This window comes from Dendrobates tinctorius, unplaced genomic scaffold (assembly GCF_039654945.1).
Source record: "Dendrobates tinctorius isolate UK_male_01 unplaced genomic scaffold, ASM3965494v1 ptg000102l, whole genome shotgun sequence".
Classification (NCBI taxonomy): Eukaryota; Metazoa; Chordata; class Amphibia; order Anura; family Dendrobatidae; genus Dendrobates; species Dendrobates tinctorius.
In genome coordinates this window covers 11,959,049-12,031,137 of record NW_027361770.1, presented here as the reverse complement: position 1 = coordinate 12,031,137, position 72,089 = coordinate 11,959,049, and positions in this window count along the sequence as shown.

The following is a 72,089-nucleotide window of genomic DNA, read 5'->3' as shown; positions in this document are numbered from 1 at the left end:
CACAACTCATCATGCTCCGATACGGCACAGAAATAGCGGTATAGTACAATGAAAAATACTTCACTTTTTACATCTCATGACGAGGCCCATCTATTTCTCCATACAGAATCATTGGTCCCATATAATGTTTGAAACAGTATATGATGAGCTCCACATAATGCTACAGTATATGTTGGTCCCCATGGATGAAGCTCCACTGTCTTATGGGCCCAAATAATGCTCCAAACATAATGGGCCCCATTTCTAATGCTCTAGTGTATAATGGGCCCTGTAAATGCTGCTCCAGTGTCTGATGTCCACCTTTGGAATGTTCCAGTGTATGGTGGGCCCCATCTATCATTCTCCAGAGTATAGTGCTCCCCAAAAATTGCTGTCCCAACATTGAAAACAATCAATTAAGTCTCCTCGCTAGGGAATCCCTGTACTAGTCTGGACTCCTCGTCGTCCCCATCTTCCATCTCACTGCACAGTATTTCAACCTTGCAAGTGCTGTGATCCTGAGCAAGCAGGGGGGCCCACTCATTGGCGACGGCACTGGCACAGGGCCCCTGATAGTACGGTGGTGTGTCTGATGGCGGGTGGGCCGAACCTGCACTTTCATCTGCAGCTTCCTCTTTGTCACCGTGTAAGATGGAACTGTATATGGGAAGGGTAACCTGAGTTTCATCAGGGTCAGATTCAGGCCGGGTAGCATGCGAGGAGAATGTAGTGGTCTGGGTCAATGTACCAGCAGATTCATCTAGCAGTGGCTGGGCATCAGTGCACTTGTGTCGCCCCCAGGAGTATGGTCGCCACAGTGGCATTACCTTCCTCCTAGGGAGTGTGATGTCATGCTTGGGAGCAACGAAGGATCTCTCTAGCAGGTTAACTGATTGGGCGGCGTTATTCCCACGAGTCATGACCCTCCAAACAGCGTTCATGAAGGCAAAGTGTTTGTTTTACGTGGGCAGTATGGTTGCAAAGCTGAACCTTAAAGGAATGTCCAGAAGGGCACCACCAGGAGTGGAGCCTACTGCGTAATTTGACTCAACACGGGCAACCTCAACCATGCCAGCTACAGAACAGATGCACACATTGCAAGCTTAATTCCGTTAACGAACGAGACTCCGTCATGCCCCGCTGTCCGAGTCCGGCTTACTAGAGGGACACGTAAGGTTCTCGCACATGAGATTGGCCAATAACTGGTGTGTCATGTCCTTACATGTCCGTGGCTGCATGTGCGCTACACTGAAAAGGCCAGCGTTTGTCGCTTACAGGTGCAGATAACCCGCTGAACAACGTTAGTGATGGGGATCTGTGATTACAATTATTACCCGCGAACGATGATTTCCCAGTAAGTGCAGGTCAAGCGCAGTTCCGGAATTAGGCCTAACCGTCATTCCTGAAGAAATGAAAAACTTACGTGTGCAAACCACAGGTGCTGTAGCTTGCTTAACAGCTCGCCAGCCGTTCTCACGCCCAGTATGGATTACACGTGATTGCACAAAGGTGAGAAAGGGTACCGTATCCCCAGATAACATGTATGGATAGCGTACACATTCAAAATATATGTCTATACATCAGGAGGCAGGCTCAGACGGTGTTAGGCCCAGTATGGATTGCACGTGATTGCACAAAGGTTAGAAAGGGTACCGTATCCCCGAATAACATGTATGGATAGCGTACACATTCAAAATATATGTCTATACAGCAGGAGGCAGGCTCAGACGGTGTTAGGCCCAGTATGGATTGCACGTGATTGCACAAAGGTTAGAAAGGGTACCGTATCCCCGGATAACATGTATGGATAGCGTACACATTCAAAATATATGTCTATACAGCAGGAGGCAGGCTCAGACGGTGTTAGGCCCAGTATGGATTGCACGTGATTGCACAAAGATTAGAAAGGGTACCGTAACCACGGATAACATGTATGGATAGCGTACACATTCAAAATAAATGTGTATACAGCAGGAGGCAGGCTCAGACGGTGTTAGGCCCAGTATGGATTGCACGTGATTGCACAAAGGTTAGAAAGGGTACCGTATCCCCGGATAACATGTATGGATAGCGTACACATTCAAAATATATGTCTATACATCAGGAGACAGGCTCAGACGGTGTTAGGCCCAGTATGGATTGCACGTGATTGCACCAAGGTTAGAAAGGGTACCGTATCCCCGGATAACATGTATGGATAGCGTACACATTCAAAATATATGTCTATACATCAGGAGGCAGGCTCAGACGGTGTTAGGCCCAGTATGGATTGCACGTGATTGCACAAAGGTTAGAAAGGGTACCGTATCCCCGGATAACATGTATGGATAGCGTACACATTCAAAATATATGTCTATACATCAGGAGGAAGGCTCAGACGGTGTCAGGCACAGTATGGATTGCACGTGATTGCACAAAGGTTAGAAAGGGTACCGTATCCCCGGATAACATGTATGGATAGCGTACACATTCAAAATATATGTCTATACAGCAGGAGGCAGGCTCAGACGGTGTTAGGCCCAGTATGGATTGCACGTGATTGCACAAAGGTTAGAATGGGTACCGTATCCCTGGATAACATGTATGGATAGCGTACACATTCAAAATATATGTCTATACATCAGGAGGCAGGCTCAAACGGTGTTAGGCCCAGTATGGATTGCACGTGATTGCACAAAGGTTAGAAAGGGTACCGTATCCCCGGATAACATGTATGGATAGCGTACACATTCAAAATATATGTCTATACATCAGGAGGAAGGCTCAGACGGTGTCAGGCACAGTATGGATTGCACGTGATTGCACAAAGGTTAGAAAGGGTACCGTATCCCCGGATAACATGTATGGATAGCGTACACATTCAAAATATATGTCTATACAGCAGGAGGCAGGCTCAGACGGTGTTAGGCCCAGTATGGATTGCACGTGATTGCACAAAGGTTAGAAAGGGTACCGTATCCCTGGATAACATGTATGGATAGCGTACACATTCAAAATATATGTCTATACATCAGGAGGCAGGCTCAGACGGTGTTAGGCCCAGTATGGATTGCACGTGATTGCACAAAGGTTAGAAAGTGTACTGTATCCCCGGATAACATGTATGGATAGCGTACACATTCAAAATATATGTCTATACAGCAGGAGGCAGGCTCAGACGGTGTTAGGCCCAGTATAGATTGCACGTGATTGCACAAAGGTTAGAAAGGGTACCGTATCCCCGGATAACATGTATGGATAGCGTACACATTCAAAATATATGTCTATACATCAGGAGGCAGGCTCAGATGGTGTTAGGCCCAGTATGGATTGCACGTGATTGCACAAAGGTTAGAAAGGGTACCGTATCCCCGGATAACATGTATGGATAGCGTACACATTCAAAATATATGTCTATACATCAGGAGGCAGGCTCAGACGGTGTTAGGCCCAGTATGGATTGCGCGTGATTGCACAAAGGTTAGAAAGGGTACCGTATCCCCGGATAACATGTATGGATAGCGTACACATTCAAAATATATGTCTATACATCAGGAGGCAGGCTCAGACGGTGTTAGGCCCAGTGTGGATTGCACGTGATTGCACAAAGGTTAGAAAGGGTACCGTATCCCCGGATAACATGTATGGATAGCGTACACATTCAAAATATATGTCTATACATCAGGAGGCAGGCTCAGACGGTGTCAGGCACAGTATGGATTGCACGTGATTGCACAAAGGTTAGAAAGGGTACCGTATCCCCGGATAACATGTATTGATAGCGTACACATTCAAAATATATGTGTATACAGCAGGAGGCAGGCTCAGACGGTGTTAGGCCTAGTATGGATTGCACGTGATTGCACAAAGGTTAGAAAGGGTACCGTATCCCCGGATAACATGTATGGATAGCGTACACATTCAAAATATATGTCTATACATCAGGAGGCAGGCTCAGACGGTGTCAGGCACAGTATGGATTTGATGGCCCAGATTACACAGCGGAGGAGCAGGGAGAGGTAAAGATTGCAAATGCTGGGGCCCTGCCCAAGCAAGGGGGGCCCACTCATGGGCGTCGGTACTGGCACTGGGCCCCTCATAGTACAGCGGTGTGTCTGACGGCAGGTGTGCACCACCACTGTCAGAGACACTTGATTGCACTATGAGGGACCCTGTGCCAGTGCCCGTGCCCAAGAGTCGGCCTACCCACCTGTCCAGGGCAACGGCACTCGCACTGTGTCGTGCGCTAGGTGGTGACCCCGGCCATGGGGGGGGAGGCAGCACAGTTAGGGAGTTTTAGAAAGTGGCATATGTTGATGTTGGACATTCAGCTGATGCAAAAGGCGAAATAGGTCAAGTCCCAGGAAGAGGTGGACCAAAGCAAGCCATTTTTCTGTCACCCTATGTGTCATCAGGGGAAGGTGGGACAAAACCCTTGGAAACCCATGCATGGTTCATTTTAATGAAGGTTAGATCATCCATATTTTGGGTTGACAGACTGGTCCTTTTTTCTGTCAGGATTGATCCAGCTGCACTGAAGACTCTTTCCGATAGCACACTTGCAGCTGGGCAAGCGAGCTCCGGTAAGGCATATTGGGCCAATTCAGGCCAGGTGTCCAGTTTAGCGGCCCAATAGTCAAAGGGGAATGACCTGTGTGGGAGAACATCGATATGGGAGGAAAAGTAGTTTGTTACCATAGTTGACAACTGCTGTCTCCTGTCACTTTCCATCGATGCAGTATTACCAGTTGTGTGAGCGGTATTTGAAAAATCAGTCCACAACATTGTCATGAAACCCCTGTCTCCAACGCCACTTCTGCTGTGTGCACCACGAACACCTCTGCCAAGCTGCCCCCGGCCCGTACGGCTCGTGTGAGAACCATCACCGCTGCTGTGTGCTGGGAATGCCTCAAGCAACCGATTTACCAGAGTTGCTTGTTTATTAGCCAATATTAGGTCAAGGTTCTCCTGTGGCATGATGTTTTGTAATTTGCCTTTATAGCGTGGATCCAGGATGCTGGCCAACCAGTAGTCGTCATCGTTCATCATTTTGGCAATGCGGGGGTCCCTTTTTAGGATCTGCAAGGCATAATCTGACATGTGGGCCAATGTTCCCGGTGTCAATGATGCACTGCGAGTGCTGGGTGGAGGAGCACTTTCTGGCAAATCCACATCCCTCCAGTCACGCACAAACCCTGTACTAGACCTTGCCACGCCAACATTTTCACTTGCCCCACGAGATGCTTCCTCCTCCCCTAAGTAATCATCCCCATCATCATCCTCCTCCTCCTCTTCTTCCTCCACCTCGTCCAGGAGAGGTCCCTGAGCAGACAATGGCTGAATGTCATCAAGGATTCCCTCCTCCTCTTCCTCCTCATCAACATTGGCTGCAGACGCCTGCTCCTTAAGGTGCGTCAAAGTTTGCATGAGCAGACGCATAAGTGGGATGCTCATGCTTAGGATGGCGTTGTCTGCGCTTACCAGCCGTGTGCATTCCTCAAAACACTGAAAGACTTTACAGAGGTCTTTCAGCTTCGACCACTGCACACCTGTCAACTCCATGTCTGCTCTCAAAGTGCCTGGCCGTGTATCCTCCCACAAATGCATTATGGCCTGCCTCTGCTCGCACAGCCGCTCCACCATGTGCAGGGTGGAGTTCCACCTTGTTGCAATGTCGATAATGAGGTGGTGGTTGGGAAGGTGGAGCAATCGCTGCAGCTTCTGCATACTAACGGAGTGTACAGGCGACCGGCGGATGTGCGCGCACAGTCTTCGCACCTTCTGGAGCAGGGCTGTTAACTCCGGATAATTTTTGAGGAAGCACTGCACCACCAGGTTCAAGGTGTGAGCCAAGCAAGGTATGTGGCTGAGTTTTGAAAGGGCTATGGCTGCCACAAAATTACGGCCGTTATCACTAACTACCTTGCCTGCCTCAAGATGTACACTGCCCAGCCATGACTCAGTTTGTCGCTTCAAGTACTCGGCCAGCACCTCGGCGGTGTGTCTGTTGCCCAAACACATCATCTGCAACACAGCCTGCTGACGCTTTCCACTAGCTGCTCGATAGGGGGACACATTGTGTGCAACAGTGGCAGCTGCAGATGGAGTGCTCGTACGACTGCGCTCTGTGGACGAGCTTTCGCTTCTGGAGGAGGAGGGTCGAACGCCTACAGCCAACTGTTTCCTATACCGTGGGCTAGGCAGCACTGTCCCACCACCGCTGTCCCCTGTGGACCCTGCATCCACCACATTAACCCAGTGCGCAGTGATGGACACGTAACGGCCCTGGCCATGCCGACTGGACCATGCATCAGTTGTGAGGTGCACCTTTCCGCTCACTGACTGCTTGAGTGCATGGACAATGCGGTCTTTCACATGATGGTGGAGGGCTGGGATGGCTTTGCGAGAGAAGAAGTGTCGACTGGGTAGGACATAGCGTGGTACTGCATAGGCCATGAGTTCGCGGAAAGCTGTGCTTTCCACCAACCGAAAGGGCATCATCTCAAACGAGATTAGTTTGGCAATGTGGGCGTTCAAACCCAGTGTACGCGGATGAGAGACTGAGTACTTTCTTGACCTACTCATAGTGTCTGGGAGGGTGAGCTGGACTTGAGAGCTGCATATGGTGGAAGTAGCGGTGGACAGGGTGGACTGAGAGAGGGTTGATGATGGTGATGGAGTTGGTGTTCTTTCTGATGGCCTAGAATCAGTCTTTCGTTGATATAACAGTGGGATTCCCTGACTGCTGTGGCCTTGCAACGACACCTAAACATTTGCTAACCGGTGGGCTTACAGTTGGGGAAACAATTTAGCGTTGCTGACTACTTTCGTTGTGATCAGTTGCACATGTGTCACCTGAGGTTTGGTGTTGTGTCCATGCTTGCAAGTGCATGCTGGTTAAATGTCTAAGCATGCAACTGGTATTCAAATTTTTCAGATTTTACCCTCGGCTAAAGGTCTTTGCGCACTTCTTACAGATAACCTTGGCCTGATCATGAGGATTTTGTTCAAAAAAGTGCCACACTGCACTCTTCCTACTTTGGCAGACATTTTGCGGCCTAGCACGCTGTGATCTTTTGACCCTCTGGACAAGGTGTCCAGCAACTATTTTGATGTTTGGAACCTGTCTTTGGAGTGCTCCGGGCCTGCCAGATAACAGCTGTTGCGATGTCGATGTCTGCTGTGGATGCTCCTCATCTGAGCTATTGGAAGCAGCACCCTCTTCCCCCAATGGATGCCAATCTGGGTCAACAAATGGGTCTTCCATCACCTCCTCTTCTATGTCATGTGCACCTTCCTCTGTGTCACCGTGTATGGTGGTATAGTGTGCGGGAAGGGGCACCTGAGTCTCATCAGGGTCAGAATCTGGCTCTGTACACTGCGAGGACAATGTAGTGCTCTGAGTGAATGTACCAGCAGAATCATCCATCAGCGGCTGTGCATCAGTGCACTCCATGTCAGATTCATCTTGGCCTGGGTAATTCACCATTTCACTTGATAATCCAGGCATGGTATGTGAAAACAGCTCCATGGAGTAATCAGTACTATGGCCTGCGTCATCCTTCAATCTTGGTTGGGGTGAAGGACACAAGGAAAGGTGTGGTTCATGAACATGAGCCTCCAATGACGACTCAGTGCTTTTACTTTTTACAACTGAAGAAGAGGAGGCGATAGAGCTGGAGGCTGAGTTAGCAATGTAAGACAAAACTTTTTCCTGATGCTCTGGCTTTAAAAGCGGTTTGCCAACTCCTAGAAAACTAAGCGTTCGAGGCCTTATGTAGCCAGACGATGACGCAGGCTCAACACTTCCTGCATTCGGTCCTATTTTGCTCTTGCCACTACCATCAGATCCACCACCAACACCATCATTACCAGCTGCCAACCCCTGCCCAATTCCACGGCCTCTTCCACCAGCCTTCCTCATTTTTGGTAGAAATGTAGTCAAAATCCAACAAACTATATAGTAATGTAAAACAAGGTACAAGGTGTCTATAGGACAGGGGAGATTTTGAATTTCTGCTCACATTAGTGGACACTGGACACTTTTGGATTGTGTGAGGCCCACTGAGTATCTGAGCGCTATGTGACAGGCTCGATGGCACAGCTGTGACCAAAGTGACTAGAGGATAAAGGAGATTTTGAATTTCTGCACACACTTGTGGACACTGGACACTTTTGGATTGTGTGAGGCCCAATGTATATCTGAGCGCTATGTGACAGGCTCGATGGCACAGCTGTGACCAAAGTGACGAGAGGATAAGGGAGATTTTGAATTTCTGCAGACACTTGTGGACACTGGACACTTTTGGATTGTGTGAGGCCCAATGAATATCTGAGCGCTATGTGACAGGCTCGATGGCACAACTGTGACCAAAGTGACTAGAGGATAAGGGAGATTTTCAATTTCTGCAGACACTTGTGGACACTGGACACTTTTGGATTGTGTGAGGCCCAATGAATATCTGAGCGCTATGTGACAGGCTCGATGGCACAGCTGTGACCAAAGTGACTAGAGGATAAGGGAGATTTTGAATTTCTGCAGACACTTGTGGACACTGGACACTTTTGGATTGTGTGAGGCCCACTGATATCTGAGCGCTATGTGACAGGCTCGATGGCACAGGTGTGACCAAAGTGACTAGAGGATAAGGGAGATTTTGAATTTCTGCAGACACTTGTGGACACTGGACACTTTTGGATTGTGTGAGGCCCAATGAATATCTGAGCGCTATGTGACAGGCTCGATGGCACAGCTGTGACCAAAGTGGCTAGAGGATAAAGGAGATTTTGAATTTCTGCACACACTTGTGGACACTGGACACTTTTGGATTGTGTGAGGCTCAATGAATATCTGAGCGCTATGTGACAGGCTCGATGGCACAGCTGTGACCAAAGTGACTAGAGGATAAGGGAGATTTTGAATTTCTGCAGACACTTGTTGACACTGGACACTTTTGGATTGTGTGAGGCCCAATGAATATCTGAGCGCTATGTGACAGGCTCGATGGCACAGCTGTGACCAAAGTGACTAGAGGATAAGGGAGATTTTGAATTTCTGCAGACACTTGTGGACACTGGACACTTTTGGATTGTGTGAGGCCCACTGATATCTGAGCGCTATGTGACAGGCTCGATGGCACAGCTGTGACCAAAGTGACTAGAGGATAAGGGAGATTTTGAATTTCTGCAGACACTTGTGGACACTGGACACTTTTGGATTGTGTGAGGCCCAATGAATATCTGAGCGCTATGTGACAGGCTCGATGGCACAGCTTTGACCAAAGTGACTAGAGGATAAAGGAGATTTTGAATTTCTGCACACACTTGTGGACACTGGACAGTTTTGGATTGTGTGAGGCCCAATGAATATCTGAGCGCTATGTGACAGGCTCGATGGCACAGCTGTGACCAAAGTGACGAGAGGATAAGGGAGATTTTGAATTTCTGCAGACACTTGTGGACACTGGACACTTTTGGATTGTGTGAGGCCCAATGAATATCTGAGCGCTATGTGACAGGCTCGATGGCACAGCTGTGACCAAAGTGACTAGAGGATAAGGGAGATTTTGAATTTCTGCACACACTTGTGGACACTGGACACTTTTGGATTGTGTGAGGCCCAATGAATATCTGAGCGCTATGTGACAGGCTCGATGGCACAGCTGTGACCAAAGTGACGAGAGGATAAGGGAGATTTTGAATTTCTGCAGACACTTGTGGACACTGGACACTTTTGGATTGTGTGAGGCCCACTGATATCTGAGCGCTATGTGACAGGCTCGATGGCACAGCTGTGACCAAAGTGACTAGAGGATAAAGGAGATTTTGAATTTCTGCACACACTTGTGGACACTGGACACTTTTGGATTGTGTGAGGCCCAATGAATATCTGAGCGCTATGTGACAGGCTCGATGGCACAGCTGTGACCAAAGTGACTAGAGAATAAGGGAGATTTTGAATTTCTGCAGACACTTGTGGACACTGGACACTTTTGGATTGTGTGAGGCCCAATGAATATCTGAGCGCTATGTGACAGGCTCGATGGCACAGCTGTGACCAAAGTGACTAGAGGATAAGGGAGATTATGAATTTCTGCAGACACTTGTGGACACTGTACACTTTTGGATTGTGTGAGGCCCACTGATATCTGAGCGCTATGTGACAGGCTCGATGGCACAGCTGTGACCAAAGTGACTAGAGGATAAGGGAGATTTTGAATTTCTGCAGACACTTGTGGACACTGGACACTTTTGGATTGTGTGAGGCCCAATGATATCTGAGCGCTATGTCACAGGCTCGATGGCACAGCTGTGACAAAAGTGACTAGAGGATAAGGGAGATTGGATTGCTTTTAAAAAAGCAGTTTGCAGAGCAGTGGGTAAACAGCAATGCCAGCCTGTCAGGAAGCCTTAAAAGGCAGCCCAACAACCAACACCACTGATACACCACAATATAGCCTCCCCTTGCACTGCACAGTGACTGGTGTGTTGTGCAGGCCAAATCGCTAGCAGCAGAAGCAGTTTTTTTTTCTTCTCAGCAGGACAAAAAAAAAAATTGGGATTGCTTTTAAAAAAACAGTTTGCGGAGCAGTGGGTAAACAGCAATGCAGGAATGTCAGGAAGCCTTAGAAGGCAGCCCAACAACCAACACCACTGATACACCACTATATAGCCTCCCCTTGCACTGCACACACAGTGACTGGTGTGTTGTACAGGCCAAATCGCTAGCAGCAGAAGCAGTTTTTTTTCTTCTCAGCAGGACATAAAAAAAAAAATTGGTATTACTTTTAAAAAAGCAGTTTGCGGAGCAGTGGGTAAACAGCAATGCAGGAATGTCAGGAAACCTTAGAAGGCAGCCCAACAACCAACACCACTGATACACCACTATATAGCCTCCCCTTGCACTGCACAGTGACTGGTGTGTTGTACAGGCAAAATCGCTAGCAGCAGAAGCAGTTTTTGGTGTCTTCTTCCCTGCCTAACGCTCTCCCTACAAAATCATCATCAGCAGCAGCTCTCCCTATTCTGAGATCAGCATGAGTAACATGGCGGTCGGAGTGCACGCCCTTTTATACCCCCTGTGACGCCCCCCAAAGCAAGCCAATCACTTGCATGCCCTTCTGAAAGATGGTGGTGACCCGTGCCTATGTCATCACGTTGCCCACAGTGTCCGTGGATCCTGATTGGCTGAAAAAGAGCGCAAAACAAACTTTTGAAACGCGACTTTGGCGCGTAAGTCGCCGACCTCATGGCCGACCTCATCCTAGGGTCGGGTTTCGTTTCATGAAACCCGACTTTGCCAAAAGTCGGCGACTTTTGAATTTTTTCGACCCGTTTCGCTCAACTCTAGTTATTGAGAAATAAGAGGAGATGATTATTATTATGTGGGGGATCAGATAGGGTAGGGCTGGTAGGAATGTATTATTTCATTAATATCTCCACCTTTGGTGGTGTCAACACAATATACAGTACCAAAGGCTATGGCTTATGTTAGTGCATCGGAGCGGCTTTTTTTTTTTTTTTCACCCCAGTAGTGGCATATGATATACAGTCACTATAATCAATATATATTCATTATTTTTTAAAGTTAAAAATATATAAAAAACATAAATATAAAGACTGGGTTCACTTCACTTTTTTGCACCCATATGCATTATATTTAATGGATAGGTTTTATAAAAATATAAAAATTGCAATTTAAATTTTTTAAAAAATAATAATTAATTTTCACTGCACTTTTTTACATCACTCCGCACTTTATTGTATTTAGTGCGTCACACATTTATATATTAATATTAAATAAATCTAGGCACTGGCTGTTTAGGTCAGTGATAATATTAAGTGTATCAAATTAAGTCAATAATAATTCTATTCACTTGCACGCTATTTGTAGTTTTAGTGGGAATGAAAATAGTGAACTCTGGTACAATAAACCGGCCTGCTTTGTCTCACTCGCATGGCTGTCTGTCTTTCAGGCATTTGGTGGGTAAGAAGTGTGGCGTGTCTTCTTCCTGCAGGGGAGACTGTCTGCGCTCTGCTCAGCCATGTACAGGTTTGATGGTCAGCGCTGTGTGTTTATTTCAATGTGCGCTGAGGCTAAATGGTAGCTCTGTATAATGATTTGACTGATGGGAGGCGTTATATCAGGCAAATACTCCTCTTAGAATACTTTGACTGCAAGTGGGCGGTCTTGATTCATATAGCCCCTCTTTTCAATAATTTCATTGGACGTTACTTTCATGATTCAAGAACAATGCCCTACCAGTTTTCCCTGTGTTCATTGGACTGCGATGTGTATAAGAAGGGTGACGTGGGAGAACTAGACACACCCCCAGGAAGAAGCAGGGGCGAAACGTGCGTTGGGGTGCGGGGAAGCAGCATCCTACTCTAAGCCTAACTCCAATGTTCACACTGCTTAGGTAATATGTTTTTGGCGATGCATTCATCACATTTATTTTCATGCTTTGGGTCATTTTAACCTGCATACATGAGAGGTGAGAGGCTGTGGTAGTGCTGTAGCAGCAATGGCTGCATATATTGCATATTGTGGGTAATTAGAATCCACATATGTGTAAGGCTATGGTGGTGTAGCAGCAGCAACAGCTGATTTAGCCTCTCACCTCTCATGTATGCAGGTTAAAATGACCCAAAGCATGAAAATAAATGTGATGAATTCAATGGTGTGAATTGTGTGTTAGATTCTATTCACAGTAAGGCAGTAAATTTCATTCACATCTATGCAGGTTTTTGCATGCATAGCCATTTGTAAGGCTATGGTGGTGTAGCAGCAGCAACATCTGATTAATGAATTGTCATTCAATGAATTATGTGTTAGATTCTATTCACATTAAGGTAGTAAATTTTATTCACATCTATGCAGGTTTTTGCATGCAATTTTCTTCAGCCATGTGTATAAGGCTATGGCGGTGTAGCAGCAGCAACAGCTGATTAATGAATAGTCATTCAATGGTGTGAATTGTGTGTTAGATTCTATTCACATTAAGGTAGTAAATTTTATTCACATCTATGCAGGTTTTTCGCATGCAGTTTCCTACAGCCATGTCATGGTGGTGTAGCAACAGCTGATTAATGAATAGTTATTCAAAGGTGTGAATTATGTGTTAGATTCTATTCACATTAAGGCAGTAAATCTTATTCACACCTATGCAGGTTTTTTTGCATGCAATTTTCTATAGTTTTATTAAAAATGTATCCAATCAATAAATACTAAGCATATTGTTGGGCATACTATATTATTCAGGATACTGCAGTCATTTTCTTTAAATTTTGACTCTTTATATAATTGAATTTGTATCCTTTTGCTGTTTCTCCTTCCTATAAGTGTTGGTTTGAGGCAATGGTTTTATGGTTGTATGTCAATTAATGTTTAATAAAATATGTATTTTATGAAATGAGTGACACTCTTGGTTATTGGGTCACCTTACAGTGACATAACCTTTGTGATATATTCATGCATTGAGAGTGTAGCCCGCTCCTTTGAAGGATAATGGGCTTGGGTATTGTGCTTACCTATGTGCACACGTTGCAGATTTTGATGTGGATCCGCAGTGTTTTTAGATGTGCGGATTTGCTTCAAATCCGCAGTGTATGCAATGTTAGTCTATGGTAAATTAAGAATGGCTGTGCACATGCTGCGGAAAAATCAGCACAGACCTGCAGCATTTTTTTCCGCAGCATGTCGATTCTTTTTGCGAATCCCCAGCTGTGTTTTCCCATTCTGGCACATAAAAATCTCTCACTCTCACTCTCACTCTCACTCTCTCTCAGAATGACTAAATTTTCAAATAACCCCTCAGAGGTGAGAAATGCCATTTTCTTCTTGTCCCCTTCCTGAATGCAGATAAGGTTATACGCTCCCCTGAGATCCAACTTGGAAAACCACTTAGCCCCAGATATTTGGTTATAAAGATCTGGAATACTCGAGTGGGAGAGTGTAGGCATTTCTCACTGTAATTTTATTTAGTTCCTGAAAATCAAGGCAAGGGTGTAAACCACCATCTTTCTTTTTAACAAAAAAGAATCCAGCAGCCACAAGAGAGACAGAGGGACAGATTTGACCTTTACGTAAACTTTCTGATATATAATCTTTTATAGCGGTGCGTTCTGGGCCAGAAAGATGGTACAAATGGGCCTTGGGCAATTTAGCAACCGGAATCAGATTAATAGTACAATCATAGAGACGATATGGTGGCAAAACCTCAGCCTCTTTTTCAGAAAGCACGTCTGCAAAATTTTTCAGGTACTCCGGAATGCCCTCCAGATTAACAAAAGACAGCAGATAGATAACCATTAGAACAATTAGGACCCCATTTAACAATATCACGAGATTCCCAGTCAATAACAGGGTTATGCAACTGTAACCAGGGTAATCCCAACACCAATCCCGCAGGAAGGTTATCCGGTTCCTGGTGCAGGGAACCTACCTTGAGGAGAAACTCCTCATAGATTAACTTAACCACATTTAGAGCCAACAGTGTCTTATCAATGGCAGTGATATGGATGGGAGTCTTTAACCTAATTGTCACTAACCTACTCTTGAACACCAGACCAGAGTCAAGTCAATAAAATTCATGGATGACACACAGTCCTCGAAAGCTGAAGTGGGTGCGAATCCATCTCCACAGCAAAGTTCCACCTCTAACAGAATTTTTTGAAATGTGGAAAAAGTACCTTAGAGTCTGGGTGACCTCCTCGACAATCACCCGGACTTAAGCATTTCCCTTTGCATCGCCACTTCCTCTCCTTATCCTTGAAGCTAGTGGCCCCAACCTCCATAGGTTCTGTATATGGCATCACTTTGGACTTAGCAGGATATACTAGAACCTTTCACTGGATTACTCCTCTCTCCCACAATCTCTGATTCATGCGAATGGCATGGGTCATGGCCTTCTCCAAAGAACTGGGTGGCAGATGGAGCCAGAGCGTCCTTAAGATGATCTGAAAGTCCTCTCCTGAACTAGCATCTTAAAACAGTGCCATTCTATGACACCTCAGTGGACCACCATCTAAACTCGGAACAGTACCATTCTGCAGTGAGCTTACCCTGGTAGAGACCCATAATCGTGTCCTCTGCCACCCTGACCCAGTCTGGTTCGTCATAAATCGGTCCTAAGGCCTCAAAGAACTTATCCACAGACGTACATTCAGGGGCAGTAGAAGGTAGGGAAAAAGCCCAAGTCTGAGGACCCTACCTGAGTAAAGACATAATTATCCTCACCCGTTGACTCACTTCCTGAGGATCTGGGTTTAAGGGAAAAGAGTAACTTATAACTCTCTCTGAATGTACGAAACTTCTTCTCGCCAGAGAAAGTATCTGGGAGCGTGATCATGGTTCAGGAGTAGTGTTGAGCATTCCGATACCGCAAATATCGGGTATCGGCCGATATTCGCGGTATCGGAATTCCGATACTGAGTTCCGATACTTTTAGCATATCGAATACCGGAAACGGAAGTTCCCATAATGCTATGAGCCAGTTTGATTTGATTCAGCCAATGACAATCCTCAGAAGTGTGGGCACATCCTGTTAGGCATGTAGGCATGTTAAGTAATGGCATGGCTGTGATTGGCTGCTGAAATGATGTCATGATGCACTATAAAAGCCGCCGCCGCCATTCAGAGGGTTCACTCTGCTGTGAATTCAGTTAGGGACAGGCTGCTGTTCAAGACTGTGAGGGACAGTTAGAGATAGCGATTTTCCAAATCATATTGTGCTTTACCCAGGCTTCATAATCAACCACTGTAGCTTTCTTTTGCCTTGCAGCAGTGTTCACAGCTGTCTGCAAGGTCTGTGTGAGTGCAGCGCACGCTGTGTAGTGTGTCCTGCAGCTACGTCTGGTTGTAGGCCGCTCAGCGTGCATCACTGCCTCATACATATTTTTCTTTTATTGCAGCTCATTTTTCATTCTCCTATTAGTGTGTATCCATCTACATTGGTTGGTTGCAAACACTATATTGGAGTAGATAGTGGAGCCTTTTTTCTGGCTTGTGCCCTTCAGCCGCAGCCAAATTAGTATTACCCTATTTTTTGGAGCCTCATCTTTTGCATTGTAGGTTACCTTCCTGCATTGTAATAGCTCCAAAAAGTTTGTTATACTATCGCTTTCACATCTTTGGTCACATCCTTTTTGTTTTTTGGAAAAAACAAAAACAAAATAAAGTTCACCAAACACTCCACTTGACAGTTGTGTAGGCCACATTAGCTCATATTAAAGTGTAGTCCACACACTTTATAAAATTAGTGTTTCTTGTACCTGTTAGCAGCTGTTCAGGAATAAGCACACTAAGCCCCCCTTTGTACTTTTCTTCCTATCTTTATCAGTCTACCGAGATGAAGAAGGCAGGGAGTAAGGCACGTGGGCGTGGAGTTTCAGCAGGGAGAGGATGTGGGGATTCTGCAGGGAGAGGACTTGGGGATTCTGTGCCTGCTGCGGGCACCAGTGAGTCAGCATCCCCCAGTTTTACCAGGCAACAGTCCTTTATGCGCAGCTTTGTAGGACCTCGCCGTACCCCACTGCTGCGGGAGGAACAAATTGAAGCCGTTGTCGGATGGATGGCAGCTAACGCATCGACTTCAATGACTTCCACATCCTCTCAGGGCCAGAGCACTGAAGAGCAACCATCTGTCTCTTCACCACCTGCCAAATTGCCCAGGCAGTCAGAGAGCCCTGGACAGGAGCCATCACAGTCTCTACTTCTGTTCTCTGAATCTGTTGGCTTGGAAAGAGAGGGCCAGCCAAGCAGCATTCAAGAATGTGAAGAAGAGGGAGTATGCAGTGATGCACAACTGCTTTGTCCCTCTGAATCTGAAGAGGCGGGTGGGCCAGTGCCTATGGTCAGCACACCTCAGTACGCATCAGATGATGACGAGACTCAGGTGCCACTTTCTGGTGCGTACGGTGCTGGCGAGAATACCCAGGAGAAGCAGGTGTTTGAAGAGAGGAGTGTAGATGATGAGGTCCTTGACCAATCATGGCGTGAGGAACAGGAAGGTGGTGGGTGCAGCTCTGAGGAAGAGATTCCCCGAACGGCCAAAACAGGAGGGAGAGGGGGCAGACTTGGTTGCCTGTAGCCTCCACTTCGGCACCCGTTAGGAGCATTCCTCTTCCAAAAGCCAAAACGGGCGCTCCCAAGACTTGCAGTGCGTGGTCCTTTTTTGACACAGTTGCAGATGACATTTGCTTTGTCAAATGCAAGCTGTGTCATCAGAAAGTCAAAAGAGGGAAAAATGTCAGCAACCTCAATACCACAAATATGTGGAAACATGTGCGGACCAAGCACGAGGTGGAGTTACACAGACACACTGAAGACGTAGGCCAACCTACAGCACCACCTACCACCTCTTCAGCTCATGTTGTAGCTTCTTCCTCCAGCTCTCACACTTGGTTCGGCTTCCTCACAGGATCACCATGGAAGAACCTCTGGCACTATTGTCCAGAGACCCAGTGATATTCCACCCACAGCACCACGTTCCCATTCATCCTCACACTCCCAGGCCACTCTACAGCCATCGGCAGCACAGGCATAGGAGAAAAGGCGGCCATACTTGGCAAACCATCCCTGAGTACAGGCTCTGAATGCTGGCATTGCCAAATTACTAGCCCTTGAAATACTCTCATTCAGGCTGGTGGAGACTGACACCTTCTGGAACTTCATGGCATTGGCAGTCCCACAACACACCGTGCCCAGCCGCTTTTATTTCAGCAGGCAAGCCGTCCCTGCCCTGAAAAAGCATGTGGAGGGAAAAATTAAACATGCACTACTAAACGCCGTCAGTAGCAAGGTCCACCTGACCACCGATGCGTGGACCAGTACCCATGGACAGGGACGATACCTTTCCCTCACTGCCCATTGGGTCAATGTTGTGGAGCCGGGTACAGATCTTGAGAGTGATGCTGTACATGTTCTGCCAACTCCTAGGATTGCAGGAATCCAGTCTGTACACATTGACTCCTCCTCATACTCCAGTTCCTCAGAATCAGCGCTGCTGGAGCCTGTTACGACCGACCGATATGAGCACAGCCGTGGCCAAACGTCAACAGGCCGTACTGAAATTAATTTCTTTGGGGAATCAAAGCCACACAGTGCAGGAGATCTGGAATGCCATCAAGCAGGAGAGCGACGTGTGGTTTCTGCCAGCGAATCTCCAGCCAGGCTTCGTAGTGTGTGATAATGGCCGAAATCTGGTGGCAGCTCTGGGCCTAGGCAACCTCACTCACATCCCATGTCTGGCAAATGTGCTCAACTTGGTCATGCAGAGCTTTCTGAGGGACTATCTGGATCTTGATGCACTGCTGCACAAGGTCCGCATAGCGTGCGCTCACTTGCGGCATTCCAGAACGGCAAGATCGCGCATTGCAGCTCTGCAGCGCCGATTACGCCTTCCGGAAGATCGCATCATATGTGACCTACCCACCAGGTGGAATTCAATGTTACATATGTTGGAGTGGTTGTGTGAGCAGCAGGCAGCAGTAATGGAGTACCAGCTGCATCAGGCGCAAACAAGTCGCACTGTGCGCCGGTCACACTTCAGCACCACTAAGTGGGCCTCTATGAAGGACATCTGCCTCGTTTTGCGTGCCTTCGATGATTCCACGCGAATGGCGAGTGCAGATGATGCACTAGTCAGCATGACTGTCCCCCTTATCTGCCTGCTTCAAAAAACATTGGATCACTTTAAGTTTTTTGTTAAATAAACTCTTTTTTTGCAAAATATTTTTGAGTGCCAAAATTTTACATTCTAATAGATTATACTCATTTACTTCAGAGCACCGTATGCCATTCGGTTGAGCAACCATTTCCCACTTATATTTCTCTGGAATAAGACATCAGATTGCAGATATAAAGTTATCATTGTATTAAACTTTCTATGATCTGCTTAAAAGGAATTATCCTACTGTCAGATTTCCATTAAGACATGTCCCACATATGTACTTTCATTGCAATGAGACAAACAGAGTTCAAAGATTTAAAGTATTCTCCTAGACTGCTCACCTTTCAGTTATTGTCTATCTATGAGCTTTTGTAGATTCTTTTTAGAAAAGAAAAACTGTTGTATGCAGTCATCTCTGCACTACACAGCAAAATAAACAATGGTGAGGTAGCACATCCCAGTGGTGTAAAAGTGAAGAGGTTCACTTGTTCACCTATGAAAGCTACTACATCATATGTTTTGTTAAGTCTTTCTCAAGTCTTTGGATCTTTGGAATTATATAGAGTATATACTCCTCTACCTGAAAATTTGAAAATTACAACGCCTCAAAAGAAAAGTCTTGGAAATAAGAAAATCACAGAATTGATGACACATTAATGATATTGCATGCAGACGATGAAAAAAATGGATATACAATGTAAAATTATTTAATATGGGCTCCATGCATAAAAATATACTCACAACTCTTGGTTGCCTTGAGTGAGGTAATTAATAGTTGCCTGATGAATGTTCTGCATTTTGGCATGCAAATCATTAATATGCACTTGGTTACCAATGATGTTCCGGATATGCTCGATGGAAGACAAGTCCAGAGCCAATTCAGGCCAACATACAATCCAGCATCATGTTGAAAAATGGCTCCTGGGACTTTCTGGAGAAATAGCTCTACCGCTCGATCCAACAACCAAATCATTGCAGAGCTCTTAGTGTACCTGGAATGAAGAGTTGAGGAATCTGTCTCCCATATATTATGCAACCCCACCCTATAATCTCGTGAGTAGCGTCTAAGTGGAAAACATTATGCAAGCGAAGAACACTTTGGAGAAAAGGCCATGCAAACAAATCCCTAACCCTAACTGTCCCTATTAACTCCCTGTTGCTGGGCAGAATAGAATCTATCACTAAGAAGACACCTTACTAAACACTTTGCACATAAAATACATAGCTACAATACATGTCTTTCACAGGAAATATGGGCAACACTTCCATCTTTTACATACCTAAAAAAAAATTGATGCTGTTTTCAAAGCAAAGATCACACCAAAAATGTATTTGGTTTACATTTCTCATTTACTCATTCATTTTCCATTTTGTTATTTGGTAAAAGTAAACTATTACCATATTTTTTAATACATTTTTTTCACTCCTTCCAAAAAGTTTCACACAGTTCTGCATACACATGGTCAAAATTGTTGGTACCCCTCTTTTAATGACAGAAAAACCCAAAATGGTGACAGATATAACTTGAATCTGACAAAAGTAATATTAAATCAACAATTTATAAAAATTAACAAATCAAAGTCAGACATTGCTTTTCAACCATGCTTCCACAGAATTTAAAAAAAGATAAAACTCATGAAATAGGACTGGACAGAAATGATGGTATCCCTGAAAATAATGTGACAAAAGGGAGATTGTTGTGAATTCCCTTGCTCGAAGTTCTGAGCCAAAGCTCCCTCTGCTCCCTCTGGTGGTTACTAAGAGTAGTGGAGCTGGCCAGGTGGATGGAAGTTCTCCACCTGACGACAATAATTGGGAACCTGGGATTACGGGTTGGGAGCATATAATTGAGCTGGCTGCTCTTGGAGATAGCTGGTGATTTCCTCTGTGTGCATTTGGAGTTCTTTTGTCCCCTGCCTGATCTGCATGGTTCAGCTAAGTGATTCTTTTGCTAATCCTTTGCATCTAATCTGGTTGTGTCTTTTTTTTGCTTTCTGTTTTGCTGCTAGGGATCAGAGTGCTCCCTGCTAGGGGCAGCGCTGGGCACTGCTTCATATGTTGCAGCTTGTTCAGTCCCCTGTTATGTTAGTATCTTTATACCAGAGTGCTAATCTAGTGGGGGTGAGGTCGTGTGACCTCAGGTTTTTTGTATATCTGAAGTGTTGGACCTTTTCAGGGTTTTGGGCATGATTGCAGACAGTATCTTTTCTGTCCTGTCCTGTCTAGACAGCTTGGGCCCCACCGCTTGCTCAGTCTGTTCTCTGCCTGTGTTTGTGTCTCATCTTGTCTCACCAACAATATATGTTTGGGGGCTGTCTATTCCTTTGGGGATCTGCTCCAGGGCAGTTTAGAATTCATTTTTCTGTCTTTAGGCTTAGTTAGTCCTCCGGCTGTGAAGAAGCATCTAGGGCATTGTAGGAACGCTCCACGGCTACTGCTAGTTGTGTGGATAGGATCAGGGGTTGCAATCTGCTTAGTTACCAACCTTTCTGGTCTTCTGGTGGCTTAGCCTGTTCCTGCCATCCTCCTCGGTGACCCATTCATAACAGGAGATGCTAAATCAAGGTGTGTCCAATAATTAACATCACAGGTGTCTACAATCTTGGAATCAGTGAGTGGGCCTGTTTAGAGGGCTACATTTACTCACTGTGCTGTTTGTTGACATATCACACTCAACATGGACCAGAGGAAGCGAAGTTAAGAGTTGTCTCAGAAGCAGCTTGATATTCCTGAGACTGCAGCTGCACATATCCAGAAATTTCAGATCCATGTGACTGTAGCCAACCTCCCTGGACGTGGCCGCAGGAGGAAAATTGATGACAAATCAAAGAGACGGATAATACGAATGGTAACAAAAGAGCCCAGGAAAACTTCTAAGCAAATTAAAGGTGAACTTCAAGCTCAAGGAACATCAGTGTCAGATCGCACCATCCCTCGTTGTATGAGCCAAAGTGGACTTCATGGGAGACGACCAAGGAGGACACCATTGTTGAAAAAAATCATGAAAAAGCCCTACTGGAATTTGCCAAACTACAAGTTGACAAACCACAAAGCTTCTGGGAGAAAGTCCTATGGACAGATGAGACAAAAATGGAACTTTTTGGCAAGGCACATCAGTTCTATGTTCACAGACAGAAAAATGAAGCATATAAAGAAAAGAACACTGTCCCTACTGTGAAACATTGAGGATGCTCTGTTATATTCTGGGGCTGCTTTGCTGCTTCTGACACAGGGTGTCTAGAATCTGTGCAGGGTACAATGAAATCTCAAGACTATCAAGGTATTCTAGAGAGGACTATGCTGCCCAGTGTCAGAAAGCTTGGTATCAGTCGCAGGTCATGGGTCTTGCAGCAGAATAATAACCCAAAACACACAGCTAAAAGCACCCAAGAATGGCTAAGAGGAAAATGATGGACTATTCTGAAGTGGCCTTCTATGAGCCCTGACATAAATCCTATTGAGCATCCTATTTCATGAGTTTTATTTTTTTTTAATTCTGTGGAAGCAAGGTTGGAAAGCAATGTCTGACTTTCATTTGTTCATTTTCAGAGATTTTTGATTTATTATTACTTTTGTCAGATTCAAGTTATTTCTGAATTATTTTCTTATTTTGACCACATGTATATATGCCACATACAGTTCTAAACAGAGCAAACATTGACTTTTATATGTAGGCTTTACTATGCCCTTTCTATATAAAGTTTAAAAAGTGTTTTTGCATAAATAAAATATAACTACATTTGACTAAAGTTCCTGGTGCTGTAATTTAAGTTTAATGTTGCATAAATCATTCATAGAATTTTAAAAAATTCAGGCTCAAGGAACTAAATTATCCATCATTCTTTCTATGATTACAAAAGTGTTTTACAATTTGATTTACTAGTATCCTTGTGAAAGTATTGGGCTAGATAAAATATTATTTTTTGAATTGTTTTAATGCATTAATGGAGCTAATTCATTCGAATATAACAACTGTGTATTATGTACTGTAAAAAATTGTGCATCTGATTCATTTAGTTTATTTGTACATAGATATCTTTTGTGATGTGCTATATCCAATCTCTCCACTACATGCTGATCTCTATAGTACATAGGAATATACATTTACGCTATTATTTTTATTATATTTTATTTATTTATATTACTCATTTATATAGCGCCATTATTTCCACAGCATTTTACAGACATTATTGGCACTGTCCCCGATTGGGCTCACAATCTAAATTCCCTATCAGTATGTCTTTGGAATGTAGGAGGAAACTGGAGAACCCAGAGGAAACCCACGCAAACACTGGGAAAAAAAACAAAGTCCGTTTAAGATGTTGTCCTTGGTGGGATTTGAACCCTACAATAGATAAGCCATAAATATGTATGTCATTTGTTTCATACTAGTAATTTCTCTCACTTTTATACACCATAAAGCACAATGTTATCATCAGCTCTACATTAACGTTATGAGGTTTGATTTCTACATTCCTTCTATTGTGTTGTCTGCAGCAAGGAAATTATAGCATTACCGGGACACTCATTCTAATAATTGAATTGTCATCAGTAGAGATGAGCAAACTTGTTTGGAAAACGTTTGTCAATCTCAAGTTTGGCATGAATGTAACACATTCAGATTCGTGTTCAGTTTCACAAGCATTCTTACTCAAAGTCGGCAAAAGTCAGTTACAGTTCGGTAAATCATTGGGTTTCCACTAGGTACAACAGTGTTGTTCAGGTACACTATCTAAGAAAATTAATAGTGATTGTTCATTTAGTGACAGGAGACTGACAGCTGTGAACCTAAGGTTGTGAAACAGCAGGTTACAAGGGGGGAAAGATACGTACAACATGAGTGCTAAAATGCAATTTTGTGGTGGTGGGGGAACAGGCTTGGAGTTTGACACGTGTATGTGGGTTAGGTGTCAATGTTAATGAAAACTCAACTGAACAAATGCCGTTTTATCCTATCCAAAGACCAATGACATCATCAGTTACTGCCAAATACAGTTGTGCTTAAAAGTTTACATACCCCGGCAGAATTTTTGCTTTTTTGGCCTTTTTTCAGAGAATATGAATGATAACACCAAAACTTTTTCTCTACTCATGGCTAGTGGTTGGATGAAACCATTTATTGTCAAACTACTGTGCTTTCTTTGTTTAACCCCTTTACCCCCCAAGAGTAGCTTGCATGTTAATGACCAGGCCAATTTTTACAATTCTGACCACTGTCCCTTTATGAGGTAATAACTCTGGAACACTTTGACGGATCTTGACGATTCTGAGATTCTTCTTTCGTTACATTTTGTACTTCACGTTAGTGGTAAAATTTCTTTGATATGACTTCCATTTATTTATGGAAAAAATGGAAATATGGTAATTTTCAAACTTTAAATTTTTATGCCCTTTAGGCTGGGTTCACACGTAGCGGAACTCTCGCGGAAATTACTGCGAGAGTTCCGGAATTCCATTCCGCGGGAAAATTGCATTTTAAATCTCTGCGATTTTCCCACGGAAAAACTAGCATTTTGCAAGCGTAATTGGCTTGCAAAATGCTAGCGTTTTCCAAGTGATATGTAGCATCGCTTGGAGAACTGATTGACAGGTTGGTCACACTCATCAAACATAGTGTTTGACAAGTGTGACCAACTTTTTACTACTGAGGCCGCCTATGCAGCATCAGTAGTAAAAGATAAAATGCAAAAAATAATAAAAAAATAAAAAATGGCGATGACGTCGCACGAATGACCACGAGACTTCGCGATCCCACGAGAACGGATGTCATCGCGGGCATTTTCGCAAAGGCTTACTGGGAACGGGAGCGTGGAGAGAGGCGGGAAGACTGCGTGGGATGTCGGAAGGTGAGAATAACAATATTTTTTATTTTAAATTCTGTTTTTTACAGGGATATGGTACCCAAAGCCCAGAGGACAGTCTCCTCTCCTCCGGACCGTGGGTACCATCCGCAATTGTTCTGCTTACTTTTAACATGGTGTGCACAGCCACATGAGGAAAGTAAGCAGAACAATGCATTCCTATGGGTGCGGGATCGCCGCGATTCCGCAAAATTAATGAGCATGCTGCGGCTTTTATCGCGAAGCGATTCCGCCGCGGTAAAAACCGCAGCATTAGCACAGCATTGCAGAATCCCATAGGAATGCCTGGGATGCTTTTTTTTTGCTGCAAAATCGCACAGTTAAAACCACTGTGGAAGCGCAAAAAAAGCCACGTGTGAACTCAGCCTTAAACAGAGAAATATCTCACACAAATGAGTTAAGAAATAACATTTCTCACATGTCTACTTTACATCAGCACAATTTTGCAAACAAAATTTTTTGTTAGGAAGTTATAAGGGTTAAAAGTTGACCAGTGATTTCTCATTTTTACAACAAAATTTACAAAACTATTATTAACCCATCAGGTGTTTCACAGGAGCAGAAGCAAAGTGGAAGGAAAAAAATAAACATTTAACTTTTTATTCACAAAACTGATCTTTTAGCAAGAATTTTTTATTTTTGCAAGGGTAAAAGGAGAAAATGGACAGAAAGTTGTTGCGCAGTTTCTCCTGAGTACGCCGATACCCCATATGTGGGGGAAAACCACTGTTTGGGTGCATAGCAGGTGTCATGGTCACGTGTGTCTGGACGCAGATGTTTCCGCAAGGCGAACCCATAACACACGTGACCCTGGAAACACCGCCTCCAGTGGGGCGCATTTAAATAGTAAAACGTGCAGGTGGATACGCCGCCTCCACCTGGCGAATTTGGGAATTACACGTTATACATAAAATCTGGAAACCCCGCCTCCAGTACGGCGAATTTAAATAATAAGGGGGACCTGGGAAACATCAACAATGGTGGGCCCTGCAATAGGGAATGGGGGACGTGGAGACCTCCTAAGCTCCCCTGAGCAGGTGTCCCTGCACTCCTAACGTTCCCCATGCCGGTTTCGCACCGGGCGCCGCACGCGTACCTCAATGCCCTAGCTCGCCCTGAACCTAAACCCTCACTAGGGAATAGGTCGGTGCGGAAACTAATCCCACCACTGCACTAATAACACACATGAGGGAAAGAGACAATACAGGGGAAACACCACTTAGCTTTGCTCTGTTGCGTACGCTCCTAGCAACAGAGCCCACCACCTGCGTGCATCTTCTCCTCCACCTGGATCCATCACCATAACAGGATCCTTCACCTTAGTGCAGCCTCGGAGCAGAGTCCACCACCAGTTGCAGCTGCTTAGTACCAGAGTCCCAAGGATGAGTTCAGCTTCTGACACGAAGTCAAGCATGCTTGAGTCCAGCTCAGCAGCCAAGTCCCACATGGTGAGTGCCACTCTCCATAGTCACCACTCCACCAGTCCATGCAGACACTTCCCGCTGACACCATCACTGCGACCCCACCACGCCATGCCAGCCCTTCGTCCAGACACCATAGCTGAAATACATCCCCCCTGGCTAAGCTGCACAGGACTCCTCACCAGATCCATCCTTCCTCCAGGCTCTCCCCCAGAGTGAAAACAATCTCACAATATCACAGGCAGTGATTGTACACCCCTAGCACACCTTTATAGGGTGTCACACCTGATAAATAATTATGTGCACAAAACCTAAAGTGCAATATCACAAACCACCACCGGGGACGGTCAAGACACCTTGGAACTTTCCAAAGTAAAAAAAGTTCACCCAGTGCAATTTAAAACTGTCAGATCACTTCAGATCATGACAGCAGGGCTCAGAAGGGAAGGAGCGCCATTTGACTTTTTCAAACCAAAATTGGCTAGAATTAAACCAGGAGAGTAGCAGAGGTACAGAATCATTAGGCAGAAGCAGAGTCAGATTCAGGCCGAAAGTCATAAACCAGGAGAGTAGCAGAGGTACAGAATCGTTAGGCAGAAGGAGAGTCAGAAGTCCAGGCCAAAGTCAGTCAGTCAGAAAGTAATTCACACAGTAACACACAGGGGAACCAAGAATATATCCGGCGGCTTGCAAGACCAGTCCCAAGGTATTTCAGAGATCAGGTCACCCCTCATAGGTTCCTGGACTGATGATGTCATCAGTACCGCCCCCAGGACCAGGCCAGATGGAGATGCAGTAACCTCTTGATGACTGACAGAGGGGTGGAGCCTGCGTCCACCAGATGCCTGCGCAGGTGCCCTTACTCTGTCAGCACCATAACTCCCGGGCGAGCCATGGCGCCTCCTAGTGACCGCGACAGGAGCAGCAGACCCAGAATTTAACGGCGACGTGACAGACCGGCGCCTCCTAGAGGCTAAAGCCGGGACAGTAGGCTCTGATCCTGACGTGACAGAACCACGGCCCCTTCCAGAGGCGAGGCAGGAACAGCTGTCCCTGAGTCTGACGATAAAGTGGTCGTCCGGCGCCTCCTAGTGGCCGCGACCGGAACAGCAGGCCCTAAGTCTGGTGGAAACATGACAGTACCCTTCAGCAAACTTTGTGTTGAAGTGTTTGATGACCAGCCGAACTTTGATCAGATGGTCAAAGCTGGAGTCATCTTGTGGGGGACACTGTGCATTATTGGTATAATGCAGGAATTTGTGGATCGCCTCAAAACACGTGCGGGTCATGACCATTCGGAACACTAGAGTGTTGTATAAAATTTCAACACTCCAATATTGCCGAAGTTCTTGCTTCTTCAGGATCCACATGTGAAGGACCAGGCCCCAAAACTGCATAATTTCAACTGCGTCTACAGGAGACCAGTTAGAATATGATGAACCGATGTTTTGTTACAAAAACTGAGGAGCATATAAATTAGTTTGGCCTACCATGAGGTTAACAAAATCCTCAGAGAAAAAAGACTTTGAATAAGTCTATTTCTGTGAGGCTGGTGGTGACAAACTTGATTCCTGATTCTGTCACAAAATCAGGAATCCGTGGCTTGTAATATTAAGGGGGTGAGGTCCATACAGGGTCCGCAATGGGGTGCGTTGGTTCATCTTCATGTTCTGGAATGGTGGGTGCTGCCTCATCTTCTGTCCTGGGACGTCTGTGTGGTGGTTCTGCAGGACCTAAGGAGAAAGATGATAAGGAGTTGGAAGAGGGTGAGGATGAAGAATCCAAGAAATAAAGAAATGTGGGATCCTCTCCCTCGCTATCAGTGTCTGAGACAAGGAAAGCATATGCCTTCTCCACTGAATAGCACTGTTGGGACGAACGTGAAGGGTGGGACTTTTTTTATGAGTATGGTGTTTGTGTTAAGTACTTTATTTTTAACTATGTATGTGTGGGGGGATAGTGCAAACTTGTCTGAAAAGAAAATGCTAAAAGAAAAAAAAGAACCAGGGAGAAAAAAAAATGTCTGTGAAAAGAAAAGTGTAAAACAGCAGGCACAAGCTCTGATAAGTATACTGTTTCACTTATCAAAGATCGGTGGCTGCTGGATGTGCGCATGGGGGTGGCAAAAATAAAAGTGTCTGAAACAGTAGGCATGAGCTCTGGTAAGTGAACTGTTTCACTATCAAAGATCGGCGGCTGCTGGATGTGCACACAGGGGTGGAAGAAAAGTGTCTGAAACAGCAGGCACGAGCTCTGATAAGTGAACTGCATCACTTATCCAAGTTCGATGACTACTGGATGTGTGCACGGGCGTGGCGCAAGGGGGGTGAAAAAGAAAAATGGAAAACAGCAGGCACAAGCTCTGATAAGTGAACTGCATCACTTATCAAAGTTCGGCGGCTGCTAAATGTGTGCATGGAAGTGATGCAATGGGGGTTGGAGGGTGGTAAAAATAGGGGGAAGAGAGGGATGTGGGGATTGGGGTGGATGAAGAAAGATTGGGCAGGGATCAGGGATCGACATGGTTGTAGCCTCTCTTCGTTCTTCTGTCTTCTTTCTTCTGTCTTCGGCAGGGATTGTGGTGTCACTGGCTTCTGTGGCACCACAAGTCCCCACACAGAAGGAGATCTAGCTGTGTGACCGCACTGCAGGATTCCTCAACTAGTGTGAGGACCTGCAGTGCAGTCACAGACAGGTCACACAGTGGTCATACCGCTGCTGTGATCTGTCATTGGTAGGATCGATGATCACATCGATCCCACCAATCAGAGCTGGCCCTGTGATGCCGGTGTTAGGCACTGGTGTAGGATCAGGCTGTGCCCTGTGATTGGCATGATCGATGATTGCAGGCCATGCCTAGCCTTTCCTAGGCACCGGCCTTGGATCGGTGCTCTTATAGCACCTATCCTAGACTGGTTGCAGCAGGGCACAGTGCAGTAACACCGCGGCTGTGCCCTGCGATAGGTGTAATCGATGTGATCATCGATCGCGCCAATCTGAGGATTTCTCACCAATGCCTGGCTTTGCAAGGCACCAGCCTAGGATCGAGTACATCGGTACTCGATCCTAGGCTGGGACCTCACTGTTTCAGCCAATGAAACAATGAGATAGGCTGCGATTGGCTGTTCAGAATTGAACAGCCAATCACAGCGATCATGAGTGGGCCCCCCGGGATGCTGACACCATCTTCCTACAGGTAAGATGGCGCCGGAATTTTAATGTGATCACCGCAACTTCAGCCAAAATACTGGCCTCTCTAAGAACTAGCAGTGTGGCAGTGTCAATATGATTAACAATAAATGTTGATGTATATAAACTTTTGAGCACAACTGTATTATATACATAATTTAAATGCTGCCCCAACCAACAGAACAGTGCCATGTGTCTTCCATTTTGGTCAGTGCGCATGTGCGTTCTCCGCATGCACGTCCTCTCAGGTCATCTAGTGTTAGCTCACAGTGACTATATAAAAAAAATTTAGATTCTCTTTAATTTTGTTTAATAAAGATGTAAAATTGTTTACTAAATTTGGCTTTATATTTTTTTATTTATTGTGGTTTATATTATTTTACACTCTTTTTTGTATCACTTTTGTTGCTTTGGCTTTAATATATTATTTATACTTCTGTGCATGGGAGGACATACCACATGTGCAGCTTGTGCGGCTGCACCGGGGCCCGGAAGTGAAGGGGGGGCCCCTGCAGGATGGCTAATGGCCCCTGGCCAGATTGCCTTCATGTGCGGCGGGCAGGGAGAGATCTCTGCAGCTCTGCTGCCTACAAGAGAAAATAGCAGCGGAACGGAACTGCAGCGATCTGCTTCCTGTCACACAGAGAGCAGCGCCGCTGGATGACGTCATATTTCAGCGGTCGGCTGCGCCGACCGCTGAAAGGCGACACGGTGATGCTGCGGCAGAGCGTGTGGAGAAGTGGAAGGTGCTGTGTGTGTGTACGTGTGTTTATGTGTGTGTGTGCATTCGTAGCACTGCAGGGGAATGTGCAGAGAGGTGAATGGTGCTGTCTGTATCTGTGTGTGTGTAGGGGGAGGAGAGGGCAATGATGGGGAGAAGGCAATGATGGAGTCTTGAGAAGGCAATGATGGGGATGGTGGGGAGGAGGAAATGATGGAAATGGTGGAATAGACAAGGATGGGGATGGTGGAGGAGGAGGAAATGATCGATGTGGTGGAAAGGGCAATGTTGGGGGTGGTGGGGGAGGAAGAAATGATGAAGGTGGTGGAATGGGCAATGACGGTGGTGGTCTGAGAAGGCAATGATGGCGGTGGTGGAAAGGGCAATAATGGGGTGGAGGGGGAGGAAATGATGGAGCTTGTGAAATGAGCAAGGATGGTGGTGGTGGAAAGGACAATGATGGTGGTGGAGGCGGGAGGAAATGATGGAGGTGGTGGAATGTGCAAGGATGGTGGTGGTGGAAAGGACAATGATGGTGGTGGAAAGGGCAATGATGGGGATTGTGGGTTAGGAGGAAAAGATGAAAGTGGTGGAATGAGCAGTGAAGGGGTGGAGGGGGAGAAGGCAATGATGGTGGTAGTGGAAAAGACAATGATCGGAGTGATGAGGAAGTGTCATGGTTAGGACATGGTTAATGTCCTGTTTGTCATGGTCACGTGTGTCTGGACGCAGATGATACCGCAAGGCGGACCCATAACACACGTGACCCTGGATACACCGCCTCCAGTGGGGCGCATTTAAATAATAAAAACGTGCAGGTGGATACGCCGCCTCCACCTGGCGAATTTAGGTATTACACGTTATACATACAATAATCAAATAATAAAGGGGGAACCTGGGAAACTTTAACAATGGTGGGCCCTGCAATAGGGAAAAGGGAATTGGAGACCTCCTGAGCTCCCCTGAGCCAGAGTCCCTGCACTCCTAACGTTCCCTATGCCGGTTTCGCACCGGGCGCCGCACGCGTACCTCAACGCCCTTGCTCACCCTGAACCTAAACCCTCACTAGGGAATGGGTCGGTGCGGAGACTAATCCTACCACTGCACTAATAACACACATGAGGAAAGAGACAATACAGGGGAAACACCACTTAGCTTTGCTCTGTTGCGTGCGCTCCTAGCAACAGAGCCCTCCACCTGAGTGCATCTTCTCCTCCACCCGGATCCATCACCATAACAGGATCCTTCACCTTAGTGCAACCTTGGAGCAGAGTCCAACACCAGTTGCAGCTGCTTAGAACCAGAGTCCCAAGGACGAGTTCAGCTGCTGACACGAAGTCGAGCATGCTTGAGTCCAGCTCAGCGGCCAAGTCCCACATGGTGAGTGCCACTCTCCATAGTCGCCACTCCACCAGCCCATGCAGACACTTCCCGCTGACACCATCACTGCGACCCCACCACGCCATGCCAGTCCTTCGTCCAGACACCATAGCTGCAACACGTCCCCCCTGGCTAAGCTGCGCAGGACTCCTCACCAGCTCCATCCTTCATCCAGGCTCTCCAAAAACAGAGTGGACACAAACTCACAATATCACAGGCAGTGATTGCACACCTCTAGCACACCTTTATAGGGTGTAACACCTGATCCCTAATTAAGTGCACAAAAACCTAAAGTGCAATACTGCTAACCACCACCGGGGACAGTCAAGACACCTTGGAACTTTCCAAAGTAAAAAAAGTTCACCCAGTGCAATTTAATACCGCCAGATCCAACACTGGATCATGACACTGTTCTCACAGGGTTAACTTTTGCCGGCCTCTTTTTGGATCTGGGAGGGGTATTTATACTCCACTCCAGACTAGGAATCCCTGTCAGCTATACTGTTATTCTGGCTGTGTGTCTGACCCCCCTGGTGTGCGTGTATACTGCATTTCTTGTTTGATTCCCGTGTATGACCCCGTCTGTCCCCTCACTCTGTACTCAGTCTCTCGTTTTGGTACTATTGTCTTCTCCAGTTCTGACCTCCTGGCTTGGCTATTGTTACTCCGTTACAATTTGTCCCTATTGTACCGTCTACTGCCCGTTCTGGTTTTCTGATCTATTGCTACGTCCTGACTATTCACTCTGTCTAACCCTCTGGTACTGTCCTGCTATGTCGTGCTTTGATCCGGCTTCATCTGGTTTTACATCCCTGTCTATGCCCCTTGGTAACTTGTCCCATAGTTACCTTTCTAGGAGTTTCCCTGCAGCTCCTAGCTCTGTGGAGCTTAGGTCACGTCCCCAGCAGTCTCGTGCTTCAGGTCCTGATAGTCTGAAGCATGCATAGTCACCGCTGCTGCCCCGCTCCACAGGTATCTTCGAGCACTGTTTTTGTACTCGGGACACGCGCACTGGCTCAGTGAGCAAGTGCAGTGCGGTGTTCCTGACACTATAGCTGACCATTTCAGTTTTTTTTCCTCTGAAGGAAAAAAAAAGTGTGTTATCCTCATGGATCCCATACAAACTTTGGCTGATCAGGTCAAGCACCTGACCCAAATGTTCCACAAACTTAATGTGGAATAGCACACAATGGCCCATACCCAGCAACAGTTGGTGGATACTGTGCAGGGGACTGTCGCTGCAGGGGCTCCTAGTGCTGGGGATAGAGATGTGTCATTGGCATCCCCCAAATCTCCGGTCAAATTGCCAGACCCTTTCTCAGGGGATAAAAGGCAGTTCAGGTCATTCAGAGAAGGATGCAAGCCTCTTTTCCTCTAAGGCCCCGCTCCTCAGGGGACGAGTTCCAGAGGGTGGAGGTCGTCATTTCCCTACTTCGGGGGGCTCCACAGGCATGGGCTTTCTCTCTCTCTTCCTCTGCTCCTGAACATATGTCTGTGAATTTGTTCTTTGAGGCTCTGGGGTACATTTATGATGAGCCTGATAGAGTGCATCTGGCAGAGGATATGGTGATGAGTGTGACACAGGGGAGGCACTCTGCTGAATGCTTCTGCTCAGAGATTAGACGTTGGATCGCCGAAGTATCCTGGAACGATGCTGTCCTGAGGGGGTTCTGCAGGGGCCTGTCTGACCGTCTGCAGGACGCTCTGGCATTACAACCTCCCCCTGATACCCTGGAGGATACCATGAAGCAGGCGGTCCGTATGGACCGGAGACTCCGTGCTAGAGGAATGATGCAACAAGAGTCTCCCTTGTACCCCAAATTGTGTGACACTGCACCTGTATCTGAGCCCACGGAGGTTGGGTCAGTCTCGGTTAAGGAGAATAATAATAATAATAATAATTTTTATTTATATAGCGCCAACATATTCCGCAGCACTTTACAATTAAGCGGGGACATGTACAGACAATAAATTCAATACAAGTTAAGACAATTCAAACAATGACATTAGGAGTGAGGTCCCTGCTCGCAAGCTTACAATCTACAAGGAAATGGGGGGACACAGTAGGTGAGAAATGCTTGTTAATTCAGGTCTGGCAATTATAATAGGGATTTTCATATAAAGCTGCATGATCCGGTCATCAGCCCGTGTGTTTAAGTGCAATAGACAAGTATCAAGTGCAGTTATGTGCATGAAGGGTGTGGAGACAGATGAATAGTAGGGTGCAGATTCAGAATAATATTTGGAAGGAGGGAACAGGGCAAAGTTAGCTTGCTGAGTAGTTGATGTGATAGGCTTCTTTGAAGAGATGGGTTTTCAAAGCGCGCTTGAATAGGTCAGGGCTAGGTATCAGTCTGATCGTCTGGGGAAGTGCATTCCAGAGAGCTGGAGCAGCACGAGAGAAGTCTTGGAGACGGAGGTGCGAGGTTCGGATTACGGGGGATGTTAGTCTTAGGTCATTTGTAGAACGGAGGGCACGTGTAGGGCGATAGACAGAGATGAGAGAGGAGATATAAGGCGGTGCAGAACAGTGGAGAGCTTTATGGGTGAGAGAGATGAGTTTATACTGGACCCTGTAGCGAATAGGTAGCCAGTGTAATGACTGGCATAAGATGGAGGCATCGGTGAAGCGGCTGGACAGAAATATGACCCTGGCTGCCGCATTCAAGATGGATTGGAGAGGAGAAAGTTTGGTAAGAGGGAGACCGATCAGAAGAGAGTTGCAGTAGTCCAGACGAGAATGAATAAGAGCGACAGTAAGAGTCTTAGCAGTTTCAAAGGTGAGAAAAGGTCGGATTCTGGAGATGTTTTTAAGATGCAGGTGACAAGAGCGACTGAGTGATCGGATGTACGGAGTAAAGGAAAGTTCAGTGTCGAATATGACCCCAAGACAGCGGGCATGCTGCTTGGGAGTTATGGTTGAACCCTCCAGGGTTATTTCGATGTTAGGTAGAGTGAGGTTAGTAGAGGGGAGAAACACAAGAAGTTCAGTTTTAGAGAGATTTAGTTTCAGATAGAGGGAGGACATGATGCTAGAGACAGCAGACAGACAATCCTTGGTATTTTGAATTAGGGTAGGGGTGATGTCAGGGGAAGAAGTGTATAATTGGGTGTCATCAGCATAGAGATGATACTGGAACCCAAATCTGCTGATTGTTTGTCCAATAGGGGCAGTGTATAAAGAGAAGAGGAGAGGGCCTAGGACTGAGCCCTGCGGGACCCCGATAGTAAGGGGACGAAAAGAGGAAGAGGAGCCGGAAAAAGATACAGTGAAGGAGCGGTCAGAGAGGTAGGAGGAGAACCAGGAGAGGGCTGTGTCCTTGAGGCCTATAGAGCGGAGCATAGTGAGGAGGAGCTGGTGATCCACAGTGTCAAATGCGGCAGAGAGATCCAGGAGAATCAGCAGGGAGCAATGACCTTTCGATTTAGCTGTTATTAAATCATTAGAGACTTTAGTGAGGGCAGTTTCAGTAGAGTGTAAAGAGCGGAAACCAGATTGTAAGGGGTCGAGAAGAGAGTTATCTGAGAGATAGCGGATTAGACGGGAGTGGACCAGGCGTTCCAGGAGTTTAGAGATGAAGGGAAGGTTAGAGACAGGTCTGTAGTTAGCAGTGCAGTTCTGGTCCAGGGATGGCTTTTTAAGTAAAGGGGTTATGATGGCATGTTTAAATGAGGAGGGAAATATACCTGAAGAAAGAGAGAGGTTAAATATTTTAGTCAGGTGAGTGGTGACCACTGGTGAGAGAGACTGCAGGAGCTGTGAAGGAATAGGGTCACTGTTGCAGGTTGTAGGCCGAGCAGAAGTGAGGAGCTTGGAAACTTCTTCTTCTGAAACAGGCTCAAAGATGTCTAGTGAGCTTGAGGTGCGGCAGAGAAGGGGATCCAGGCACTGAGGAGATAGGGCTGAGATATCCTGATGGATGTGGTTGATTTTTTCTAGGAAATAAGTGGCCAGATCCTCACCGCTGAGGTTGGTGATGGGGGCCTGTACTTTAGGTTTCAGGAGGGAGTTTAAGGTTTCAAAAAGTCATCTTGGGTTGTTGGATAGTGAGGTGATGAGGGTGGTGAAGTAGGATTGTTTGGCCAGATGAAGGGCAGAGTTATAGGTTTTGAGCATGAACTTATAGTGGATGAAGTCTTCTGCTAAGAGAGATTTTCTCCACTGCCGCTCTGCACACCTCGAGCAGCGCTGAAGAAAGCGTGTTTGCGTTGTGTGCCAGGGCTGCCGTTGTCTGTGTCGGGTCTTTCTGCGTATAGAAGGTGCTGCTTCATCTAGGGCATTCTTCAGTGTATTATTGAAGTGTGACAATGCTATGTCTGGACAGGAGAGGGTGGAGATGGGGGCTAAAGATGTGTGGAGATTGTCCCTAAGCTGTTGGGTATTAATGGTACGTGTATTCCGATAAGTGTGGTAAGTGGGGGTGTCCCGGGTGAGGAGACAATTCTTGACAGAGAAGGAAAGAAGGTTGTGGTCCGAGAGCGGGAGAGGTGAATTAGTAAAGTCGTGCAGCAAGCCGGGGCGGGAGAAAACCAGGTCCAAAGTATTCCCGTCCTCATGTGTAGGAGAATAAGTAAACTGTGAGAGGCCGAATGAAGAAGTTAGAGAAAGAAGATGAGAGGCAGACTGGGAGAGCGGATCATTGATGGGGATGTTAAAGTCTCCCATGATGAGGGTGGGGATGTCACAGGACAGAAAGTGAGTAAGCCAGGTGGTGAAGTGGTCTAGAAACTGGCGGGAGGAGCCTGGAGGGCGATAAACGACCGCCACTCGTAAGGAGAAGGGCTTAAAGAGTCTGATGGCGTGGACTTCAAAGGAAGGAAATGTAAGTGATGGAACCGGGGGGATGACCTGGAAAGCACATTGTGATGAAAGGAGCAAACCAACACCTCCACCCTGTCTGTTCTCAGGTCTGGGGGTATGTGAAAATTTCAGCCCACCAAACGAGAGAGAGGCAGCAGCGGTGGTGTCTGAATGCTGGATCCAGGTTTCTGTAATAGCCAGAAGGTTAAGGGAATTAGAGCAAAAAAGATCGTGAATGTAAGTCAGTTTGTTACACACAGACCGTGCATTCCAGAGAGCACATTGGAAAGTGAGAGGAGAAGGCATGCACTGAATGTTAATAAGATTAGCAGGGTTTCTATATGCAGCTGGAGGAGAGTAATGTATGCTGGTGGAGGGAGGCCCAGGGTTGGGGGAGATGTCACCTGCAACTATTAAAAGGAGAAAAAACAGAAAAAGCAGGTGGTGGGATGATTTGTATGAACGTTTTGAGTGCTGCATGGAGGTTTTGGATGGTTTGGTGTGGGTAAGAAATGTCAATAGAGCCTCAGAGTTAAACATGGGAGAGGGGAAAAGGGAGGGGTGGATATGCAGAGAGTGCACAGAATGTGTAAAAGGGCAGGCGAGTTGTTAAAAAGCAGAAGTGAAGACAAATAAGCAGCAGGTTAATATGATCAATGCATACGTAGTACGACTGACCAAGAAGCAAGCGTGCATGAAAAACTTATGCACCTTACCTGTCTCCTGCCCTGTCCAACTGCATTGTCTAACTGCAAAACACTTTATCCTGTTGCACTTAATCTGTTGCACGCGTAAGCCCGCACGCGTGCTATCCCAGCCAGAGCTAAATATATATGAAATGAAATGTCTGCTAGCTTCAGCCACCAAAAGGCCACAATCAGTAATTAACCAATTAGCACAAGGCCAGAGCAGGCATTACTATGCAGGGTAAATAACTAACGCTGGACAAGGCCATCAAACTGAGAAAGGGAGAAAAAAAAAAAAAAAAAACACCTTTCTACACTTCAAAGCAGAAACCAAATAGATAAAAAATAAAGACCCACCACAGGAGTGATGGAATGAAATACCATAAAAATATCTGGCACTATATGATGCAGTTCACACTTGTCAGACAGCATACATGGATGATGGAATGAAATACCATAAAAATATCTGGCACTATATGATGCAGTTCACACTTGTCAGACAGCATACATGGATGATGGAATGAAATACCTGTGTGAAGAAGAGAAGAGAGGAACATCAGCTTCAATGCATTGTCTAACTGCAAAACACTTTATCCTGTTGCACTTAATCTGTTGCACGCGTAAGCCCGCACGGAGAAAGAGAGAAGGCACCGTAGAGACAACCTACTATGCTTTTACTGTGGAGCCTCTGGACATTGGAAAAGGAATTGCCCCTCCTGCCCTTCTTCAGAGAAACCATCAGAGAAACGACTGAGTCTGGGCAACAATCGAGGAGGTTGTCCAGACTCCCAGGTACATTTTTTTTCTCATGTACAAAGATGGTGCTCCAGGTTGAGTTGGAACCTGCTGGCAGTCCTGTTATGACCACCGCCTTTATTGACTGTGGTTCCTCCATTAATCTGATTGATGCCCAAGTTGTTACTCTTAATAAGATAGGGACAGTCAGGTTAAAAGACCCTGTTAAAATTGTGCCTGTGGATTCATCCCCTCTTACCCGGGATGGAATTTGCTTTATGTCTGAAGTTTTTTCTATGAAAATGGGTTCCACTCATGTGGAGAAGTTAAGTTGTTTCATTATGAATAATCTGCCTGCAGGACTGGTATTGGGGATGCCCTGGTTGCAACGCCACAATCCTCTCATTGATTGTGTGAAGGGGGAGATCATCTGATGGGGATGTAATAATAATGGTCTGTGTTGTAACCCGGTTCCTTTTGTCAGTCCGATAAGATCTGTATTTATGTCGTCTGTCAGTCTGGAGGGTATTCCGGAGTACCTGAGAGACTTTGAAGACGTGCTTTCCAAAAGCGAGGCTGAGGCGCTCCCACCACATAGCACAATCAAATGGTCTATCGATTTAGTACCTGGAGCCAAATTACCCAAGGCTCGTTTGCTTAATTTGTCCGGGCCTGAGTGCCAAGCTATGAAAGAGTGCATCAAAGAGAGCCTTCGCAAGGGGCATATTCGGCCCTCGGTCTCACCCGTGGCAGCGGGGTTTTTCTTTGTAAAGAGAAAAGATGGGTTGCGACCGTGCCTCGACTTTCAGGAACTGAACAAAATTACTATTAAGAACACGTACCCTCTCCCATTGATTCCTGATCTGTGCAACCAACTCATGGGGGCCAAATGGTTTTCTATGCTCGATCTACGAGGGTCTTATAACCTTATAAGGATCCGGGAGGGGGACGAATGGAAAACAGCGTTCCTGACAACTGAGGAGCTGTTTGAAAACCTGGTTATGCACTTTGGCCTCACTAACGCTCCTGCTGTTTTTCAGAACTTCAATAATGTTGTTTTTCTGACTTGATTGGGCGTTATGCAGTCATCTACTTGGATGACATCTTGATATACTCTGAGGACAGTCAGTCACACTTACACCATTTACGTACGGTTCTTATGAGTCTCCGGGAGAACCATTTGTATGCTAAGCTGGAGAAGTGCTCATTTTCTGCATGTAATTGTATCCAGGGAGGGATTCCGCATGGATCCAGGGAAGGTTCAGGCCATTACCGATTGGGTGCAGCCTCATGACCTGAAGGGGTTGCAGCGATTTCTGGGCTTCGTTAATTATTCTAGGAAGTTCATTAAAGGGTTCTCCCAGGTTGTGAAACCCTTGACGGACCTCACTCTTAAAGGGGCAGATGTAAAAAACTGGTCTGTGGCCGCAAAAAAATTCCTTCCTTACATTAAGGAAGTGTTTTACCACAGCCCCTGTGTTGGTACAACCCGATTCGTCAAGACCTTTTATCATTGAGGTCGACGCTTCGGAAGTGGGGGTGGGGGCAGTATTGTCACAGGGCCCCTCTACCCTGACTAACCTCAAACCCTGTGCCTTTTTCTCTAAGAAGTTATCTTCGGCCGAGAGAAACTATGATGTCGGTAACAGGAAATTGTTAGCGGTTAAATTGGCATTCGAAGAATGGAGGCATTTTTTGGAAGGGGCCGCTCATCCCATTACGGTCATCACTGATCATAAAAACCTGGCCTATATCGAGTCTTCTAAGAGATTGACCCCAGACAGGCTCAGTGGGCACTTTTTTTTTCTCGATTTCATTTTACCATCACGTTCCGACCAGGGTCTAAAAATGTAAAGGCTGATGCCTTATCCCAAAGTTTTGATTCTGTGTCCCCTCCAGAACCTCCTTCCTCCATTCTTCAACTGGGAGTGGTTGTAGCCAAAATCTCCTCTGAGTTACAGAGAGAGATTCTGGAAGCACAAGCATAAGCTCACAGGAATAAACCCCCAGGTAAATTGTTTGTACCCGAACAATTCCGTCTCACACTCCTTCAAGAATTTCATGATTCTGTGTTAAGTGCACACCCTTGTATTGCAGCTACCCGGGTGGCAGTAGCTAGGGGTTTTTGGTGGCCCTCTATGGGTACTGATTAGTGTTGAGCATTCCGATACCGCAAGTATCGGGTATCGGCCGATACTTGCTGTATCGGAATTCCGATACCGACTTCCGATATTTTTTCAATATCGGAATTCGGCATCGGAATCGGAAGTTCAGTTGATTGACAGCCTGACGTCATCATGATGCGCGGTGTGTGCGCATCATGATGCGCCGTCATTTCGGGCCTTCCGGGGGTCTCTGCCGGCCTGCCGGGGGGCTGTGCCGGCCTGCCGGGGGGCTGTGTGGACTGCCCGGGGTCTGTACCGGCCTGCCGGGGGGCTGTGCCGGCCTGCCAGTGGTCTGTGCACCCTGTGGGGGTCTGTACCGGCCTGCCGGGGGGCTGTGCCGGCCTGCCGGTGGTCTGTGCACCCTGTGGAGGTCTGTACCGGCCTGCCGGGGGGCTGTGCCGGCCTGCCGGTGGTCTGTGCACCCTGTGGGGGTCTGTACCGGCCTGCCGGGGGGCTGTGCCGGCCTGCCGGGGGGCTGTGCTGATGTCCGGGGGTCTGTGCAAGCATCGTCCGATGGGACTACAAGTCCCATCTGGCGATGCCTGCTACCATGACAGTGATTGACACATTAGCCAATGATGGGACAGTAGTAGTCCCATCATCCGGCTAATGTGTTAAATGTTAAAAAAAAAAAATACTACATACATACTACATGCTACATACATACTACATGCTACATACATACTACATATATACTACATACATACTACATACATGCTACATACATGCTACATACATGCTGCATGCTACATACATACTACATACATACTACATACATACTACATGCATGCTACATGCATGCTACATACATACATGCATGCTACATACATACTACATGCATGCTACATACATACTACATGCTACATACATACCACATACATACTACATACATACTACATACTACATATATACTACATGCATGCTACATACATACTACATGCTACATACATACCACATACATGCTACATACATACTACATACACTCACTGGCCACTTTATTAGGTACACCTGTCCAACTGTGTGTTAAGACTTAATTTCTAATCAGCCAATCACATGGCGGCAACTCAGTGCATTTAGGCATGTAGACATGGTCAAGACAATCTCCTGCAGTTCAAACCGAGCATCAGTATGGGGAAGAAAGGTGATTTGAGTGCCTTTGAACGTGGCATGATTGTTGGTGCCAGAAGGGCTGGTCTGAGAATTTCAGAAACTGCTGATCTACTGGGATTTTCACGCACAACCATCTCTAGGGTTTACAGAGAATGGTCCGAAAAAGAAAAAAAATCCAGTGAGCGGCAGTTCTGTGGCCGGAAATGCCATGTTGATGCCAGAGGTCAGAGGAGAATGGGCAGACTGGTTCGAGCTGATAGAAAGGCAACAGTGACTCAAATTGCCACCCGTTACAACCAAGGTAGGCAGAAGAGCATCTCTGAACGCACAGTGCGTCGAACTTTGAGGCAGATGGGCTACAGCAGCAGAAGACCACACTGGGTACCACTCCTCTCAGCTAAGAACAGGAAACTGAGGCTACAATTTGCACAAGCTCATCGAAATTGGACAGTAGAAGATTGGAAAAACGTTGCCTGGTCTGATGAGTCTCGATTTCTGCTGCGACATTCGGATGGTAGGGTCAGAATTTGGCGTAAACAACATGAAAGCATGGATCCATCCTGCCTTGTATCAACGGTTCAGGCTGGTGGTGGTGGTGGTGTCATGGTGTGGGGAATTTTTTCTGGGCACTCTTTGGGCCCCTTGGTACCAATTGAGCATCGTTGCAACGCCACAGCCTACCTGAGTATTGTTGCTGACCATGTCCATCCCTTTATGACCACAATGTACCCAACATCTGATGGCTACTTTCAGCAGGATAATGCGCCATGTCATAAAGCTCGAATCATCTCAGATTGGTTTCTTGAACATGACAATGAGTTTACTGTACTCAAATGGCCTCCTCAGTCACCAGATCTCAATCCAATAGAGCATCTTTGGGATGTGGTGGAACGGGAGATTCGCATCAGGGATGTGCAGCCGACAAATCTGCGCCAACTGTGTGATGCCATCATGTCAATATGGTCCAAAATCTCTGAGGAATGCTTCCAGCACCTTGTTGAATCTCTGCCACGAAGAATTGAGGCAGTTCTGAAGGCAAAAGGGGGTCCAACCCCTTACTAGCATGGTGTACCTAATAAAGTGGCCAGTGAGTGTATATACTACATACATACTACATACATACTACATACATACTACATGCATACTACATGCATACTACATGCATGCTACATACATACTACATGCATGCTACATACATACTACATGCTACATACATACCACATACATACTACATACATACTACATACTACATATATACTACATGCATGCTACATACATACTACATGCTACATACATACTACATGCTACATACATACCACATACATGCTACATACATACTACATATATACTACATACATACTACATACATACTACATGCATGCTACATACATACTACATGCTACATACATACCACATACATACTACATACATACTACATGCTACATACATACTACATATATACTACATGCATGCTACATACATACTACATGCTACATACATACCACATGCATACCACATACATGCTACATACATACTACATGCATACTACATGCATACTACATACATACTACATGCATGCTACATACATACTACATGCTACATACATACCACATACATACTACATACATACTACATACATACTACATGCTACATACATACTACATATATACTACATGCATGCTACATACATACTACATGCTACATACATACCACATACATACTACATACATGCTACATACATACTACATATATACTACATGCATGCTACATACATACTACATATATACTACATGCATGCTACATACATACTGCATGCTACATGCATGCTACATACATACTACATACATACTACATGCTACATACATACCACATATATACTACATACATACAATACATTCATACAATACATACATAGACATACAGTACATATAACATAGAGTAACATACTTACCAATACTTGTCACATTGTTCCCCGAAGCCATTGTCTTTTCCGGAATAAATATTAACATAACAAACCACAAAAATACTCACCCACGATCCGAAGCAGTCCACGAGTGTGTCCCACGACGATCTTGGGTAGAGAACTGCAGCATCAGATGATGCTGCCATTCTCTACGGGCTGCAGGAATCCAATGACGGAAGGTAGGTATCCTTCCGCACTGTATTCCTCCGCCACTTAAAAAAAAAAAAGTCCCTAGTCTCACTTTATGCCATTGCTGTGTGGGAACTTCCCACACAACAATGGCATAAAGTGAGACTAGGGACTTTTTTTATTTTAAGTGGCGGAGGAATACAGTGCGGAAGGATACCTACCTTCCGTCATTGGATTCCTGCAGCCCGTAGAGAACGGCAGCATCAGCTGATGCTGCAGTTCTCTACCCAAGATCGTCGTGGGACACACTCGTGGACTGCTTCGGATCGTGGGTGAGTATTTTTGTGGTTTGTTATGTTAATATTTATTCCAGAAAAGACAATGGCTTCGGGGAACAATGTGACAAGTATTGGTAAGTATGTTACTCTATGTTATATGTACTGTATGTCTATGTATGTATTGTATGAATGTATTGTATGTATGTAGTATATATGTGGTATGTATGTAGCATGTAGTATGTATGTAGTATGTATGTAGCATGCATGTAGCATGCAGTATGTATGTAGCATGCATGTAGTATATATGTAGTATGTATGTAGCATGCATGTAGTATATATGTATGAATGTATGTAGCATGTAGTATGTATGTAGTATGTATGTGGTATGTATGTAGCATGTAGTATGTATGTAGTATGCATGTAGTATGTATGTAGTATGTATGTAGTATATATGTAGTATGTATGTAGCATGTAGTATGTATGTAGCATGCATGTAGTATATATGTAGTATATATGTAGCATGTAGCATGTATGTAGTATGTATGTGGTATGTATGTAGCATGTAGTATGTATGTAGCATGCATGTAGTATATATGTAGTATGTATGTAGCATGTAGTATGTATGTAGTATGTATGTAGTATATATGTAGTATGTATGTAGCATGTAGTATGTATGTAGCATGCATGTAGTATATATGTAGTATATATGTAGCATGTAGCATGTATGTAGTATGTATGTGGTATGTATGTAGCATGTAGTATGTATGTAGCATGCATGTAGTATATACGTAGTATGTATGTAGCATGTAGTATGTATGTAGCATGCATGTAGTATATATGTAGTATGTATGTAGCATGTAGTATGTATGTAGCATGCATGTAGTATATATGCAGTATGTATGTAGCATGTAGTATGTATGTAGCATGCATGTAGTATATATGTAGTATGTAGCATGTAGTATGTATGTAGCATGCATGTAGTATATATGTAGTATGTAGCATGTAGTATGTATGTAGCATGCATGTAGCATGTACTATGTATGTAGCATGCATGTAGTATATATGTGTTATGTATGTAGCATGTAGCATGCATGTAGCATGCATGTAGTATGTATGTAGTATGTATGTAGTATATATGTGGTATGTATGTAGCATGTAGTATGTATGTAGCATGTAGTATGTATGTAGCATGCAGTATGTATGTAGCATGCATGTAGTATATATGTAGTATGTATGTAGTATATATGTAGTATGTATGTTTCATGTAGTATTTATGTAGTATGAATGTAGCATGTATGTAGCATGTATGTAGTATGTAGTATGAATGTAGCATGTATGTAGTATGCATGTTGTATGTATGTAGCATGTAATTTTTTTTTTTTTTTTTACATTCAACACATTAGCCGGATGATAGGACTATTACTGTCCCATCATTGGCTAATGTGTCAATCACTGTCATGGTAGCAGGCATCGCCCGATGGGACTTGTAGTCCCATCGGACGATGCCTGCACAGACCCCCGAAGCCTGCACAGACCACCGGCAGGCCGGCACAGCCCCCCGGCAGGCCGGCACAGCCCCCCGGAGCCTGCACAGACCACCGGCAGGCCGGCACAGCCCCCCGGCAGGCCGGCACAGCCCCCCGGAGCCTGCACAGCCCCCCGGCAGGCCGGCACAGCCCCCCGGCAGGCCGGCACAGCCCACCGGAGCCTGCACAGACCACCGGCAGGCCGGCACAGCCCCCCGGCAGGCCGGCACAGACCACCGGAGCCTGCACAGACCCCCTGGCAGGCCGGCACAGCCCCCCGAAAGGCCCGTACAGACCCCAGAGAGGCTGTACAAGGGCAGGAAAGGGTTTTTCTTATTCCGATACCGGAAGTCCCATAGACTTGAATGGGACTTCCGGTATCGGAATCGGCGATACCGATACTTTTTTTAAAGATCGGCCGATACCATCCGATACGATACTTTGAAGTATCGGACGGTATCGCTCAACTCTAGTACTGATATAAAAAGGTTTGTAAATACTTGTGGGGTGTGCGTGTGCTCTAAAAGCTCTCAGGTCCGGCCGGCCGGGGAATTGGTGCCTTTGCCAATTCCGGATAAACCATGGACACACCTGTCCATGGACTTTATCACTAATCTTCCATCTTCCAAGGGCAACTCAGTGATATGGGTAGTGGTTGATAGATTTTCTAAGCAAGCCCACTTTGTGCCATTACCTTCGTTAACATCTGCTGAAACCTTGGCCCGCTTGCTTATACAGCACATTGTTCGATTGCATTGAGTGCCCGTGAACATGGTGTCGGACAGGGGTGTGCAATTTGTGGCCAGGTTTTGGAGAGCGTTTTGTATGAAGTTGGGGGTCATGTTGTCATTCTCCTCTGCCTATCATCCGGAATCCAATGGACAGACTGAATGCACCAACCAGTCATTGGAGCAGATTCTGAGATGCCTGGCCTCCTCCAGACAGGAAGACTGGTGTGAGGTGTTGCCCATGGCAGAACTTGCATTCAACTGTCATATTAATCTGTCTACCGGAAAGTCTCCCTTTCAGGTCAATTATGGGTTTGTTCCGCAGTTTGGGGAATTTTCCCATATGGATTCGGTTTGCCCTGGTGCCGAGGGGATGGTACAACAGTTAAAAACCCTATGGAGGGAGGTGCAGGGGAACATCTCCAAAGCCCAGAAGAAGTATAAACATTTTGCGGACAGGAGGAGGGAGTTGGGTCCTGCGTTAACAGTGGGGGGAAAAAGTCTGGTTGTCCACCTGTAACATCAAACTTAAAATACCCTCTATGAAGTTGGCCCATACAAGATTGTAGAGGTGATCAACCCGGTGGCATACAGATTACAGTTGCCCACCTCCTTCAAAATATCTAACGTCTTCCACAGGTCCCTATTAAAACCTGTGGAGACAGTTAGAGAAGATCCCTCATCTGTGGCTCCACCAGTGTTGGTAGAGGGTCAACTGGAGTACAAGGTAGGGCACATCATTGATTCATGGTGGGTGCGCCGGAGACTTCATTACCTTATTCATTGGAAGGGAGGATCGGTCATGGGTTCCGGCCAGTTTGGTGCACGCTGATCGACTGGTGCGGGCTTTTCATGCCAGATACCCTGAGAAACCTAGGGGTCCAGTGGCCCCCCATTAAGAGGGGGGTACTGCCATGGTTCGGACATGGTTAATGTCCTGTTCTCACAGGGTTAACTTTTGCCGGCCTCTCTTTGGATCTAGGAGGGGTATTTATACTCACTGCAGACTAGGATTCCCTGTCAGCTATACTGTTATTCTGGCTGTGTGTCTGACCCCCCTGGTGTGCGTGTATACTGCGTTTCTTGTTTGATTCCCATGTATGACCCCGTCTGTTCCCTCACTCTGTACTCCTTCTCTCATTTTGGTACTATTGTCTTCTCCGGTTCTGACCTCCTGGCTTGGCTATTGTTAATCCATTACAGTTTGTCCCTATTGTACTGTCTATTGCCCGTTCTGGTTTTCTGATCTATTGCTACATCCTGACTATTTGCTCTGTCTAACCCTTTGGTACTGTCCTGCTATCTCGTGCTTTGACCCGGCTTCATCTGGTTTTACGTCCCTGTCTATGCCCCTTGGTAACTTGTCCCATAGTTACCTTTCTAGGGGTTTCCCTGCAGCTCCTAGCTCTGTGGAGCTTAGGTCACACCCCCAGCAGTCACGAGCTTCAGGTCCTGATATTCTGAAGTACGCATCATCACCGCTGCTGCCCCGCTCCACAGGTATCTTTGAGCACTGTTTTTGTACTCAGGACATGTGCACTGGCTCAGTGAGCAAGTGCAGTGTGGTGTTCCTGACAGGAAGGAAGCAATGATGGGGTGGTGGAGGAGGAAACAGTGAAGGAAGTGGTGCAAAGGGCAATGATGGAGGTGGTGGAAAAGGCAATGATGGGGTGGTGGGGGAAAAAGCAATAATGGAGGTGGTAGAAAGAACAATGATGGGGTGGTGGGGTAGAATGCAATTATGGAGGTGGTAGGGAGGAGGAAATGATGGAGGTGGTGGAAAGGGCAATGATGGGGTGGTGAGGGAAAAGCAATGATTGGAGGTGGTGGGGGAGGAGGAAATGATGGTGGTGATGGAAAGATCAATAATGGGGGTTTGGGGGAAGAGGAAATGATGAAGATGGTGGAATGGGCAATGATGGGGTGGTGGGATAGGAGGAAATGATGGAGATCATGGAATGGGCAATGATATGGGGAGGTGGGGGAGAAAGCAATGATAGTGGTGGTGGAGAAGTCAATGATGAAGGTTGTGAAGAGGGCACTGATGGCGTGGGGGAGAGGACACCCAAGGGGGTTAATAGAAACAAGTGTTCGCCTGGTCTTTTGTTCCCACCAGGAATTGTATTGCTGACCAACGTGAAAATGTTATGCCCACATGAAAGAAAAAACAAATGAGAGTCGTCTGCTTTGTTGATTTATTGCTAGGCAATAATCGTGAACAAATGTTTTTACCAATAATTTTATAGAAGAAATTATTGTTTAGCAATACTCAGATTTGGTTACTTGCAAGTGGACACCCTATACAGTATGAAGACTAGTTTATAAGGTTTTTCTGACTGGGATATGACCTGTTTAGGAAGACATTCTTCTTTGCAATATAGCATGGGGGAACAAATGATCATGCGAACAATTATACGGAATAACCCCCTCATGTTCAATGTAAAGCCAGTGTAAAAAGCCTATTGAGAATAATACATATGATTAATTCTATTAGACTTAATAGACATTTTCTTTGTGAGGAGACTGCAGGCACGTAGGATGCAGTAATGGACAGTACACAGACCAAGGATGTAAGGGGTTTATTATACAGTAGAATCTCCATGCAGGGAGAAAATGGAGGGATAATATTCCCTAATACAGCAAAAGGCTAATGGGGATAACTTAAGGAACAGGGACAAGTAAAACTGACAATACAATAAAATATAACTTATCACTCAGGCGCCAGTCATGGTTGAACTCTTGTCTGTGACTGGTGCTGCCTAGATTGCATCGCAGTAGGGGTCTGTCACAATCCTGATTTAAATGATGTAGTATCTTTTGACACTGGTGGTGTCCTCCAATGGTCCTGATGATGGCGGCAAATCCTCGTTATCCTGATGTGGGTCTTGGGTCCAGCAGATGAGGTGATGAAGAGGGATACGTCCTTATCCTCAGCGGTGAGTGTCCCAACACTACGGTGATTTGCAGAACTGCCCAAACATAGTTTACAATGGGCAACCTGGTTCGCTGTGCCGAATCGACACAAGCCTAAGTCCCGTTCACAGACCTTGTCTCTCACGGTCAGTAGTGTTATGATTGAGTCACCGAGGAGGAAAAAACAAAAATGCAAGCTCAGCCCAGAAAATCAGAGAGGTTGGAAACTAGCAGATTGCAGACCCCTAATCCTATCACACAACTAGCAGTAGCCGTGGAGTGTTCCTACGGTGATCCTAGACACCTCGTCACAGCCGGAGATCTAAATAAGCCTAAAGAGAGAAAAGGGAAAAACTGACTGCCTCAGAGCAGACCCCAAAGCAATAGGCAGCCCCCAACATATAATGACGGTGAAGCAAGATGAAAACACTAACACAGATAGAAAGATAGGATGAGCAAACGATGGGGCCCAAGCTAACTAAAAAGGACAGGACAGAAAAGCTGCTGTCTGCAATCCGAGAAAACCCTGCTAAAAATATTACCAACACAACTGATAAGTAAAAACGACCCTGAAGTCTCTAGACTTCAAACCCTATATCAGCACTCAGAATATTCTGAAACCAGAGCAAAAGAGAAAACTGATCAAGGAATAAGAATCCAGCACACCCCCAGCCGGGGATGGCTGAACTCCAAAACAAAGTAAACAAAACCAAAACTAATAAGTTCAATAGCAGAGCAAAAACTTATCTTTGGGAAGCAGGAATCAGACAGGTCTCCAAGAATCCAGCAGAGAAATCACCAGCCACTCAGAAGGGCGTCGGATGCCTTATATCCAGTCTGAAGTTCCTGTTACCCAGTCACAATCCACCTGATCAGATGTTTGGTTTCTTTCATGCAAATCAGCCTCACTACCTTCCTTTACCAGAAGAGGGAGATCCTCGGACACAAAAGGTGAATGAACAGATGAGCTCACAACACAGTACTGTCTGTGAGGGTGGATGTGGTTGCGTTTTCGGCTGTGTCAGCGGTCTCAGCGAGGGCAGTGATGTTGGCTGGGACAGCGGTGTCTGAGCGGTACTCAGTCGACGGTCTCCTGTCAAAGCGCTCTGCCATCCCAGGCTCTGCTCTGCCCAGACACCTCTCAGCTGATTTTACCTCACAAGCATCCGGCGAGCCCGAAGTTCCCGCCCAAACTGTCTGGTCACTGGCTGCAGCTCTGTCCGCTTAGCCACGCCCAATTTTCTCAAACAAAGTATGGTCTGGAGTCTCAAGCTTTCTACCCCGCAATATAGGTGACAGCTCCGTCAGTTCCGGACCCTTCACAGAGGAGACATGCCTAGTTAGTTTCTTCCCCTTATATCTTCTCTGTCACATTTAACTCCACAATTGTGTTCAGGAAAGTTTCCGTATCCACTGAAATACTAATCGTTTTTACCACTTCACGGCTATAAATTTCAGATGTTGGTGATAGGTAGATAGCTCTAAGTACTGTAAATAAGTTATGAAGTCAGAATGTAGTGACACTAAATCAATTGGTTTAAAAAAAATGGTAAAGATAAACTATATAAATTTAGTGTCACTGTAATTGCATAAAATATAGTTAACTTAACACCTAGACTAAATATTGGAGAAATTACTATTCTTTCCTCCCCAAAAGTTTTTGTCCCTCTTGATCTGTTGAGAGAGAGACTTTTTATTTGTCAAGAATTCTTTTTAATATATGTCTGCTAGTGTGAGGAGGCCAGGGTGGTAGTAATGGCGAGGGGCTGCTGTGTCAGCACACCCAGCCACCCCACAAAGAAAAGAATGGCCTGCTTGTGTATAGTGTAAGGGGGTGGCGTTGCTATGGACCGTAGAGACAAGCTGCCATTTTGAGACAGCACCCCCCTTGGTTAGAGCAATAGGACATTCTCTCTCCCCTGCAGTAAAGACTGTGTGGTTTCTTCTGCCAGCACTGGAGAGGGGAGGGGCTGCTTTTCTGTGTGTGAGTTGAGAACCGAGATTTCTGCAGGAAGCAGACGTGCCTGCCTTGAGCTGTGTAGAAAAGAATGTTTAGTCTGAGACTGTGACTTTGTAAACTATTCTGGGGATAACAAGGTGGCTTTCCTGTGTTGCCGTGAGGAGCCATGAAGAAAAGACAAGAAAGGAATTCAGAGGAGGGAATCCACCATTTCTAGGAGCATCACTGGACCTGCACACAAGGAAAAGACCACGTTGCACAGAGCTTCCAGGATGAAGTGCGCACCATCTTGCAAAGCTGCAGGGGCCCCGGGATTGGACTGAGATACCAATGCTACTGTGAGTGTTAACCCCTTGTGTGCACATTAGAGTTGAGCGAAACGGGTCGAAAAAATTCAAAAGTCGCCGACTTTTGGCAAAGTCGGGTTTCATGAAACGAAACCCGACCCTAGGATGAGGTCGGCCACGAGGTCGGCGACTTACGCGCCAAAGTCGCGTTTCAAAAGTTTGTTTTGCGCTCTTTTTCAGCCAATCAGGATCCACGGACACTGTGGGCAACGTGATGACATAGGCACGGGTCACCACCATCTTTCAGAAGGGCATGCAAGTGATTGGCTTGCTTTGGTGGGCGTCACAGGGGGTATAAAAGGGCGTGCACGCCGACCGCCATCTTACTTCTGCCGATCTCAGTATAGGGAGAGGTTGCTGCTGATTCTGTAGGGAGAGCGTTAGGCAGGGAAGAAGACCAAAAAACTGCTTCTGCTGCTAGCGATTTGGCCTGCACAACACACCAGTCACTGTGTGTGCAGTGCAAGGGGAGGCTATATAGTGGTGTATCAGTGGTGTTGGTTGTTGGGCTGCCTTCTAAGGCTTCCTGACAGGCTGGCATTGCTGTTTACCCACTGCTCCGCAAACTGCTTTTTTAAAAGCAATCCAATCTCCCTTATCCTCTAGTCACTTAGGTCACAGCTGTGCCATCGAGCCTGTCACATAGCGCTCAGATATTCATTGGGCCTCACACAATCCAAAAGTGTCCAGTGTCCAAAAGTGTGTGCAGAGATTCAAAATCTCACTTATCCTCTAGTCACTTAGGTCACAGCTGTGCCATCGAGCCTGTCACATAGCGCTCAGATATCAGTGGGCCTCACACAATCCAAAAGTGTCCAGTGTCCAAAAGTGTGTGCAGAGATTCAAAATCTCACTTATCCTCCAGTCACTTAGGTCACAGCTGTGCCATCAAGCCTGTCACATAGCGCTCAGATATCAGTGGGCCTCACACAATCCAAAAGTGTCCAGTGTCCAAAAGTGTGTGCAGAGATTCAAAATCTCACTTATCCTCTAGTCACTTAGGTCACAGCTGTGCCATCGAGCCTGTCACATAGCGCTCAGATATCAGTGGGCCTCACACAATCCAAAAGTGTCCAGTGTCCAAAAGTGTGTGCAGAAATTCAAAATCTCCCCTGTCCTATAGACACCTTGTACCCTTGTTTTACATTACTATATAGTTTGTTGGATTTTGTCTACATTTCTACCAAAAATGAGGAAGGCTGGTGGAAGAGGCCGTGGAATTGGGCGGGGGTTGGCAGCTGGTAATGATGGTGTTGGTGGTGGATCTGATGGTAGTGGCAAGAGCAAAATAGGACCGAATGGAGGAGGTGTTGAGCCTGCGTCATCATCTGGCTACATAAGGCCTCGAACGCTTAGTTTTCTAGGAGTTGGCAAACCGCTTTTAAAGCCAGAGCATCAGGAAAAAGTTTTGTCTTACATTGCTGACTCAGCCTCCAGCTCTATCGCCTCCTCTTCTTCAGTTGTAAAAAGTAAAAGCACTGAGTCGTCATTGGAGGCTCATGTTCATGAACCACACCTTTCCTTGTGTCCTTCACCCCAACCAAGATTGAAGGATGACGCAGGCCATACTACTGATTACTCCATGGAGCTGTTTTCACATACCATGCCTGGATTATCAAGTGAAATGGTGAATTACCCAGGCCAAGACGAATCTGACATGGAGTGCACTGATGCACAGCCGCTGATGGATGATTCTGCTGGTACATTCACTCAGAGCACTACATTGTCCTCGCAGTGTACAGAGCCAGATTCTGACCCTGATGAGACTCAGGTGCCCCTTCCCGCACACTATACCACCATACACGGTGACACAGAGGAAGGTGCACATGACATAGAAGAGGAGGTGATGGATGACCCAGTTGTTGACCCAGATTGGCATCCATTGGGGGAAGAGGGTGCTGCTTCCAATAGCTCAGATGAGGAGCATCCACAGCAGACATCGACATCGCAACAGCTGTTATCTGGCAGGCCCGGAGCACTCCAAAGACAGGTTCCAAACATCAAAAGAGTTGCTGGACAACTTGTCCAAAGGGTCAAAAGATCACAGCGTGCTAGGCCGCAAAATGTCTGCCAAAGTAGGAAGAGTGCAGTGTGGCACTTTTTTGAACAAAATCCTCATGATCAGGCCAAGGTTATCTGTAAGAAGTGCGCAAAGACCTTTAGCCGAGGGAAAAATCTGAAAAATTTGAATACCAGTTGCATGCTTAGACATTTAACCAGCATGCACTTGCAAGCGTGGACACAACACCAAACCTCAAGTGCCACATGTGCAACTGATCACAACGAAGCTAGTCATCAACGCTACATTTTTTCCCCCACTGTAAGCCCACCGGTTAGCACAGCAGCAAATGTTGAGGTGTCATTGCAAGGCCACAGCAGTCAGGGAATCCCACTGTTATATCAACGAAAGACTGATTCTAGGCCATCAGAAAGAACACCAACTCCATCACCATCATCAACCCTCTCTCAGTCCGCCCTGTCCACCGCTACTTCCACCATATGCAGCTCTCAAGTCCAGCTCACCCTCCCAGACACTATGAGTAGGTCAAGAAAGTACTCAGTCTCTCATCCGCGTACACTGGGTTTAAACGCCCACATTGCCAAACTAATCTCGTTTGAGATGATGCCCTTTCGGTTGGTGGAAAGCACAGCTTTCCGCGAACTCATGGCCTATGCAGTACCACGCTATGAACAACCCAGTCGCCACTTCTTCTCTTGCAAAGCCATCCCAGCCCTCCACCATCATGTGAAAGACCGCATTGTCCATGCACTCAAGCAGTCAGTGAGCGGAAAGGTGCACCTCACAACTGATGCATGGTCCAGTCGGCATGGCCAGGGCCGTTACGTGTCCATCACTGCGCACTGGGTTAATGTGGTGGATGCAGGGTCCACAGGGGACAGCGGTGGTGGGACAGTGCTGCCTAGCCCACGGTATAGGAAACAGTTGGCTGTAGGCGTTCCACCCTCCTCCTCCTCCAGAAGCGAAAGCTCGTCCACAGAGCGCAGTCGTACGAGCACTCCATCTGCAGCTGCCACTGTTGCACACGATGTGTCCCCCTGTCGAGCAGCTAGTGGAAAGCGTCAGCAGGCTGTGTTGCAGATGATGTGTTTGGGCGACAGACATACCGCCGAGGTGCTGGCCGAGTACTTGAAGCGACAAACTTAGTCATGGCTGGGCAGTGTACATCTTGAGGCAGGCAAGGTAGTTAGTGATAACGGCCGTAATTTTGTGGCAGCCATAGCCCTTTCAAAACTCAGCCACATACCTTGCTTGGCTCACACCTTGAACCTGGTGGTGCAGTGCTTCCTCAAAAATTATCCGGAGTTAACAGCCCTGCTCCAGAAGGTGCGAAGACTGTGCGCGCACATCCGCCGGTCGCCTGTACACTCCGTTCGTATGCAGAAGCTGCAGCGATTGCTCCACCTTCCCAACCACCGCCTCATTATCGACATTGCAACAAGGTGGAACTCCACCCTGCACATGGTGGAGCGGCTGTGCGAGCAGAGGCAGGCCATAATGCATTTGTGGGAGGATACACGGCCAGGCACTTTGAGAGCAGACATGGAGTTGACAGGTGTGCAGTGGTCGAAGCTGAAAGACCTCTGTAGAGTCCTTCAGTGTTTTGAGGAATGCACACGGCTGGTAAGCGCAGACGACGCCATCCTAAGCATGAGCATCCCACTTATGCGTCTGCTCATGCAAACTTTGACGCACCTTAAGGAGCAGGCGTCTGCAGCCAATGTTGATGAGGAGGAAGGAAGGAGGGAATCCTTGATGACATTCAGCCATTGTCTGCTCAGGGACCTCTCCTGGACGAGGTGGAGGAAGAAGAGGATGATGATGATGGGGATGATTACTTAGGGGAGGAGGATGCATCTCGTGGGGCAAGTGAAAATATTGGCGTGGCAAGGTCTGGTACAGGGTTTGTGCGTGACTGGAGGGATGTGGATTTGCCAGAAAGTGCTCCTCCAATCAGCACTCGCAGTGCATCATTGACACCGGGAACATTGGCCCACATGTCAGATTATGCCTTGCGGATCCTAAAAAGGGACCCCCGCATTGCCAAAATGATGAACGATGACGACTACTGGTTGGCCAGCATCCTGGATCCACGCTATAAAGGCAAATTACAAAACATCATGCCACAGGAGAACCTTGACCTAATATTGGCTAATAAACAAGCAACTCTGGTAAATCGGTTGCTTGAGGCATTCCCAGCACACAGCAGCGGTGATGGTTCTCACACGAGCCGTACGGGCCGGGGGCAGCTTGGCAGAGGTGTTCGTGGTGCACACAGCAGAAGTGGCGTTGGAGACAGGGGTTTCATGACAATGTTGTGGACTGATTTTTCAAATACCGCTCACACAACTGGTAATACTGCATCGATGGAAAGTGACAGGAGACAGCAGTTGTCAACCATGGTTACAAACTACTTTTCCTCCCATATCGATGTTCGCCCACACAGGTCATTCCCCTTTGACTATTGGGCCGCTAAACTGGACACCTGGCCTGAATTGGCACAATATGCCTTACAGGAGCTCGCTTGCCCAGCTGCAAGTGTGCTATCGGAAAGAGTCTTCAGTGCAGCTGGATCAATCCTGACAGAAAAAAGGACCCGTCTGTCAACCCAAAATGTGGATGATCTAACCTTCATTAAAATGAACCATGCATGGGTTTCCAAGGATTTTGTCCCACCTTCCCCTGATGACACATAGGGTGACAGAAAAATGGCTTGCTTTGGTCCACCTCTTCCTGGGACTTGACCTATTTCGCCTTTTGCATCAGCTGAATGTCCAACATCAACATATGCCACTTTCTAAAACTCCCTAACTGTGCTGCCTCCCCCCCCATGGCCGGGGTCACCACCTAGCGCACGACACCGTGCGAGTGCCGTTGCCCTGGACAGGTGGGTAGGCCGACTCTTGGGCGCGGGCACTGGCACAGGGTCCCTCATAGTGCAATCAAGTGTCTCTGACGGTGGTGGTGCACACCCGCCGTCAGACACACCGCTGTACTATGAGGGGCCCAGTGCCAGTACCGACGCCCACGAGTGGGCCCCCTTGCTTGGGCAGGGCCCCAGCATTTGCAATCTTTACCTCTCCCTGCTCCTCCGCTGTGTAATCTGGGCCGTCAAATCCATACTGTGCCTGACACCGTCTGAGCCTGCCTCCTGAGACATATATTTTGAATGTGTACGCTATCCATACATGTTATCCGGGGATACGGTACCCTTTCTAACCTTTGTGCAATCACGTGCAATCCATACTGGGCCTAACACCGTCTGAGCCTGCCTCCTGTGACATATATTTTGAATGTGTACGCTATCCATACATGTTATCCAGGGATACGGTACCCTTTCTAACCTTTGTGCAATCACGTGCAATCCATACTGGGCCTAACACCGTCTGAGCCTGCCTCCTGAAACATATATTTTGAATGTGTACGCTATCCATACATGTTATCTGGGGATACGGTACCCTTTCTAACCTTTGTGCAATCACGTGCAATCCATACTGGGCCTAACACCGTCTGAGCCTGCCTCCTGAGACATATATTTTGAATGTGTACGCTATCCATACATGTTATCCAGGGATACGGTACCCTTTCTAACCTTTGTGCAATCACGTGCAATCCATACTGGGCCTAACACCGTCTGAGCCTGCCTCCTGAGACATATTTTGAATGTGTACGCTATCCATACATGTTATCCGGGGATACGGTACCCTTTCTAACCTTTGTGCAATCACGTGCAATCCATACTGGGCCTAACACCGTCTGAGCCTGCCTCCTGAGACATATATTTTGAATGTGTACGCTATCCATACATGTTATCTGGGGATACGGTACCCTTTCTAACCTTTGTGCAATCCATACTGGGCCTTACACCGTCTGAGCCTGCCTCCTGAGACATATATTTTGAATGTGTACGCTATCCATACATGTTATCCGGGGATACGGTACCCTTTCTAACTTTTGTGCAATCACGTGCAATCCATACTGGGCCTAACACAGTCTGAGCCTGCCTCCTGAGACATATATTTTGAATGTGTACGCTATCCATACATGTTATCCAGGGATACGGTACCCTTTCTAACCTTTGTGCAATCACGTGCAATCCATACTGGGCCTAACACCGTCTGAGCCTGCCTCCTGAGACATATATTTTGAATGTGTACACTATCCATACATGTTATCCAGGGATACGGTACCCTTTCTAACCTTTGTGCAATCACGTGCAATCCATACTGGGCCTAACACCGTCTGAGCCTGCCTCCTGAGACATATATTTTGAATGTGTACGCTATCCATACATGTTATCCGGGGATACGGTACCCTTTCTAACCTTTGTGCAATCACGTGCAATCCATACTGGGCCTAACACCGTCTGAGCCTGCCTCCTGAGACATATATTTTGAATGTGTACGCTATCCATACATGTTATCTGGGGATACGGTACCCTTTCTAACCTTTGTGCAATCACGTGCAATCCATACTGGGCCTAACACCGTCTGAGCCTGCCTCCTGAGACATATATTTTGAATGTGTACGCCATCCATACATGTTATCCGGGGATACGGTACCCTTTCTAACCTTTGTGCAATCCATACTGGGCCTAACACCGTCTGAGCCTGCCTCCTGAGACATATATTTTGAATGTGTACGCTATCCATACATGTTATCCAGGGATACGGTACCCTTTCTAACCTTTGTGCAATCACGTGCAATCCATACTGGGCCTAACACCGTCTGAGCCTGCCTCCTGAGACATATATTTTGAATGTGTACGCTATCCATACATGTTATCTGGGGATACGGTACCCTTTCTAACCTTTGTGCAATCACGTGCAATCCATACTGGGCCTAACACAGTCTGAGCCTGCCTCCTGAGACATATATTTTGAATGTGTACGCTATCCATATAAGTTATCCGGGGATACGGTACCCTTTCTAACCTTTGTGCAATCACGTGCAATCCATACTGGGCCTAACACCGTCTGAGCCTGCCTCCTGAGACATATATTTTGAATGTGTACGCTATCCATACATGTTATCCAGGGATACGGTACCCTTTCTAACCTTTGTGCAATCACGTGCAATCCATACTGGGCCTAACACCGTCTGAGCCTGCCTCCTGAGACATATATTTTGAATGTGTACGCTATCCATACATGTTATCCGGGGATACGGTACCCTTTCTAACCTTTGTGCAATTACGTGTAATCCATACTGGGCGTGAGAATGGCTGGCGAGCTGTTAAGCAAGCTACAGCACCTGTGGTTTGCACACGTAAGTTTTTCATTTTTTCAGGAATGACGGTTAGGCCTAATTCCGGAACTGCAGTTGACCTGCACTTACTGGGAAATCATTGTTCGCGGGTAATAATTGTAATCAGTGATCCCCATCACTAACGTTGTTCAGCGGGTTATCTGCACCTGTAAGCGACAAACGCTGGCCTTTTCAGTGTAGCGCACATGCAGCCACGGACATGTAAGGGCATGACACACCAGTTATTGGCCAATCTCATGTTCCAGAGCCTCACGTGTCCCTCTAGTAAGCCGGACTCGGACCGCGGGGCATGACGGAGTCTCGTTCGTTAACGGAATTAAGCTTGCAATGTGTGCATCTGTTCTGTAGCTGGCATGGTTGAGGTTTCCCAGGTGGAGTCGAATTTAACCGTAGGCTCCACTCCTGGTGGTGCCCTTCTGGACATTCCTTTAAGGTTCAGCTTTGCAACCATACTGCCCACGTAAAACAAACACTTTGCCTTCATGAACGCTGTTTGGAGGGTCATGACTCGTGGGAGTAACGCCGCCCAAACAGTTAACCTGCTAGAGAGATCGTTCGTTGCTCCCAAGCATGACATCACACTCCCTAGGAAGAAGGTAATGCCACTGTGGCGACCGTACTCCTGGGGTCGACACAAGTGCACTGATGCCCAGCCACTGCTCGATGAATCTGCTGGTACATTGACCCAGACCACTACATTCCCCTCGCACGCTACACGGCCTGAATCTGACCCTGATGAAACTCAGGTTACCCTTCCCATATACAGTTCCAACTTACACGGTGACAAAGAGGAAGCTGCAGATGAAAGTGCAGGTTCGGCCCACCCGCCATCAGACACACCACCGTACTATCAGAGGCCCTGTGCCAGTGCCGTCGCCAACGAGTGTGCCCCCCCTGCTTGCTCAGGATCACAGCACTTGCAAGGTTGAAATACTGTGCAGTGAGATGGAAGATGGGGACGACGAGGAGTCCAGACTAGTACAGGGATTCCCTAGCGAGGAGACTTATTTGATTGTTTTCAATGTTGGGACAGCAATTTTTGGGGAGCACTATACTCTGGAGAATGATAGATGGGGCCCACCATACACTGGAACATTCCAAAGGTGGACATCAGACACTGGAGCAGCATTTACAGGGCCCATTATACACTAGAGCATTAGAAATGGGGCCCATTATGTTTGGAGCATTATTTGGGCCCATAAGACAGTGGAGCTTCATCCATGGGGACCAACATATACTGTAGCATTATGTGGAGCTCATCATATACTGTTTCAAACATTATATGGGACCAATGATTCTGTATGGAGAAATAGATGGGCCTTGTCATGAGATGTAAAAAGTGAAGTATTTTTCATTGTACTATACCGCTATTTCTCTGCCGTATCGGAGCATGATGAGTTGTGGTATGTGTTAAAGGGGCGCTCTTTCGCCCAGGGCACATGAAAACCTGCAGCCAGCCCTTCCCCCCCCCACAACTTTAGCCAAATAACCCCCATTTTTCAGTGCGTAACTTGTATTATGAAGTTAATTAAGGTTGACAAGCTTAAGTAAGAAGAATTGATGCTTTTGGCATTCAAATGGGCACTGTAGGTGTGTTTCCTGTCCTCCTCTCACTGCCGACTTTTATTCCCCATTGACTTACATTGGGTTTCGTGTTTCGGGACGACCCCGACTTTTCCCTATAATCGGACGATCTTGCTCGACCCGACTTTTGGAAAAGTCGGGTTTCACGAAACGAAACTCGACCCTAAAAAAACAAAAGTCGCTCAACTCTAGTGCACATGCTAGGGTTTAGGATATGTAAGAAGAGAAGGAAGATCTGGCACTGAAGACTTCATAAAATCCACAGGAAACTTTATTTATATATTTTCATAATAAAAGCAGAAAGGGGAAGAGGACCCCCACGTCTTACGCGTTTCGAACCTCACAACAGGTTCTTCTTCAGAGGCATAAAACAAAATAAATTGCAAACTAGTTATAAACATTCTCAACCAACCGAGAGACTTCACACATTTGTATAATCAAGGAGGCAGGCAATTAAGCCCTCAGATTACCGGTGAAGTCACTCCCTTGCTTGAAAAAACACCTGAACAACAATAGACAAAATACATAAAATGTACAAAAATATGTATGCATTACGTACGTATAAATATGCAAATACATGACAAATTACAAATAACATATTAATCTTATTCATAATACATAGAAATCCACAATCCTCAAAAGAGAACGAGAGAAAAAAAAAACCACAGGGACTATGACTCTAACATGGTTTATGCTTGGGAGCAATTCACTATTCTTAAATGAGGTCAATCATTCCGCAGTAATAATGTCAGTTTTTCCTCATTTGAACAGTCATTTAACTCACCTACCACATCTGAGGGCTCAATGGATTCCAACCAGGTGTTACCATCAACATCGTATGCAAAAAAAGATCAAAGAAAAAAAGGAGAGGAGGACGTCGACGTAAGAAGAAAACATCAATATGGTCTGCGGAACATGAATCGTTGGAGGAAATAGACGGTAACATTGTTGCTTCTGATGAGTTTACAGTTATTAACATTTCAGCTACCATTCTGAGCGAAGGTCAACTGCGTGTTTTGAAAAGGGGACTTTCCTTTGTTCCAACATGCAGAGGAGATCTGTTAATCGTTTTGTGCGATTATTAACAGTTAAGGCTGGTTTCACATTTGCGTTTTTTAGTGCTGGAAAAAAACGCACACCTGCGCATGCGTTTTTTCCCCTATATTTAACATGGGTGCGCATACCTGCGCACTGGTCAGCGCATGTATGTGATTTTCATGCGCTGCGTTTTTTTGGGGTGTGCGTTGGGATTTTCCAGACGCAGCATGTTGCATTTTTTGGCCCTGCAAAAAAGCGCATGCGCACATATGCGCACGTTTTGCGCTAAAAATGGCCATTATAGCCTATGGATGCGCATATGTGCGCACTGGCATGCTCATGTATGCGTTTTTTTGCATATGCGTTTTTTTTTTTAAACCATGGAATTTAGGGGTTTGGGTTAGAGTTAGGGTTAGTTAAGGGGGTTTAGGGTTAGGGTTATGGTCAGGGTCAGGGTTAGGGTTAGGGTTAGGGTCAGGGTTAGGGTTAAGTATGGTTTTGTTAAGGATTAGGGTCATGGTTAGGGTCAGGATTAGGGTTAAGTATGGTTTTGTTAAGGGTTAGGGTCAGGGTTAGGGTTAGGGTTAGGGTTAGGGTCAGGGTTAGGGTCAGGATTAGGGTTAAGTATGGTTTTGTTAAGGATTAGGGTCAGGGTTAGGGTCAGGATTAGGGTTAAGTATGGTTTTGTTAAGGGTTAGGGTCAGGGTTAGGGTTAGGGTTAGGGTTAGGGTCAGGGTTAGGGTTAGGGTTAGGGTTAGGGTCAGGGTTAGGGTCAGGATTAGGGTTAAGTATGGTTTTGTTAAGGATTAGGGTCAGGGTTAGGGTCAGGATTAGGGTTAAGTATGGTTTTGTTAAGGGTTAGGGTCAGGGTTAGGGTTAGGGTTAGGGTCAGGGTTAGGGTCAGGATTAGGGTTAAGTATGGTTTGGTTAAGGGTTAGGGTCAGGGTTAGGGTTAGGGTTAGGGTCAGGGTTAGGGTTAAGTATGGTTTTGTTAAGGGTTAGGGTCAGGGTTAGGGTTAGGGTCAGGGTTAGGGTTAGGGTTAGGGTTAGGGTCAGGGTTAGGGTTAGGGTTAGGGTCAGGGTTAGGGTTAGGGTTAGGGTTAGTTAGGGTTTAGGGTTTGGGTTAGGGTTAAGTATGATTTGGTTAAGGGTTAGGGTCAGGGTTAGGGTTAGGGTCAGGGTTAGGGTTAGGGTTAGGGTCAGGGTTAGGGTTAGTAAAGTCATGGTTTGGGTAGTGTGAGGGGCCACCTAAAAATGTTGGAAAAAAACGCAAACGCGGTAAAAACGCCCTAAAAACGCATACAAACGCATAAAAACGCTGCGTTTTTTTCATGCATGCTCATAAAAATGCTTGAAAAAAACGCAGCAGTTGTATGCTTATGTATGCGTTTTTTCAATGCGTTTTTTTGCGGGAAAAACGCGCTGCAAAAAAAAGCAAGTGTGAAACTAGCCTAAGAGACATTTTTTTACTCCCGAGTCTAGTATCGATAATCATAATTCTGATATACCACCTTTTGAGTCTCAATAATGATAATTTGTTACCACTTGCGGCTCCCGTTAAAGATCAAATCATGTTTGAGATGTTGTCTAGTATGAAGGATACAAATCAACATACAGTAGCTCAATGTGACTCAGATGTATTAATATCCAATCCCACCTTTTACCCCTTGATATCCAGAGTGCCTATTATGGATACCTTTCAGATGGCAATTGAACGTGATATTAAATCTTTGTTGGATTCTGATGTGCAGTCTTGTATGAATATATCTGCAAATGAGCAGCATGCTCTTTATTTGTTAAGTAAGAACCAACATGTAGTGGTCCGTCAATCTGACAAGGGGGGGTCAGTGGTGATTTTGGATTCATTATTATATCGCAATGAAATCATATCTATGTTATCAGATACTAATACGTATCATCCCTTGAGTAATGATCCTACCAGCTGTGTTCAGCAAGGTTTATCTGTGGTTTTGCAAGAGGGTCTTGCGTTGGGGATATTGGACAAACGTATGGCAGATTTTTTTATACGTGGATAAACCAGTGTGTCCTGTGTTCCACGCCTTGCCTAAAACTCACAAGGGCGTGTTCCCTCCACCCTTTAGGCCCATAGTGGCCGGCATTGGAGGGGTTAATGAAAGACTCTGAGAGGATAGATAAAAAACTACAACCTTTGGTTTTGAGAACACCAGGTCACATTAGAGATACTAAACAGCTATTGCAGGCACTACAGGAGGTCACATGGGGGCCACATCATACATGAATAACATGTGATGTTGTTGGGTTAGGGTTAGGGTTAGGGTTAGGGTTGGGGTTAGGGTTAGGGTCAGGGTTAGGGTTAGGGTTAGGGTTAGTTAGGGTTTAGGGTTTGGGTTAGGGTTAAGTATGATTTGGTTAAGGGTTAGGGTCAGGGTTAGGGTTAGGGTCAGGGTTAGGGTTAGGGTTAGGGTCAGGGTTAGGGTTAGTAAAGTCATGGTTTGGGTAGTGTGAGGGGCCACCTAAAAATGTTGGAAAAAAACGCAAACGCGGTAAAAACGCCCTAAAAACGCATACAAACGCATAAAAACGCTGCGTTTTTTTCATGCATGCTCATAAAAATGCTTGAAAAAAACGCAGCAGTTGTATGCTTATGTATGCGTTTTTTCAATGCGTTTTTTTGCGGGAAAAACGCGCTGCAAAAAAAAGCAAGTGTGAAACTAGCCTAAGAGACATTTTTTTACTCCCGAGTCTAGTATCGATAATCATAATTCTGATATACCACCTTTTGAGTCTCAATAATGATAATTTGTTACCACTTGCGGCTCCCGTTAAAGATCAAATCATGTTTGAGATGTTGTCTAGTATGAAGGATACAAATCAACATACAGTAGCTCAATGTGACTCAGATGTATTAATATCCAATCCCACCTTTTACCCCTTGATATCCAGAGTGCCTATTATGGATACCTTTCAGACGGCAATTGAACGTGATATTAAATCTTTGTTGGATTCTGATGTGCAGTCTTGTATGAATATATCTGCAAATGAGCAGCATGCTCTTTATTTGTTAAGTAAGAACCAACATGTAGTGGTCCGTCAATCTGACAAGGGGGGGTCAGTGGTGATTTTGGATTCATTATTATATCGCAATGAAATCATATCTATGTTATCAGATACTAATACGTATCATCCCCTGAGTAATGATCCTACCAGCTGTGTTCAGCAAGGTTTATCTGTGGTTTTGCAAGAGGGTCTTGCGTTGGGGATATTGGACAAACGTATGGCAGATTTTTTTATACGTGGATAAACCAGTGTGTCCTGTGTTCCACGCCTTGCCTAAAACTCACAAGGGCGTGTTCCCTCCACCCTTTAGGCCCATAGTGGCCGGCATTGGAGGGGTTAATGAAAGACTCTGAGAGGATAGATAAAAAACTACAACCTTTGGTTTTGAGAACACCAGGTCACATTAGAGATACTAAACAGCTATTGCAGGCACTACAGGAGGTCACATGGGGGCCACATCATACATGAATAACATGTGATGTTGTTGCTTTATATTCATGTATACCTCACGATTTGGCATTATCTGCTGTCTCCACTATTCTGACTGAGAGAAGCAATTTCAGTTCTGATCTTAAAAGATTTCATTATCATGGCATTGCAACATCTTTTGAGCACAAATTTTTTTAAATTTGATACTCAGTACTATCTACAGGTGTGTGGTTGCCCAATGGGGTCTACATTTTCTCCTACATTAGCCAATTTTTATATGTCCTTTTGGGAAAATATATATATACTGCGGATAATCCCTTTTTGGATAATGTATTGTGGTGGGGGAGATACATTGATGACGTAATCCTGTTATGGTTCGGTTGCAGCGATGTATCTCCCTCTCATGCATGTTTGATTTTTTTCAGATATATTGGAAATAATTCCATAAATATTAGGTTCACCTATGAAATACATGGTGCTTGTGCCACATTTCTTGATGTTAAACTTACAGGAGATGTTAATATGGGGAATATACATACTTCTATACTCAGAAAAGAAACTAGTGGCAATGCCATATTGCATGCGGAGAGTTGTCACCCGCCACATGTGATACGTAATTTACCGTTGGGTGAACTAATTTGTGCCACGAGAACATGTTCTAATGATGCTCTTTATAAATCTGAAAGTCGCAATATTTGCACCAGGTTATCAAAAAGGGGTTATAAGGATTGGATGTTGAACAGGGCCATTAAGAAAGTGGATAATAAAACTAGGAAAAGTTTATTGCAAAGTAATACATCACGTATTTATCAAAACAAAAATATTCCCACTTTCTCAACCACTTTTAGTTCAGACTACAAAGGTGTTATTAAAATTTTACATAAACATCTTCCCCTGTTGCACCAAGATCCGGTTTTATCGCACATATTAGCTGGAGGATATAGGTGTGTTCCAAAGAGGGCTAAAAATTTAAGTCATTTTTTTTGTCCCCCTCGTTGTATTTGTCTGATCGCATTCATACAACATACATACATACTACATATATACTACATTCATACAACATACATACATACTTCATATATACTACATTCATACAACATACATACTACATACATACTACATATATAGTACAGTCATCCAACATACATACTACATACATACTTCATATATACTACATTCATACAACATACATACTTCATATATACTACATTCATACAACATACATACATACTACATACATACTCCATATATACTACATTCATACAACATACATACATACTACATCCATACTACATTCATACAACATACATACATACTACATACATACTACGTATATACTACATTCATACAACATGCATACATGCTACATATATACTACATTCATACAGCATACATACATACTACATACATACATAGTACATACTACATACATACAACATACATACAACATGCTACAGACATACAAAATACATACTACATACATACTACAGACATACAACATACATACTACATACAATACATTCATACATTCATGCAATACATACTACATATAGACATAGAGTAAATACTCACCATCACTTGTCACTTTGTTCCCCGAAGCCAGTGTCATCTATAAAAAAATATTAAAATAACAAACAAGCGATATACTCCCTGATCCACAGAAATCCACGAGTGTCCCACGACGATCTCCCGAGGAGAACAGCAGCATCAGCTAATGCGACCGCTCTCTAGGGGCCCCAGGAATCCAATGACGGGAGGTAGGTATCCATCCGCACTGTATTCCTCCGCCACTGTAAAAAAAATAGTCCCTAGTCTCACTTTTGGCATTGATGTGAGAAAGTTCCCATGCAGCTTTTGCCATAAAGTGAGACCAGTGAACCATAGTAACCTCTCAGTGATGCAGTGCAGGAGATCGTCGTGGTATTGCTTGTTTGTTTATTTCATATTTTTCATAGATGACACTGGCTTCGGGGAACAAAATGACAAGTGATGGTGAGTATGTATTCTATGTTATATGTACTGTATGTCTATATGTATGTATGGTATGAATGTATTGTATGTAGTATGTATGTAGTATGCATTTTGTATGTCTGTAGCATGTTGTATGTATGTACTATGTATGTATGTTGTATGAATGTTGTATTTATGTAGTATGTATGTAGTATGCATGTATGTATGTTGTATAAATGTAGTATATATGAAGTATGCATGTAGTATGTATATATGTTGTATGAATGTAGTATATATGTAGTATGTATGTATGTTGAATGAATGTTGTATATATGTAGTATGTATGTTGTATGAATGTTGTATATATGTAGTATGTATGTATGCTGTATGAATGTAGTATATATGTAGTATGTATGTAGTATGTATGTATGCTGTATGAATGTAGTATATATGAAGTATGTATGTAGTATGTATGTTGCATGAATGTTGTGTATATGTAGTATGTATGTAGTATGTGTGTATGTATATATATATATATATATATATATTTTTAACATTCAACACATTAGCCGGATGATGGGACTACTACTGTCCCATCATTGGCTAATGTGTCAATCACTGTCATTGTAGCAGGCATAGCCCGATGGGACTTGTAGTCCCATCGGACGGTGCCTGCACACACACACACAACCCCTGGCAGGCCCGCACAGACCCCCGGCAGTCCGCACAGACCCCCGGAAGCTGGCACAGACCCCCGGCAGGCCCGTACAGACCCCCGGTAGTCTGCACAGACCCCCGGCAGCCGGCACAGACCCCCGGCAGGCCCGCACAGACCCCCGGCAGCCGGCACAGACCCCCGGCAGGCCCGTACAGACCCCCGGCAGTCCGCACAGACCCCTGGCAGCCGGCACAGACCCCCGGCAGGCCCGTACAGACCCCCGGCAGGCCCGTACAGACCCCCGGCAGGCCCACACAGACCCCCGGCAGCCGGCGCAGACCCCCGGCAGGCCCGCGCAGACCCCCGACAGGCCCGCACAGACCGCGCATCATGATGTGCACAGACTGCGCATCCTGATGACATCATTTCAGCAGCCAATCACAGCCACAACAGTGGCTCATTGCATTATGGGAACTTCCGATTCTGGTATCAGATATTGTAAATATATCGGTACTCGGTATCGGAATTCCAATACAGCGGATATCGGCCGATACCCGATATTTGCAGTATCGGAATGCTCAACACTAATGGCGAGAAATTGTGCGGCTTGTGCCGTTATATGGATATTACAGATAGATTTGTTAATTATAGCACACAACAATCCTATGAAATTAAAACCTATATGAACTGCAATACCACTCATTTGGTGTACATGGCAGAGTGCACATTGTGCGGGATTTAATATATTGGTTGTACCACACGTAGCTTGAAGAGGAGATTAAGTGAGCACATTACTGCCTCTAATCCAGAGTCCATGTCCAGTCGCAAGAATGTGTCTGGTTTATCTATATATTTTCTAGAAATACATGGGGGCAATTTATGTAGTCTCAAAGTAAAGGGAATAGAACGGGTAGCGAAACCCCCTAGAGGGGGTGACTGGGAACATTTACTACATTGTCGGGAACCGTTCTGGATACTTGTGCTTGATGCACGATATCCGCAAGGTTTAAATTATAGGAATGATCTCATGTATTTTTATTGAGCATTGAGGTTTTTTTTTTCTCTTTTGAGGATTGTGGATTTCTATGTATTATGAATAAGATTAATATGTAATTTGTAATGTATTTGCATATTTATACGTACGTAATGCATACATATTTTTGTACATTTTATGTGTTTTGTCTATTGGTGTTCAGGTGTTTTTTCAAGCAAGGGAGTGACTTCACCGGTAATCTGAGGGCTTAATTGCCTGCCTCCTTGATTATATGAAGTCTCTCGGTTGAGAATGTTTATAACTAGTTTGCAATTTATTTTGTTTTATGCCTCTGAAGAAGAACCTGTTGTGGGGATCGAAACACGTAAGGCATGGGGGTCCTCTTCGCCTTTCTGTTTTTATTATGAAAATATGTGAATAAAGTTTCCTGTGGATTTTATGAAGTCTTCAGTGCCGGATCTTCCTTCTCTTCTTACATTTGCTACACATGGTGGTCTTCCATTTGATCCATAGGCACGACCGGCCTACAGGACTATTTTTGGTGAGCACAAATCCATTTCCCTTTTCCCATTTTTTCAAGTTTAGGGTTTAGGATAGGCTGCAATAGATAGAGCACAGCAGCCATGTGGCCTGGTTAGCAAAGGCCAGATAGGTTATAGTTAGTGTAGCATCATACATTACTTTACTATGTTGTCTTGCCAGTTGGATAAATACACTGAGCTGTTATAGTTGGTGCTCCTTGCTGTTTGACGGCCCAGCTAAAAAATATTATCCGTGTAAATTCTCTGTTTCCATAGCATACCCCTGTTTCTGCATTTTCCTAAACTCTGCATTCCTTGCCTGTAAATAAATTAACCCCTTGTTGCTTACACCTCATCTTGTGTACTGTAGTCTCCCTGCATTGTGGTGGTCCCCCGGCCATCGCTTCAAGTGGCGATGCAAGCAGGGTTAATGTCACCATGATGCAGGCGGCAACGGCGAGAGTGCTAGTGTTAGTGGGGATGCTGTGGGCATTGGTGGAACCCCTGCAAGGACACTCCCTATGGGCACCATATTTAGTGTGCTTCCAAAGATTGACGGCAATAATATGCCCCTGTCTAATTGAGTGTCCCGGCTGCAAAGCACCCTGAAGATTTATGACATCAGCACAGATCTTGAAGTGGGCATTGCTTTGACTGCCTTGGAGGGAGAGGCCCGTAAAAATGTCTGTCTACAGCCGGAACTCACCTGTAGTACCCTGAAGGAGCTAGTGAAATTCATGGAAGAGATATACGGCGAGACTGCTAGTGCGGGACACCTACACACCAAATTTTCTCTACACTGCAGCGGGAAGAGATCTCCCAGTATGCAACAGCACTGCAAGAAGTGTTGGCAGATGTGCAGAGGAAAGAAACGGATGGGTTCGGTGGCATGGGCTCCAAAGACCGGATACTCCGGGAACAATTCTTTCTGGGACTGCACAGCACATCCTTGAGAAGAGCGCTGTCAGAACGGGTCCATGCAGATCCGGCTCTTTCATTCTGTCAAATCCTGGCAGAAGCAGTGTCCCAAAGCAAGGAAGACAGCTACGCATCTGGGGTGATGCGTGTCCAGGTTGCCAATACCAGAGAGCACACGAATCATCAGGAGGCACTGGTCTAGGTAGTGCAAGACTTGCAGTGGTCTCTTGTCAGTATGCAAGACAAATTTACCTGGATGGAGCAAAGAATGGGAGAACTACAGTCTGACCCATCGTACTCATATAACCACTCTTCGGCTCGACCCATAAAGGATCAGTGGGTGCGGGCTCCCTCCCGTCAGACATCGGAGGCATGAAGACAAGCTCGGGGTGCCCCTCGGCGGAGAGGAGGCATCCAATGCTGGGAATGTGGAGGACAAGGGCACCTTGCCAGAGACTGGCGGAATTATGCTCCAAGCCAGCCACAGCCACCATTAGACTACCAACCCCCGCAGTAACACGGCACTCTGTGGGGGAGGCCAGAAGAGAGGCCACTTATCGTAATGAACATTTGATTGCTGGGAGTCCCATCCTGCGTGCCAAATTTAAGGGTGTTCCAGTGGATTGCTTGATAGATACCGGGTAACAAGTGACAACGATGCCAGAATCATATTTCAAACAGCATTTTCAGGCCCTGCTGCCAATCAAAAACTGATCCCGGTCACAGGGGTTGTGTGGATGAATATTCAAATCTGTGGCCAAGAAGTGGGAAAGAAAGGGATCCTGCTAGCCCCTGAGCCCATCAAAGAAGATGTGCCTGTAGTACTGGGAATGAATATCCTATGACAACTCGATCAGATAATGTTTACCAAACAGGGACCCAGTTATTGGAAGAAGGCTGCTACACACAAGCCTACTCAAGAAGTCCTTCAGCGGTTGATCCACGTCTGTGGGATGCAGAAGAGTGTGCCATCTTATAAGACGGTATTGGTCATCAGGGCCCCAGGGAAAGAGCCTGTAATCCTGCCTCCCAAGTGTGAAATTATATTACACCTTCCAGTGGGGACTCATCGCAACCTTGATGGGCTGGAGGTGATTGTTCAGCCTGTGGTAGGCGGAGGAGTGGACCAAGAAGTCATGACAGCTCGTACGATAGCGGTAGTCCAGCGAGGACACATCCCCATAAGAGCTTTGAATGTGGGCCCCGGGGAGATCAGCTTGCCACGAAGGACAGATCTGTCCTGGGAGTACCTACGCAAGGGTGAAGTGGTGAGTCAGAAGGAGATGTCTTTATCGCCGATAGAAGGTACGGGGTGGACTCTAGCAGTTGCTGCGGGGCCCGAAGAGACTCCATCCCCTGAGTGGAATGGGTGGGTCTTCCTGGATCAAATGGAAGTAGATGTGAAGGCCCTAGGCCCTGAGCGTGTGCAGACGATAGAAGCTATGCTGTGGGAAAATCAGGCCGCATTCGCTCGTCATGCCGAAGATTTTGGCTGTACCGAAGCGATCACACACGAGATACCGACCGGCGACGCTCGTCCAATTCGAGAATGATACCAGCAAATCCCACCCAAGATGTATCAAGAGGTAAAGACATTACTCGGGCAGATGCTGGATTCAGGAGTAGTGCAGAGTAGTCAGAGCCCCTGGGCAGCCCCGATGGTGCTCATCAAGAAGAAGGATGGGACCATCCGGTTCTGTGACGATTACAGGAAACTCAATGCTCGCACTGTGCGAGACCCATACCCGTTACCCTGTATCGAGGAATCCTTGACAGCATTGGAGAAAGCCAAGTACTACTTTACCTTGGACCTAGCAAGTGGCTACTGGCAAGTAGCCGTGGCAGAAAAAGACAAGGAAAAAAACGCCTTCATCCTCCCTATGGGATTGTTTGAGTTTAACCTGATGCCCTTTGGGCTCTCCAAGGCTCCGGGCACGTTTCAATGGCTGACGGAAAAGTGTTTGGGAGACTTAAACTTTGAGGCTACCCTATCTGACATCATTGTGTTCTCTGCCGAATTCGTAGACCATCTTGCCCGGCTTGGACAGGTACTTGGAAGACTGTGGGCTCATAATCTGAAGGTGAAGCCAAAGAAATGCCATCTCTTCAAGAGAGAGATCAAGTACCTGGGCCACATAGTGTCACAAGACGGGGTTCTACCCTCACTGGAAAAAGTGGCTCTTATCCAGAACTGGCCAGTCCCTCGAACAGTGATGGAACTCCAGGCCCTCCTTGGGCTCGCCGGGTACTACCGACGGTTTGTCAAAGATTTCGCAAAGGTGGTGTGTCCCCTGAATAAGCTGCTGAGGGGGACCGATGGAGTGCCGAAGACCCAGTGCATCCCTTGGGATCAGAGGCGAGATGAGGCATTCCAGGCTATAAAGAATGCTCTTACTTCAGCCCCGATTTCGGCTTATGCAGTTTTCAATCAACCGTTCCTGTTGTACACAGACGGTAGCCTTCATGGACTTGGTGAAGTACTTTCCCAAATACAGAATGGACATGAGAGAGTCATTGGGTATGCTAGCAGGTCCCTGCGAGACAGTGAAAGAAACCCCCACAATTACAGCTCTTTCTGGTTAGAGCTCTTGGCCCTGGTGTGGGCCATGACAAAGAAGTTTGCGGGCTTCTTGGCAGGGATCAAGATTCAAGGTCGAATGGACAATAACCCCCTGGCCCACCTTGAGAATGCTAAATGGGGGGCCTTGGAACAACTGTGGGTGGCTCGCCTGGCCAAGTTTGACTTTACCATCCATTATCGCTCTGCCACTCAAAATGCAAATGCCGACAGCCTGTCACGAGAGACAGTGGAAACACCAGTGGTGGATCAATGAACAACTTGAAGAGGAAGAAACCCCAGACTTCTGTAAATTCAGGACCCCAGTGGTTGCTGTCCAGTCAAGTAGGGAGGCCTGCATGCTACCTCGATCTCTCGGGAGAACCAATGAAGAATGGGGATGTATTCAAGACAAAGACGAAGGGCTGAGACAGATGAAATGCTGGGTGCTGGGTAGTGCAGAAGCGGAGGCCAGGCAAACAAGAGAGGGATAGTCTTGACACTGAGATAAAGAGTGTCTTACACCAGTGTGATAAGCTGGAGGTGTGAGAATCGGTGCTATATCGCAAGA